This window comes from Haliotis cracherodii, unplaced genomic scaffold (assembly GCF_022045235.1).
Source record: "Haliotis cracherodii isolate W230 unplaced genomic scaffold, xgHalCrac1.p SCAF_12, whole genome shotgun sequence".
Lineage (NCBI taxonomy): Eukaryota > Metazoa > Mollusca > Gastropoda > Lepetellida > Haliotidae > Haliotis > Haliotis cracherodii.
This window is the reverse complement of record NW_027266267.1, coordinates 37991541-38063629: the sequence shown is the minus strand read 5'-3', so window position 1 is coordinate 38063629 and position 72089 is coordinate 37991541. Positions and strand designations below refer to the sequence as shown.

Here is a 72089-nt window from a genome sequence, read left to right as displayed (position 1 = left end):
GGATGTGGTGTGGTTGGAGGAGTGTCTGGAGTAGTGGTTTGGTGGAAGGGACGTCTACGGATGTGGTGTGGTTGGAGGGGTGTCTGGAGTAGTGGTGTGGTGGAAGCGGCGTCTATGGATGTGGTGTGGTTGGAGGATTGTCTGGAGTAGTGGTGTGGTGGAAGGGACGTCTACGGATGTGGTGTGGTTGGAGGAGTGCCTGGAGTAGTGGTGTGGTGGAAGCGGCGTCTAGGGATGTGGTGTGACTGGAGGAGTGTCTGGAGTAGTGGTGTGGTGGAAGCGACGTATAGGGATGTGGTTCTGTTGGAGGGGTGTCTGGAGTAGTTGTTTGGTGGAAAGGGTGGCTAGGGTAGTGTCTGGCGTAGTGGTGTGGTGGGAGGGGAGTCTGATGTAGTGGCTTGGTAGTGAGGCATGGGTGTTTGTGGAACGGTTGGGGGGATGACTCGGGTAATGGTGTGATGGGAGGGGTGTCTGGGTTAGTGGTGTGGTGGGAGGGGTGTCTTAGGTAGTGTTGTGAGAAGGCCGCCATGGGTAGTTGCGTGGTGGGAGGGGCGTGTGAGTTAGGGTTGTGGTGGGAGGTTTGTCTTAGGTAGTGGTGTCTTGGCCGATCACATGCTCACCCATGCTTTTTGCTTGACTCTAAAACCTAAAGACATCCTCTCAGGTACTTAGGAACGAGAAGTAGGCATCGTTATGGGCACCAACGTGCTCCCCTTCTTGTGGTTCCGTATCTTAATGCATATGAATCGGAATTTCAGCTCGGACTGGCAAAGCCAAAACAAGGTAATTTGACCAAGAAGTTTAACTTAAGTTTCTGGTGGATCGGTGATCTGGTATCACTTAAGAACAGTTAAACAATAACATGCTTCAAACTGTTGAAAAGGGGAAATTGCCTGGTGTATTTCTATAAAATCAAATCTGCCTCACACATGTAGTATAAAATAAATGATAAATTTCGAGCAAAATCCAATATACCATTCTGTAATATGTATGGCGACCACTGAACTTGTGAAATTATGTGATCAGGAAAATGACAACTGGATCCGGTTCTACCATATATCCATTTACATGCATGTGAGATTATGATGAGACGAAACTAAACGCAATGTATATATTTTGGGAATTGATTTGAATAACGCTGCATCGTCAGTACAACTGACACATGTTTATCGGGACCACTGAAACCACAAGGGAAAATAATTAGCCTACATCACCTACCATAGCACTACTTGGCGTACGTGTAGAGACATCCAGACACCTCTAAGCGAAATTACCTTTGTACATTTTCTGGTGACCCCCTGAAGATTAAACCCCCATATTTCCTAACCATACAATACGATTGGTGCAATTTGGTATGAAACATGCGTTGAATAATATCCAATGACAAAGACGAGACGAAACTAAACGCAATGTATATATTATGGGAATGGATTTGAATAACGCTGTATCGTCAGTACAACTGACACATGTACATGTTTATCGGGACCACTGAAACCACTCAGGAAAATAGTGAGGTCATTATTATTTCATGTGTCAATAACATATTTATCCTTGTATCAATATCCTTTCGTTGTCAATGACCTGCCTGCCTTGCTATGTCGCTGAAGAACAACTTCCGTGTTCGAAACACAGGAGGACACACATTAAGGAAAATATCTCGGCCATGTTACACACTGACTAAGGGATGGAGGTCCTGTAACTTGTAGAAATATTAAAACAACACAGAGTCGAGACAACAAATCGCTGTGTTTTAACGGTTTACCCGCATGTACCGGTAGCCTAACCATGCCACAACAGAAGCGATAATTCAAATAATAATTTCAAGTACAGACATTTTCTATTCAGTTTATTATTTCAAGCGTCAGATGTACAAAATGCATCAATCAAGATACACAATTTACAAAATAGAACTCACGAAAAAATCAATCATATAATTTACTATATATTATCCGAAATATGAAGCTAATTAAGTAAATTGTAAATGAACACGTTTACATATCTGCATGCTTATATCTAAAACTTTTCATATAAGAATGTGTGCATGGACAATATTAATTAACACACATAAAACTTGAGCCTACATCGCAATATTGACATGACGTATACTTTGCAGTGACTAGTAAAGATACGACATTCACTTGCAGAGAGGTTTATGACAGGGTTGCAGTTACGTCCATATGTTTTAATAGTTTGTCCATCACCGTCATACATGGAGTCGTTCACATGATTATTCGTTTCGAGTTCTGGCTGTTGTGTCCGTTTTGGGTGTTTCATCTTCACAAGAACTACCACCAGCACGACGATGATTGAAACTGCCACGCAACGACAGCGCCTATGATGACCGCAGTGCTCATGTTTGTGCTGCTACTTGTATCTGAAAAAGTGTAAAGTGTAATTAGCTTTTGGTTTTGGATTGGTTTTTTGTTTAACGCCGCACTCAGCAATATTCCAGCTATATGACGGCGGTCTGTAAATAATCGAGTCTGGACCAGACAATCCAGTGATTAATATCTTGGGCATCGATTCATGCAATTGGGATCGGTGACATGCATCAACCAAGTCAGCGAGCCTGACCACCGGATCCCTTTAGTCGCCTCCTACGACAAGCATAGTTGCTGAAGACCTATATTCTTACCCCTGATCTTCACGGGTTCAAGCATGTAGGCAAACAGTTGCAATATCGCCATACCTAGGATAAGAATACCTTAGAAGAAAATGCCATTTGTTTTTGTAAAATCACATCAAGTCCACTTGATATATTGGTTGACTGTTGGACTGGTGTATCAGTTATACCACTGACGTATGTGAGGAAAGTCAAATTGTTTTAGACATTAACAATATAATGTTAAGGGTAAATGATAACCATGGTTTGGATTATTCTGCTCAGCTTTCCACAACTGGATTGTAGATTTTCATCTTGTGATTTTCTTATCTGGATTATGAACCTTTCAAAGGATTTGGCGTTTTTAATCAAGCACTTGCCCTCACTCGTCACCCTTGCTTACATCGGTATAAGAAGACCTATCATGCGCCGCGCATGTAATCATCTCCCAGCCTTACAGTGAATGAGGTAGTGACAACGGCTTAATCAACGTTAAACAGTATTAAAATGGCTGTCAGCTTGTTGTAGAACGTGCATGATAACAGTCAGTTAAGGGATGGTAAAATTGGCATACTTACTAAGCATTAGACTTGAAATTCCACTGCAAGAAATATCTGTATGTTTACTGCCACAGGTGAATTCTAACGTCACGTTTCCGAAGTATGATTTAGTTATGATGAGCTGAACTAAAATTGAGTAATAAGTGACATCCTCGTTACACGGTTTCAGTTCGATTACGTTACTCCCTTTTCCTAACTGCAGTTTCACCCCCGTGGAACAGTAGCACCAGGTTAATGTTGCGTTTACTGACAGAGACACATTCTGGTTTACACGGAGCTCATCAGGGCTTGAAACACTCGTTATATTGCATGATGGCAACTCTGAAACAAAGAGAAAGTTTGTTTCACTGCTTGATCACAAATGACATGTCTGCTCAAAACCTCAACCATATCTGCTTAAATATATTTGATTAATACTTTATAGAAAATTGATACATTTTTTTGCTAAAATGCTGAAAATAGATTTGCATTATCAGTAATTTAATTAAGTTTTGTTGGACCTTGCCAATATCGTACTTGTTGTTTGTTTATTGTTTAAGTTCGCACTCAACAATATTCCAGTTATATGACGGCGGTCTGTAGATAATCGAGTAATGGACCAGACAATCCATTGACATCATGATCATCGATCCGCGCAATTTGGATAATCAAGCCAGCATAACAAAAAGATACATTGTGCCACAATAGGTTTAATTGTAGAATCATAGATACACACTTGCAATGGCCATGGAACACTTTGACGGAGTAGGTTCTGAACTGAGCGTACACCCCCATTCGCCTGCATCTGACTTCTTGACAATGGATATCGTGAGAACAGTCTGAGTTGCATTGATGACTGTCCCAGTGTCACCACCAGTATTTATACATTGTTGGCTGGTCACACCGCAAGTGGAAGCGGTACTTCCACTGGGCTTGGAATAGGCATGTGTGGTACTTGCACCAATGCAGGTGAGGCTTGCTTCAGAGCCAATGTAACCCAACTCTGGACATTTCAGTTCAGCAGCACCTGCAGAGAAGGAATGATGGCAGACAGTTAATTCAATCCCGAATGTAATGTAATTTTAAGATAAGTTTTGAGTTGAAAATGCTCGTTCGTTATAAGGGTGTTCGCTATAAACGTAGTTTACTATATGTGTCAAATACCAGTAACCGTTATACAGTTGTGATAGGACATCCATCAACTATCTTCGATACAGTCATTTTGGTCTGTTTCGGCAGATGATTGAGACTGTCCTTTCGAGTTGACGTTGACAATGACATGATTTTCCGTTTTTCACGACGTATTGAAGACGTGAAATTGGGTACGGTGTTGCGTGTACTGGTGCACCAAACAGAAGGTTTTTTTGTTAATTTTTCAAGCAAAAAGGGCAATTTTGCGAGGAGGAAGGTTTGGATACCACGACGTTTTGGCATGTCAGCGTGCAGGGAGGAAATACAAACGGGCAGGACACGCCGTCTTTGGTTCCTTGCATTTTGAGGAATCTGTCTATGAGAGCGATCCTGGTTCAAAAAAATTGGTTACGAAGATATAGTTTGCATTCAGTGTTAAGATGAACTAACTACCTATGTACACGAATTACCAAGGGCTATCCAAATTGACCAATCTACAAGCTAAGGCATTGTATTTGGCACAGTTCTGGCGCCTATACATTTCCATAATCACGTCATGGTCTTCACATTTGAAACGTTTGTATGTGTTAGATTCTGCAGGGAAAGGCTTAATTTATTCACAAATGATGTGGGATGATACCTAATTGAGCGAAAATGCAACGTCTTCATCGGTGACATTGCCCGCTGATGGCGAACGCTAGTAATCTAGTTGACACTATACAGAAACAGTGATCTTCTGCAAGAAAACTTCTCACTATGAGGTCATGTTACGTGATGGCAGATCTGCTCAATAACGCTGTTGTTTTCGGAAAACGAAATATTAAGCTTTTTTTGTTTGCATAATGACATTATTAATATTCATTTTCAAAATACTTGTTTCAATATAAATGATCAGTCCCATACTTTAATTGTACTTCTCCTTCACCATCATTTGGCCACTGATGTCACTTGTGTTTAGCCAGCACATTATAAATAGTAAATATGTATGTTTTTTTAAACAACCAGCAAGTCATGTAAATAATAAATATTTATGTTTTGTAGATACTTTGATGACTTTGGAGTCTGATATTATATTTTCAAATATAACCGACAATCAAACCTAATAGATACTCATACAGTCATGTCTATATCAAAAGGGTTTTCGTGAAATATCTCTTCAAATCGGTTGTTAAAGAGGTAAATGTCCGAGTTCCTGACAATTACAGACAATACATTCTTGTAGAAACACGGCTTGAAGATACAACCTTATATACCTCCAAATGTCCGCCAATTGTCATTCAGTATAACGGCAAAGAATAGTCATTATCGATTATAACTGACGAGAATAAATTAGACGTAAAGAACATATAGTGTTGAAAGTCATTTTGAATCGATATACGTCTGATGTCGATAATTGTAACGTGTTACACTTTACATAATGCAGATAACACAAAAAACACTTGAAAACGCTGATAGAGTACCCCATGGTACAACAGCTGCATACACACAACAGAACAAACTCAAGTTACCCTGGACGGTGTGGTGTACATACTGTGTGATAGATCTCACCTATTACAACAAAGAAGAAATACTTATATTACTTATGATAATTAATATTTAAAAGAAGATTGCTGGCAATATATAGCAGCGGCCTAGACACTGACTTTTACACGCACCTAAAGCCAGCAGAGAAATGAGTATGTGTGATCTATATATTGGCATGATTTTGTGACTATGTGATATCTAATCCAAAGCATTATTTGAATACACCCCAACGCTCGTCATTACGCCATATTGTCAACAGCTGTGGGAAAGTAGAAACGTGAGTCACATTACCCTGGTTCAAAATCACCAACTACAGCTGACTGTGTGTTTTACTATAAACTGTACAGAAAAGCGACAAAACCTTTTCGATAATCATAAGACATATCTGGTACAATTATCTGAACTTTTGAATGTGGAGATGTAACTATTCCTATGGTCCTTTATGCCCCACTGATTTGTTTCGAAACTACACAATTTCCCTGCCTCACTTCCAATCGATTTTGGTCGGGTAGCCTAGTGGTTAAAGCGTTCGCGCTCGAACCGTTTACGTGAATTAATTTCAGTTCAGTTCAGTTTATTTCAAGCCATTGTCTTACATCTTATTGAGAGACGTATTCATGCTGAGCAGATCCCTAAACCATAGCCAATAGTCACATCGGTCCACCCTGCGAGCTGCTTCCTAGGTTTATGTCGATTTATGCCAGGCCAACATCAGCAACACATACACAGGCATAATATGGAAATAAGTTTTAATTCAGTGTAGTGGGGGGGGACAGCTACGCGTCTGAGACGTGTACATGTACATACATTATGTATAATTATTCAGTTCATTATGTATAACAGTCATATGAAGGATACGACTGTGTACGGACTTGCTTACATTTTCTGATACTTAATCGATTATGGTCATTTGATCACACCTAACAATAAAAACCACAAATACTGCCTTCAGCACTAAACATTTCAAACAAGACCCTGGTTTCACTCGTTCTCACATACTTTCTCCAAGTACCATGCTCTAGTACGTTGTGAAATAATCTTCTTAAAATAATAGAACAGTTAAGAGAGAAAGGGCAAAACAGTTTGTGTTCGATTATTGAACATTGTGTTCAACTGCTTGGTCGTTTGGCCCTTTCTATTAAGCTTCGATTATTTCAATAACACCACTAGTAGGAGGTCGGGTCTTCCTATCATAACAATGCCAAACTAGGGGTCCAAAAAAAGGTTAATTCTGGTTCAAGTGTATTATTACTGGATAAATATATATATTTATGAATTTGCCTTTATATATAAAGCTAAAATGGATAGAACTATCATTAAACCGCCCGCATGCTATCAAAAATCAGCGGTCCACAGTAACTTGATAATGTCATATTGCTTGACGACGGGCAATTATCACGCCCGTTGTTAGGTGACGTCATAGGCTAGGATAGGTGACATATGTAGCGTTCAATAGGGACGTCATCTGGTTTGTTCTATGACGCTTCCATAAAAATTGGGTCAGTGACATTCGTGTTGATTGCAGTAAATGTTTCAAACCCGATGTTGTTGTTTCTTTTCATTTGATAAAAAAATCCATCCATGTCAGCTATAATAATGGTAACGCTATTTTTCAGGGCATTATCATCTGCAGAAGCCCTCGGTCTTTTCAACTGGCCTCCTTCGTCGAGTAGTTAATGGAAGATAAGATAATATTACCACAAGTAAGGCACACACCATGAGCATGAGCAATCGCCCATGACATCGGGTTCTGACACGAAGCCCAACCACCGGATTATGTTCGAGAAGTACCAGGCACTGGTGACATATATGCTTCACAGGGGAACTACACTGAGGATCGGCTGGCAACATTTTGTGACCTTGTTAATTGTGAAGGCAAATTCAATCTACATTCCATGAATCATTTAGCCTGCATTTGAATAAATGGAATGTTCTACCACTGTCCTAAATGAGATCATGAACTACAGATACTTGCTAACACTTACCATTAAGAAGATGGTGAGAAAATCATGATAAAAATGACAGCTAAAACAAAATAAGCCTTACCGCATTCACAAAAGTAAACTCGAACAGGACAGTGCGTCTCGATCTGACTGACAGTTGTCACTGTGATTGAATGTCATTAGCTATTTATGTATTTGGCAACAGACGCTTTAGAAAACACATTCTTTAACTATTTGTAATGTAACAGCGAATCTCAAATGTACATTCAAGAACGATCACGGCCGTGGGCGATACTGCCCTGATCTTGCGTCAGGGATTTATATGAAAATGATTAGGGTGCTTCTAAAAGCAAACACGGTTTCTTTTGTTTGATAATATTTTCTTTCCTGCCCACCACTGAATATGCAAACCCTGACTGGTATCCCTACTGTCGTTACAGTAGCTGCCTCACGTTGACTATTTACCCAGCCATAATACCTGAAACGGAATTAATATTATCACTTATTTAGGTCGTGATACTCTTTTGTTACCTCGCATGGTTGTATTACATTGTATTGATCTTAATGGCGTAATTTCCAACTTTGTCCTGACGGAGTTCTATTAATAATCGACACCAACACCGACCTCTCAGCACAAGGTGCATTGACTGACCTTCATAACAGATAATGTATGTATCAATGTGGTTTTAGTGTTCACGGTTGAATACACATGGGATCTTTCAATGAAAACACATGAACACGTTGATAATAGCAATCACATTACACATCACACATTGTTTAATGGTTATTTAAACATTTTACCTATGTGGAGAAATGCACACCTAATCCTATATACAGCAGTATAAATATTATCAAACACAACACATGTTACGAATGACCAGAATGTTTTCACTGTCACAGTCCTGCACGTTGAACACTGCTTGTTACACATCATGTAATGTCCATCATAACATATTTCACTTTTCACAATGTTTTTCACAATTTCTTTGCATTCGAGAAACTCTTTAATCGATACCCATAATGCTTATATCAAATGGAACTATACATATCTATTCATCCGACCATTCCGAAACAGAAAGGAGATTCATTAGACCCACCATCAATTGGCAGGAGGTTAGCTAAAATGTACAACAAAAAGCCTTACAATTTTCATAAGAAATTTGTAAGAGTCCATTCTACAGTCCCGACTGAAGTAAAGAAATGCATCAGACATACTTTGTGCCACTGATGCATCACATTTGAAAATTTCACCCACATGTCTACCATCTACCATTCTGAATGTGAGTCCAGCATTTCACATTTTGTTCTCTAGTAAACATAATTAAATATTTGCTTCATTTTCAACAAATTGTCTTGAAACTCTGAAGTTTTCTCTTAATTTGAAATGTGGGATAACGTATAAAAAAAGTAGAGAAATCAAATGCTTGTACAGAATTGAACTTGAAGGAATATGCTCAATCTTAAGAATCAAAGTTTTCGTGGTACATTTGCTGGAAATAACGATAAGTAGTGAATACTACCGAACATTACTGCATGGCCAAATGAACAATTTCTCGAGAACGGGCCTTTAGGGAAGGATAATTTGAATCACAATGAATCATATGCACATATTTCCTCGTGTGACTCTCTGACCTGCGGTGTATATTTAAACCTTTTGTGTTTGCATGTATTAGTATTCAAAACGATATCAATGTGGACCGTATTTATGAAAAATACATTGAATCAGTTCAATAGCACATTACATTGGGCACGATAGTGTATTGACAATGGACACAGGCGATAAGGTGGAAAACACCGAGAGCTTGAATGACGTGCAGTCTTTTCTCTCTATTGGTTGAGTCCAATCCGTTCTGAAGCGCCTAAATAGGGCTGGTGTTATCATGAAATGTTTAAAGAACAACTCTTTCCCCTTGTCCTACCGGCCTGGTTGTTTACCGACGTTTGCGCCAGTGGAGCGTTAAGAGTTGAGGGTGTGTGGTGAGATGAGGTGAAGGTATGCCAAATGATCTTGTTTAAATACATTTACTGTGGAAGATATCCGAAACGGCCATTCGAGATGCCCATCTATTCTGCGTATGATTTCATTGTTGGAATTTGATTCATTTTTGCCCCTCTGTTTTGAGCCAGCGTCATCATTAAAACATGCGTACTCTCCGTGGGGATTGTTTGTGAATCAAGGACATCGATGCTCGAATCACCCCGATTGTGACGCCTTATCATACACCTCAGTCAATGTCAATGGAAAAGCAGACACAAGTGGCAATGGAAAGAGCGGATGAATCAAATACCCATTATTATTTCAGAGGTCGTTGGCCCACTCATTCTGATAAATCTCGTTTTTGGCATCGCTGTATGTGTCAAAACAGGAACACAGTCAAGGAACACTGTGCAAGGTAGAAATGTAGAACATGAGTGAGTGAGTTGGGTTTAACGCCGCTTTTAACCCTATTCCAGTTATATCGTGGCGTGTCAGCTTAAGTGATGCAGGTCGAAGACGTTTACCACTTCGGTGAAACCCACGAGCACGGGTATGGTGCTGACAAACCTAGAAACATAATTGGGGCGAACCGGGATTCGAACCCACAATCATAGGTTTCTGGCGTGTCCAAGGGACGCAACTCTGCACAGCGAATCGCGGCGCCTTAGACGACTGGGCAACCCGTGCCCCCTGTAGAACATGAACATACATATACCGAGAATAGTGTGGCCACAGTGAATACCAGTATGCTCCTTTGTGTAGTTTTCTATGTATATATTAGTGTTGTAATAATTCACATTCAGTTCAACCATATGGTTCTAGAATCATTAGGGGATGAAGAAAAAAATGGATATTTAACATCAAATTAACCCAATTATTGGTGGGAACCTACTCATTGTAACCGCGTCGGGTTAAGCCTTCATGACGTCACGCTAACAGATAACTCGCGGATCTTATACAGGTTGTAATGCAATATCTCGCAAAGCCTCGCGCTATAACCAAAACATAGCCTCCGTCTCTCGGAGGGCTTGAGTAAAGAGAATGAGAACCCAAGTCGCGCAGCTTGACCAGTTCTCCCGCGAGCTCCCAGCTAGAGTTGACACTTGTAACTTGCGTGGGAATTACAAATGTATCTCAAACCATTTGTGAGTGTGGCTCGAAGAAGGATCATGAGGGTCAAGATGCTTTAAGGCATCAATGACTCCGACAGGACTCCACCAAATACACTTTAATATGTCTCACTCAAAACATCTGCTTTGGTACAAGGGAGATAACTCCAGAAGGTTTAACATACCAATCAACCTGACATGCACAACTTACAATCTAGACAAGTCAACCTGCATAAGCACTCTATGACGGATGCCACAGACCATTACCAGGACGTGTCTACAGTCAGGATATAGGGCAGTGTGATAGATGCATTCGGAAGATATGAAGACAGACCATCAGTCTGGATGAGAACGTGAAGAGGCTCTACAGGGAGCCATGGCAACAGTAACCGTCTCCAAGTCAATCAAACAATGTAGACATGTTTCAGTTCCTTGCAGACGAAAAAGTAGAAATATTTCTGTCTCATTCGAAATGTTGAATAGATTAATGGGTGACTGCCAAAACATAAGGCGACAACATGTAATTGTAAAATAGGTCCATTAGGTTGGATCTTCTCAGTCAACATAATACCTGCTATACTGCCCGGAAAAATGAGAAGGAATGATGGGTAAAGTTTATTTATAAGCATTGACTGTATATTTCTTTCGGTTCATTGAGGGACGGATTCATACAGTTTCCACATCGGTTTTTCAATTCATACCTCAATGAACCGAAAACAATACACAGTCAATGCTTATAATTGAATTCGAAAACGTAAAACATGTTTTATCTGCAATAGTGTTTCCCAAAACAGTCGTATATGTCAAAGCAGACAATAATGACGAGATTGATAAACATTCCACGTGTATGAATACAAACTGTGGCGTGGCATGAATCATATGATCGTTTAATTTATGCACATAACTTGACACGCCTACACAGTCAGTAGCCAATCAACGGAGCATAGGATCAAAATAATGCTCATAGGACCTGTCAATTAAGGCAAGAGGCGGGAAGGACTGTAACAGTCAGACTGTAACGAACCGAAATAAATATGTCCAGGAGAAGGCGGCTGTTTCCAATGACATGGTCAATTACCGCCAGATTCAAACATTACTTCCCTGAAAACGGGAAAACACAGTTGGAAAAATGCTAGTTAGAATTGAAATCAGAAGGCATGAAAAAAACAGGCAATCGAGCCTGCACGTTTGCTGTTTCATTCATTCTCGGCCTTCAGTTTCAAAGGGTAGTTTGGACAATGAATATGCATGAAAGTCGCTGAATGTCCTGTGCATGACGATACACGTGAGCAGAAAGGGAATTCCCTCGACTGTAATATTGGGATTCCCCGACATTCCGCAGTAATAAAAGTAGTGCGCCTCGGTGGGCGTGGCTTATTTTTTTTTCATTCATTGGAAAATTAATGCAACATCACGTGACCAACTCAGCTGATCAGATTGCAGGAATTTCAATGAACACAACGGAAATTTAATGATTAAAAATTGATATCCGTTCCGGGTTTCCTATATTCTTTTACAAGGTCATCAGTCCAGATTTGACTTGTCACAAACCTGCTGTAGTCTCTATGGGCGACAACGTGATTGGAAATATCATTGGATACTAGTATTTGATTGATGAGGCTAATGGGATAGGAACAAACTGACGATGATAGATAGATAAAGTTTATACTACCTAAAAAGCAGCAACATCTCTGCATGTGTTCACAGCAGACGAAATTCTGAATTAACATATCTTTTTCATCGCTTTCAAAGGAGTCAGTGGATATTTTAACGTGTCACTGGCTTTTCCGGATCATTGACAACTTGATTGTCTGGTTCGTCAACAGGCAATCGTCGAATGAAAGGAGTACCATTGTGTGGCGCCATGCTATACATGTATTTACCATCCTGTGATCGTGTGATGAATACAGAACTCTATATTCCAGAAAGACACTTATTACACTTATAGCAACTCTGTTCCCTTTATCTACATTTCAATACGGACCCCCTCGTGAAGGTAGAGTTACATTGCTTGAGCATGTGACAAAACGACTTCACAATAAAGGCAGCTATGCAAAGTAAAAAAATGCAATCAAAACCATTCAAGCCAACAAAAAAACAGAAATAGTTGAGAATCGGGCTTACAAAAACGTAGACGCGAACACAAGAAGTGCAAACAATACGTGCGGTGTCAAGATGACATGACTGTTGTAACCAAATAACCAGACATGCGCTTCTCGCATACAGCGTTACTATACCCGCACTGTAGAGGTACGGGTGGGGCGGTGAGGTAGTCTATAGGTTAAAGCGTTCGCTCGTCACACCGAAGACCTGGGTTCGATTCCCCACCTGGGTACAATGTGTGAAGCCCATGTGTGGTGTTCGCCTGCCATGATATTGCTGGAATATAGCTAAAAGCGGCGTAAAACCATACTCACTCACTCACTGTAGAGGTAATGGGGTATACTATATATCCCTTCCCTACCAATAGCTGATGATAATCCCGACCTAATATAATGCAAATATTTCTTATTCATTTCAAATGTCTTTCCCTGCTGCAGGTTGAACTTGATATCTAATGTTGTGTTCGAACTAGCCAATTAACATCTTTGAAAACGTAGACAGGAGCACAATACTCCTGAAAATCCTACATTCTCATAACACATTCAGTTTGTATACCAGCTTAGTGCAGAGGTTATACGACATATACCGTCTGCTACCATTAGCAATAGTGGGCTTCGTGTGTAGTCTTTGAATATCGTTGCACAGAATAGACTAACTGTCAATGCAGAAGGCAAATTGAAGCAAGTTACATGATTCATTGACAATAAAAAAAATAGGAGGCAAGAATATTTGGTTTGTACTTTCATTGTTCCACTTTGACAATAACCTTCACACTTAGATATATTACTTTCATAATTTTCGTTTAAGCTGTAATAATGCGTTTCACACGCAGTTCATTCCAAATATAACTGGCACATGTCTGTGTTAATGAATTTCAGTGGTCCATTCATATAATTTTAACAGATATTTTGTCCTTTGCGCCAATTTTTTATCTGTTTCGGCGGATAACCTAGACTGGTTGTTCTCTGGCATTGACAATTCATATTTCAGTGGCCAAGATTCACAAAAGTGAGTGAGTGAGTTTTACGTCGCTTTCAGTAATATTCCCGCAATATCACGGTGGGGGACACCAGAAATGAGGTTTACACAGTGTACTGATGTATGAAATCGAAACCGGGTCTTCGGCGTGACGAAGACGCTTTAGCCACCAGGCTACGCCACCGCCCCTAAAAATTCACAATATGACCAATCAATGTACTGGAATGAGTGAGTAAGTGTGGTTTTCCGCTGCTTTTAGCAATATTACAGCAATATCACGGCAGGGGACATCGATCAGAAATGGGCTTCACACATTGTACCCATGTGGGGAATCTAACCCTAGCCTTCGAGTGAGACTACACTCACTATTTTGAGGTTGATCTTTTGTTGTGTAGGTCTGTGTCTAGTTGTTTGCTGATTGTTGCACCAATGGACTGTCAAGGGTTGAGGGGCTGTGGTGAGGTGAGGTCAGGTGAGGTCAGGTCAGGTCAGGTCAGGTCAGGTCAGGTCAGGTCAGGTCAGGTCAGGTGAAGGTATGCCGTCACAATGAGCCTTGTCTAAATACATTTACTGTGGTAGGTACATCGCAAGGAAAACACGATGCACACAGAAGACAATTCATGTCGAGGTTACACAATAATACGCAGGTGGTGTCTACATCATGTGAGGGTGGTTTGGTAAGCCTAGCGGGTTACTCACACTGAAGACACACGTTCCATTCCGGAAATAGGTGAGCTCTCTGAAGAGTACATCCGGTGTCCTGTCTTGATGGTAGTATGACCGACATGTAGGTAAAATTGGCGTCAAATCCAAAGCCCTCATAACTCACGGGATATCATATTAGTGATCACTCAAATAAGGGTCATGTAAAGAAAGAAAACAGTAAGGTGAGGTGAAAAGGCAAATTTTCAGAAAAATGGCAAACACAGACATTTTTTGACTGTGAGTATTGTGTTTTCTAAAATAAACCCTTATGGTTAACATACTATCTAAATATAAGCCAGTGTCCATATATTATATATTTGCTACAGCCAATCTCTGCAACTGCCCATTGCGTCACATCCGTCATAGGACGCCTTGCATTAAAACGGACTGCATTACGTTAGATATTGAAATGTGCCTTCTACTGATAACAGGAGCAGATTTGAATTTACTTCGTAGTGGAATTAATGTACTCAGACGATCTTGTCTTTGTGTCGTTTCGTTGGGCCTGCCACACCCAGGTCTCATTGCAACCCCACCCGTTTGACGGTACTTGTCCCACAGTCGAGAAATTACATGGTATGTAAAAATACAACTCAACGATAACTACATTCAACTCTTTATTTCCCTTATTGTTTATGGGTTGTATATATTTTGTTGTCAAAACACATCAAAAGAATGGTCTACCCTCACAAATATTTCAGTGTCAAGCTAAATAAGCATTTCATATATCCATACGTGTGTGTAGTGGAAGGCAATATGTCTACAGTCAAGTATTTAACCAGGCGAAATTGTGTACTAGATACCACGTACCAAATACTGAAAAGGTATTAAAACAGAGTACAAAAGAACTATCCATGTATAAATATGTCTACTGAAGGGATAGTGTCTGTATGTTGCCTCATAATGTATCTGGCGGAGCTCACCATAACACCATTGGAAGAATTACATTGCAACAGTCCTCAATATATGTTTGCATCTCTGGTGTGCATCTGCCAGATTGTTGCGGATCACCAGTCCCGTACATTATATATCTACAAAAGAACATCAGTATGACCTTCATTTTCACGCAGTCACAACGGCTTGGTTGTAGCCGAAGCATTTAACACAGCTCTGTGGTGCTCTGTTGAATATGATGTGGTGTGAGAAACAAGATAACATAGAAGTTTGAATTTATGTGAATGGTTTGGATTTCATTTATGAATTAACACACCAGTCACCACGTCTTTCCTTGACATGTTGTGTGTGGTGTGCAGTTGGACCTTTTAACCGGTTAGTAATGTTTCAGAGGAAAATTGGGGCGGTGGGGAAGCCTAGTGGTCCCCCGCCGTGACTTTGATGGTATATTGCTAAAAGCGGCGTAAAAAACATATTCACCCACTTGTTCACCCAATCAGAAGAAAACCAATCTGTTACAAGTTTATGTAAGTATGATTGACATCAACCGGGAGTTTACGAAGGAAAAAGTAATGTTTTCCAGGTCTAAACGTTGGTGGTGTTTGCTATTTCCGTCAGTTTGTGAGGCAGATGCAGTTTTCAATCATAGAACTCATTAAAACTCCAAACGTCGTCTAACGACTTCAATATAATATAACATCCAATAAGCTTGACTTAGAAAGACAAAAGGTTTAATTAGAGTTCATGTTCATTACTGGCTATGTGTAAACATTAGCGGGAATATCTGTGCAAAGGAGCAACCAACTTCCTCCTTTAACGAGTATCGAATCTATATATTAGATCTGAACCACCTCTGTGGTGAGGTGGATAGAGCATCTGCCAGGAGAACAGAAGATTCGATATTCTTTCCCCTAGCCGCGCCATAGCAAAAGACACCCCCCCCCCCCCCCCCCCCCCCCCCCCACACACACACACACACACACACACACGCATATGTGCATGCACGTCGCAACATAAATGCAATAATCTTAAGCGCAACGTTAACCACATTTCACTTTACCTGTATAACGTCAAGGCTATCCATATGTGATTGTTTACAATAACCTCCTAATTAAATCCCAGTGTGACCAATGTCATCAGGTTGTTACTTTTACTTTTACCATTACTGCTTTAGGCATTCGTCACGATATGGCTGAATTATTGCCGATGTGACGTAAAGCATAAACTCACTCACTCCCTCTAGGCACAATTTCAGAAAAAAAACTTAAAACTTAACAAGTGCAGGGGCATTTCATTGAACATCATATTCCTAAGTGATCAAAATAGTGTACTTTATCCTCTTTCTGTATGTTAATGTATTTTCTAGACAGAGTAAATGATTGCTCATTGCCCCAGAACAATTTGGCTAGAAGTACATTCAGAGCTGCTTGGTCAAACCTGTGACATTTGTTATATTTTCTGACGTGTGTATAACACACTATAAGCTTCTCTGGGTCGGAAGGGCACATGCATCTGGAATCCAATGCACATGCGATCCAGGGCTTAAGTATCGCCTCTCTGATGAAACGCTCATTCTTAAAAACTAGAAAAGTCGCTGCCATCTCGCCCACCTGAGCAAAATGACATGTCTGTTCACTGAAATAATCAAATGTTATTTTTTGTACGTGATCCGAGATTGCATATTGTGGAGGGTACACTGGCATGATGGCGCCTTTCGTGTTGGCTTCTTTGATGAGTGGTCCAATTGCTGACTTTTGGAATCTTACGGATGCATCAGCCCAAATCAAAATGTCCGTGGAGCGAATGTTTGCCTGAAAGTAATATAATACAAAGTATATCATGTTATACATCACAAAACCGGTTCGCCCCGATCTTGTTTCCATGTTTCCATTACCCGTGCTCGTTGGTTTCACCAAAGTGGAAAACGTCTGAGACCTGCATTTATTTCGGGCTTACCTCCCACATTAAACTGGAATACTGTTCAAAGATGCGTCAAACCTACTTACTTACTCATTATCGGCGTCACTGACTAGATACAGTTAATCTTAGTACGGATTTAACCATAAAAAATGTTACCTCAATAATGAATGGTTTCCACGTGTAACATCTTAGTTTTTGGTGCATGTGTGGCATTTTCTCCACAGGATACCGTCGTACCTCGCACCGGCAATGTTTCTTCAACTGAAATATGACCATGAATGAGTCGTTATTATCGTTGCTTTCGCTATTGTGTTTGTTGCAAGACCTGTCTTATATGGATATCTGGTTGTCCCAATGTCTACAGCAAAAATATCTCATTTCGAACTCATTCACGTCGATATATCGTTGATGTATTCTTAGAGTCACGGTAACCAGGAAAAGTTATCTTAAATGTATAACTTATCACTTATATAAGCAACTGTTACCTGACTGGCCTTATTGATGTCACTGTTGACCACTACTTTTACTTGATTACTTCATCAAGGTTCACTGAAGGTCAACTTATGTGAGCAACTATTACCTGACTGACCTAATTGGTTTCACTGTTGAACACTACTTTTTCTTGATTACGTGATTCAGGTTCACTTCACATTCATCTAATGGCAGATGATTGAATACAAATTTCGGGTTATTACGCTTAGATCTCTTATATTCGGATACAACGTGAATATGCGGGGAATGGCGTCTTGCATCATTTATTCGTGATACTAAATTGCGATTGATATGTTGCAAATGTTATGCCAACAGTTCGGCAATACGAGAGGGGGACGTAAGAAATATACCTTACATTTTAGCGAGATACATTGAAAAAAAGTATAATTGGTCTCCGACAATTAGAATCCGACATGTGTTAAGTAAGATAAATTTACTTATTTACCTGTTCTCTCTGCTTTGAATCCAGCCCAAGATCGTAGTAAACAAAGGTGTAGTTATCCAGCTCAGGGAACACGTTCTGGTGAAGGCTCTGAATCAAGCCCTGCGATTCAAGGAAGTGATCGGACGACGCGCCTGTTACGATAAGAACCCGCGTGCCAGAATGCCGGACTTTCATCACCTCCATGATGTGATCCCTCAGAGTTGTATTGACAGTTTCTGTAAGCTGCATGACACTTTGTAATCTTCCCTCAAATCCCTGAGCAGTCCTCTTGCTGCACTTTGTGTCGTAGCATGGAGTGGCTGCAATACGAGAAAAAATAAAATGGGAAACATTGTTTGAACTTAATTTAGAGGGACGCAAGATCCGAGTGATTAACGCCAAGGCCAGATAATATATAGTCTCGGTTATCTGCCAGAACACATTGCATTGGGCGTAAAAAGCAAAATAGTGGTGGAATATTATGAATGGATCACACACAGACAGTAATGACACCAGGTGTTAGCTAAAAGAGGAGGCTTCTTCTGCCAACTGGTTACACCCGCCACACAAAACGAAAACACTATACATGACGCTAAAACTGCAGACATAAAGTGAGCGTTTCTTGGTAGAATGAAGCCGCGCAGCAGTATTCCTGCCATGCGAAAGTACAGCCATAACTAAATAACTCGAACTCCTGGAATCACCCCGAAGGCGTTTCCAAAGTTCAAGACAATCGGAGTGCCTGTATCAGACGCTAGTACGATAATGATTCGAGCGAAGCAACCAAGTTGCGTCAACAAAACGATGTATCCACATAAAAAAATGGCATGTTGACAAGATGAATTTTGAACAGCAAGAGAATACGTGGAACACAGCAGCAACAGAAAAGTAGAGATGATTAACTTACATCCTGGTGTCTCGCTGCAGGACTTCAGAGGCGGGTTGGGTTTCCATAACCCAGCAGTTTGAATAGCTGAATAAATCAGAAAAATGTTGCATTATGTTTTACAATTATGGACGAAAGCACTTGAATACCTGACTTTGGATGTTATCGGATTTAGTTTCAGATAGCTTTTTCAATGACATTAGTATGACTGTGACATTTAATGTAAACTCAACAATATCTAATAAAGCACACGTTTCCTTGATGTGTTAATGATCTATGTTGAATGATGACACACTGTTGACATCAACATGTCACTGGGGTTTATCGATTAAGCGCATTGAGTATGACACCAAAGACACTATATGTGTCCTTAATCCTCTCTTCGTTACCTAAATATGTGACATATTCTGAAAGGCAAAACTGTAACTAGGAATCTTCAATACTTTTTATATTGCATGCCACAATCGACAAGACACCATAGATGCCCCATACACAACTTCTATGTACGTTACTTGTACAACACAACACATACCAAAGGTAAACAACGGTGAACAACCAATCTCAATTATTCGTCGAAACAGAGTCCATTGGCCGTAAAAGGCAAACAAGCCATGAAATGGATCAATGAAAACGACACCGGGTGTCTACTCTACTGGTTGCAGCTGCCACTCCAAACACTTGTCAAGGCTCTAATTAGGAATAGTAACGATCAGGCGTTTGGCTATATTGTACACCAGGCAATTGCTAGTCAGGCAGTTAGGCCATCAGTAATGAAACTAATTAATACAATATTTAATAATCAGTTTTAGGACACAATTAACAAAACAGAATTGACTTTAATTCTTATAAAAGAATTGCGTAAAGTGCATCGATAACTCACGAACCTGATATCTAAATTAACGTTTCATTCTGATGCAAGCACAATGTATGCATCATCAATGATCTACATACCACGTTATGGCTGTAATATTGTCGATGTGACGTTAATTTTTAACTCACTCACTCACTCACTCTAGATACCAATTCTAGAGCAACACATTTAAACATACACTACACACAAATTGTTTGACTGATAAAGACAATATACGTGTTCATTTTCAGTTAATTTGTCTGTAATGTAGGAAAACAGGGCAGCCTCGTTTCACCTCCTTTCACAGTCAAATCGTCAGGAAACTTAAGGTCCGGATTATAGAAACATTGTTATGGCGTGAGGCCCATCGTAAAATTGAGCAGGGACGAAACAGGTCCGGATCCGAATAAAAATCATTTCGTTGTATTTGTAAGCACTCTCGGGGTTTTTTTCTCGGTGATTTATATTGAAGACATGGTCATAGGAATTATCACTTGTCAATAAACGCTGCAGCTCGCAATAACAGTAAACCTGTTTTGTCGAAAACCTCTCTGCCAAGTGTATAACCCTACGTTTATCAAGCATATGGAGTTTGAAAATGTACCTTTTATTTTCGCCTTGAAGTCTTGTAGCAGCGTAACCTTGGGATGCGCTGGAAACGTGTATGCAAAGTTCAAAATTAATTGTAAATGCATGAGGGCAGTCGTCATTCTCGTCAGCAGTAGCAGCATCGTCGTCATCGTCGTCGTCGTTATCATTATCATTAGAATTGGTCGGCTCGGAGTCAGTATGATGTGTTTCTTTAGATTATACATATTAAACAGTGGCATGGTATCTCAGTGGGCCAGCACTATGAAATCGGCATTAACAAAAAGCAGCCACACACATATATACACATACACGCGTGCATGCACGTCACTGTATAAATGCAATAATCTCGAACGCAACGTTCTCCTCACCGAGGACAATTATTTCTATCATTGTTATGTACAGATTAAAAATAAACAATTCAGCAAGAGCTTGGTTGATCAGTCAGGCACAGTCAGGCTGGTAAGGCTCATCATCAGCTCAGGCCCCTTGCCACCTCTACACGCAGCCCAGACGGCAAATGGGACTTCTCCTGGGAAGCGCTGCCTGGTCAAACCCACCCAGAACTTTTCGGAGAATGTGAAGACTCCCCAATGCCTTCTGCATTACCCAGATTGTCAGAAGGGCAGTATTTCCTGCAAACCCAGGTACTCTCCCAATCTCAGTCAACAGATTGGGAAGTACCAAGAAGGCACTTAGAACAATGGGGAGTCGGACAACTTGGCACTTGGGATGCAAGCGTGACATTTCGAAAGCAGGATCTGTATATTTGCCATGTTTTTCCTGAACCTTGTCTATCACATTTGTGTCAAAAGGGACAGAAAAATCAATAATATAAATGATTTCTTTGGATTTATCAAACAGGACACGATCAGGTTTGTTGGGCTGGATACGAATGAGGCTGTATAAGGGCCTGTTCCAAAGAATTTTGTATTTATCATTTTCCATGACGCCCTCTACATATTCTGGGTCGAACCATGGATGGACCATGGATGTGTCAAGACCACAAGAATGGCGAAGATGGTAATAACATGATCGAGCCACTCCCTCATGTCGCTTAAGATATAGTGTTTGTTCTAAAGCTGGGCATCCACTGACAATGTGTTGGTCAGTCTCATTAAATTTATTACATAATCTTACATTTCATATTTACATTTTGATTTTGATCACACATTGACGGTTTCGAGTGGAAAGTGACTGGTCCTGAGCAGTGAACAGAATGCCTTCTGTTTCACTATTCAGGCCAGACGACTTCATCCAAGCGAGGGACTCTGCAGGATTGCTTATGTTCTCAACACACTGCACATAAACTCGATGCAGTGGTTGTTCAAAAAGCCTCTTCTTGAAAAACTGAGTCTGGGCCTATTTGGCACTTCGCTTGGTTGACAAGCAGTCAAGCAGTACAGAACCCTCAACAAAATCAACACTGGCATAGGGATTATGTCCGACATGCTTGGCTCGTTTTAGAAATCTGTGGAATGTCTTAATTTCATCATGAGTGTGCAAAAGTGAACAAATCAATTCTATCATGAAGAGCCTCCACATTATTCAAGCCTCGTCCTCCTATCATAATTGGTAAATATAAGCGATTGAGGGAAGAGCGAGGGTGGTGGGATCTATTGTCTGACATCATTCCTCGTGTGAGGGTGTCAATACCCTGAATTTCTTGTTTCATCCAATCAACAACACCAAAAGCATAAGTATTTGTGGCTTTTACTTTGTTGCAAGCGTTGAGCTCTGAACTCCAGATTTTCTTAAGTCTACACTTGTACTCTGCCCGAAGTTTTTCCTTGATATGGGCATAGGCCTGACCTTCCACGAGATGGTCAATAATTCCTCCAAGTAAACTGACTGATCCTCCCTCTTCTACCTTGCTACGTTTCAGATGAAGATATTGCATTTGTCGAGTCCAAAGGACATGCCAATATCATTAGAAAAGGACTTGACAAGGAGAATCTGTTTTCTGAGTGTGGATCCTCCATTGGCAATAAGTTCAAGGTCATCCATGCAAATGAGGTAAGTAAGGGGTGTTGGGGATCTGTGCTGAGGAGGTCCAAGATGATAACCTTCCTCTTTACTAAGTGATAAGCTTAAAGGATTTAATGACAAACAGAACAGCAAAGGACTGAAAGAATCGCCCTGAACTATTCCTCTTCTGATAGAAATTGGTTCCGAAGTCACCACCTGCCCCTGCGAATACATCTCAAGTTGAGTTGACCAGCAAGTCATTCTTAGCCTTTGTAGATTATTTAGATTACTTAGTTCTATCCCACTGACGTTTGTAATCTGAGTTAGCTAGAGATGGTAGTTTAATTATTGGTATAATAGTGTATATTAACGTGAGTGAGTGAGTTGGGTTTAAGGCCACTTTTAACAGCATTCCAGTTATATAACGACGTGTCAGCTTAGTGTGGGAGGAAAGCCCGAAGTGATGCAGGTCTCAGACGTTTACCACTTCAGTGAAACCCACGAACACGGGTATGCTGCTGACAAACCTAGAAACATAATCGGGGCGAAACAGGATTCGAACCCACAATCATAGGTTTCTGGCGTTCCAAGGGACGCAACTCGGCACAGCGAATCACGGCGCCTTAGATGACTGGGCCACCCGTGTATATTAACACGATAATAGTATATATTAAAAGTCTCTAAGGAGTTCTGATATTGTCATTGTTCATCTGTTTGAAATGTTTAGTTTCTATTGTCAGTACTGTGTAACTGAAACGTATATGCACCACTAGTCGAACAGTGGTCACACACATGATGTTGTAGAGAAAGTAGTGTTTCCATAGTGTCAGTAATGTCACCGGTCACAGGCGTTTATACAGATGACATTGTGTACAATGTAGTGTTTCCATAGTGTCAGTAATGTCACCGGTCACAGGCGTTTATACAGATGACATTGTGTACAATGTAGTGTTTCCATAGTGTCAGTAATGTCACCTGTAACAGGCGTTTATACAGATGACATTGTGTACAATGTAGTGTTTCCATAGTGTCAGTAATGTCACCTGTCACAGGCGTTTATACAGATGACATTGTGTACAATGTAGTGTTTCCATAGTGTCAGTAATGTCACCTGTCACAGGCGTTTATACAGATGACATTGTGTACAATGTAGTGTTTCCATAGTGTCATTAATGTCACAAGTCACAGGCGTTTATACAGATGACATTGTGTACAATGTAGTGTTTCCATAGTGTCAGTAATGTCACCTGTCACAGGCGTTTATACAGATGACATTGTGTACAGTGTAGTGTTTCCATAGTGTCAGTAATGTCACCTGTCACAGGCGTTTATACAGATGACATTGTGTACAATGTAGTGTTTCCATAGTGTCATTAATGTCACCGGTCACAAGTGTTTACATATGAAACATTTTGCAGAATGTAGTTTTTCAATAGTGTCAACGGTCAGAGGTGTTTATAAAAAGAACACTTTATAGAATGTAGAGTTTCCATAGTGTCACTAGTGTCATTGGTCGCAAGTTTGATATCATTAAGATTGTAGTGTTCCCATAGTGTTAATAGCTCATTGCTGCATCAGACACGTGAAGATCCCGGGTAAAATAGGTCTTCAGCTACCTACCTATTCTTGCCGTAAGAGGCGACTAAGGGGATCGTGTGTTCCAGACTCGACCACCATCATACAGCTGGAATCTTGCTGATAACGGGCGTTAAACAACAAAGAAACGAACATTGCTGCATAAACACAGAGTAATGTTATCATAGTGTTGTTGATGACAATAAAGGTAGCAGGTGTTCACACAAAATACACAAAAAAGCAAGTACTGTTCCAGATATGGTTGCCATGCGACTGGTCGTTTATTCAGACGGGGAATAATCTATTTTCAACTGAACAAAGTTAGTAAGATATTACGTGCATTTGGAAAATAATGATTTTGCATAAGCAGTGTCAATTCATTCTTCCCCGATCGATGCGACCTTGCACGAATTATCGATCATCTGGCATGGAAACAATAGATCGCTCTCGGCCAAATTCATAATAAATGTAATATGAGAAACTACACCCAACAATTATTAACATGCCTTTGTCAGTAAACTCTTGTATGCAATAGGCATGTGGGAAATCTGAGTGCAGAGAAAATAATTGCACTTGTTTGCTGAATGTCACATGTCTTCTCAGGGACCAAGGTTCCTTTTTTCATTGATCTTGACGCTAAGCTGCCTAACCGGTTATCTAACCCACATCGACAGTAGAATAATTTCAATACACCGTTGAGGACAATCAAGACTATCTGCTGCATAGAGTGCGGTATGATTCTTGGTAATAAGGAATGTGTCTGCAAATGGGTATGATCTGGTTTCAACATAGACACAAGTTCTTGCAATATATCTTTCAATATGCCAACATGCATCAGTAGCTATACATTGGTATCAGTTAATGTACACTGATGTAACTTACATCACATTGGTGTTGCTTACATTACACCCATGTTACTTACTGAACACCGATGTCAGTTACTCTACACTGTTGTCAGTTTCATTACACTGTCAGTTACTTCACACTGTCAGTTACTTTACACTGATGTCAGCTACTTCACACTGATGTCAGTTACTTTACACTGATGTCAGTTACTTTACACTTATGTCAGTTACTTTACACTGTGAGTTACTATACACTGTCAGTTCCTTCACACTGATGTCAGTTACTTTACACTGTGAGTTACTATACACTGTCAGTTCCTTTACACTGATGTCAGTTACTTTACACTGATGTCAGTTACCGTAGACTGTCAGTTACGTTACACTTATGTCAGTTACTTTACGCTGATGCTTGTTACTCTCACTCATGTCAGTTTCTTCGCACTGATGTAAGTTACTTCACACTGATGTCAGTTACTCTACATTGATGTCAGTTACTTTACACTGTAATCAGTTACTTTACACTGATGTCAGTTACTTAACACTGTCAGTTACTTCACACTGATGTCAGTTACTGTAGACTGTCAGATACTTTACGCTGATGTCAGTTACTTCACACTGATGTCAGTTACTTAACACGGTCATTTACTTTACACTGATGTCAGTTACTTTACACTGATGTCAGTTACTTTACACTAATGTCAGTTACTTTACAGTGATTGTCAGTTACTTTACACCGTCAGTTACGATATACTGTCAGTTACTTTACACTGATGTCAGTTACTTAACACTAATGTCAGTTACTTCACACTGATGTCAGCTACTTAACAATAATGTCAGCTACTTCACACTGATGTCAGTTACGTTATACTGTCATTTATTTTACACTGATGCCAGTTGCTTTACACTAATGTCAGTTACTTTACACTGATGTCAGTTACTTTACACTGATGTCAGTTACTTTACACTGATGTCAGTTACTTGACACTAATGTCAGTTCCTTTACACTGATGTCAGTTCCTTTACACTGATGTCAGTTACTTTACACTGATGTCAGTTACCATACACTGTCGGTTACTTTACACTAATGTCAGTTACTTTACACTGATGTCAGTTATTTTAAACCGATGTCAGTTATTTTAAACCGATGTCAGTTATATTACACTGTCATTTACTTTACACTGTCAGTTATTTCACACCGATGTCATGTATATTACAGTGATGTAAGATAATCATGTTACAGTATCACTTACTTTCAGGCGCTCCTTCACGTGAAACCCGTTTGACTGTAACTCCCAGGATCAGACACACCGTTAAAATAACGGCACCTGCAACATTACTACCTTCACTGTTCATTCTCTCAGATACAAAAACAACAGTGAATCTAGATATCCAACTTGCTACTCAATATTTGCAAAATATGAATAAACATTCTTTACAATGCATACACTTTATCCCGTGTGTGAAATATTATTGCCATTTTGAAATATAAATCAAAATAGTAGCCGAGGGGAAAATCGATTTCCCAGCCAAAATAACTAACAAAAGGTGGACCTAGATGATTCCTTGAACACTGTAGACCGTGGACTGAAATGAACACAATTTTGTTGCTTTAATGTAAGTAATTAAAATGTTTTATTTGTATGTACCTTCAACATGCTGTCAAAGTTTTAGTTATATATTGTTATTTTCAACGGCAAGCACATTAGGCATTTAGAAGTGAAACACATAAGGATGAGAATTTATGGATGTCAACTTCTTTATGATGAGGAACACAACGTTTCGGAGTATATGCTTACTCCTTCACCTGATGAAGGAGTAAGCATATACTCTGAAACGTTTAACAAATTAAATTGGACTGGTGTCCCTTCGTCGAAAAGAGAACCCGTAGTTTTTCAAAACATATATAAACGATAAGATTAATATTTTGTCCAGGCTCACTTTTGTGTTTCTTAGAATAGGTTATGATGAAACGTCTGATTGTCTTCATCATCAGAAATGTACAACAATTTTAAATGTGGATATAATTTTGCACCAATTCACATGAAAGCGGTATCATACGACCATGTCAGTCAACAATACATCAATACATAAACAGTGTCGTTTGCCTTTGCTTCATATTTCATTATGTACCTAACGGATCTACAATAAAGATACAGTTTACGTGTTTCTCTTACATAAACACACTCTGCTTCATGAGCCATTTATCGATGAACAACTGGTATCATCAATAGTGTTCCATAACCGCATCCATATTGTATAGTCGGAATCGTACGATAAATTTTGTTGGTGTGATGCCGCTTTCATGTGAATTCGTGCAAAAATATATCCACATTTAAAATTGTCCTTTCTTCTCAAACTGTTGTTCATTTCTGATGGTGAAGACAATCCGACGTTTTATCATAACCTGATCAAAGAAAGATAAAAATGATCCTGGACAAAATATGAATGTGATTTTTAGCAGCAAATTTTGTGATTTTGAAAAGTAGAGGACTTTTACATGTGTTGTCCATTAAGTATTTCACATGTGAATGATTTTTGTTGCAAAGGCATCCGCTCAAAATGCCCTGACCACGTTAAGAAAGGGGCGGTCGGGTCGCCTAGTGATTAAAGCGTTCGCTCGTAACGTCGAAGACCCGGGTTCGATTCCCGAAATGGGTACAATGTGTGAAACCCATATTGATGTCCCCCCGCCGTGATATTGCTGGAATATTGTTAAGGGCGGCGTAAAACCATAGCACTCACTCACTCACGTTGAGTAATGGAACGTAGGATGGAACGTGTATATTGCTTGATTTTCAGCTGACTGAGATGGAGCCCAGTACATCGACGCTGAACATGTCTCAGTGTTGCACAACTGGTATGATGCCAATATCGCTGTGTGTACACATCGTTGGACTGCATGACAATACCTGACAACGTAACAAGCTGGGTGCATTTTTTATATTTACACGTTCTGTCATGTCAGTAATAAAGGGGTTGAAACCTCAGCCATGTGGTTAATGATAATACGTCAGCATATAAAGACCCTGTTTACACCGAGCCTTATTTGATAAGAACAAATATTGTAAACATGGTTTTGAATAATTGAGGAGTTGTATTCAAATATATGAGAAAATGAGAAGGACGGGGGGCATATCATGACAAATGTTAAAATGTCAGTTTTTAGGTTAGGAAAGATGGACTAGAAACCAAAAGAAAAGGACCTACCCGCAAATATCTGTTTTTTCCGATTTCTCATGAAATACTCCATACTTTTCCCGCTTGGTTAGCTGTCTTTTCCGATCTTTCAATTAGGGATAGGACCTGTGATGGAACATGAGTTTAAGCCTTGAGGAAAACATATCAAGCAGTCAAGCCAGATATATAATGCCGCACCTCCTACGCACAAACACAGGGTGTACCGCTCTTCTACTACACCATGCACATACTCCCAAAGTACACATGCGTACTTCAACAGTTGAGGCGAGGTGAAATTGGGTTTAACGTCGCATCCAAGATTATTGCACTTACATAGCGACGTGCATGCACGTGGTAGTGTGTGTTGACTGATGCCGATTCATAGTGCTAGCTCACCGAGATATCAGCATGCCACAGTTTAACATGAATACCGTACTCAGACACAATATACTGACTCCCAGCCGACCAGTCCTTGTTTTAGCCCCTTAATGCCGAGCGCCAGACAGGGTAACAACAAGTACCATCTTTTAACGTCTGTTGGTATGACGCGGTCGGGGCGCGAACCCCGGACCTTCCGGTAACCGGGCGGACGCTCTACCACGGAGGCGGTCGCTTTAACAGGCAGTTATTTTGTGAACAAATTGAAGAAATGTGTACATTACGGGTATGCAGTGAACATAATAACTGCTGGTTAAAGCCGACGCTGTACCAGCAGTCGAGTGGAATAACACGTTATACCGAGCCTACACAATAATGTCCTGGGCGTCCGGAAACGTCCGTAAGCGTTCGTAAACGTTCGTAAGAATGGTACTAAATAATATAGTATTCTATATAACTGTGTTCTTGTATTAGTTATAATGAAGTGCCGTTAATGAGGGTGCCAACCCCCTCCACCCTTGAATCACGAATACCGTCTGATTTTTCACACTTTGCCTGTCTGAATCCCGAATACCATCAAACACAAATCTCAAAAGCATTGAGAAAAGGGATGAGAAAGAAGGGATATAAGATAATGTCACATACAGCACTATTCTTTTTGAATGTTGAATCTGCGAACCAAATATGATTTTATTTTATTCGAACTGACGCGATGGTCGCAACTTAGTCTTTCAAGGGTACAATTTCAATTTGCTTATGAAAAAGAAATGTGCATTTATAGTGTCATATTCTGTTTCATAAATAATATTGAAAGTCAGACATTTCCAAAAGTTCATGCGTGGTCCCAGATGTTTCACTGGGTGTCAAACGTCTGGTAGCGTCCTGGCAACGCCAGGGAGCGTAAGAAAAGTCTAAAGCCGAGTTTGTGGCATTGTCATCGAGCGGATTAGAGAGGCGGTGAACACAGCCTGCACGAGTGTGCACAATAAGCACCTGTAGGAGGGTAAACAATTAGCTGCAAGAGCTCTTAAACAAGTACACAATTTAAAACAGTCAGTGAGAAAAGACATGGGTACCAAGCGACAGAGCACCGCAGATGACCATAATCAGCATCATTAACGCGATTCACAACAACGAGTTCAATGAAGAGATTATTCACACAGGATCAAATTAAGGAATACAAACGACTCTGTTCAAGTGCCACAGAAAAAAGCAGTTGTACGTAGTTGTAGTTGACAAGACGTTAATTTAGGGGCATGTCTTGTGACTTCATTAGTGTTTCAACATCCGAACTTATACAGAAAAGGTACAGAGACCCATCCTTTACCGTCACTATGATGGGTCATACCTAACATATCACAGATCTTTTTAACATCACCAAGCACTTCTAGATCCTAATCTTGGGGGGGGACTCAGACACAATTAGATACTGTTGTTAATATATGTGATGTGAATAGCACCACCTATCACTCATCCAGGACTGATCATAATTCATACGCTGATGATTGTAATATAACTGCCTTTAATGAGACGTGTGATACCCCTAAAACAAATGCTAATATTGAACCCGGTGATTGTGACTTTACTCCATCTGAAATAAGTTGTATTCTTCATGACTTGTCTACTGTTAACAATTGCCAGGACAACTGTGTTCCTAATCATAGTTATTTCTCCAGTCAAAATGCAATAACCCCTAATTCACAGTCAATGAATAACACAGTGGATGAATTTAGTAGTGTTGGGAATATTTCCGTCGAGGGTACGCTTCTTTCTAATTCTGTATATAATCTACATGTTACTGGCCTAAATGTCTGTGGACTAAGAAGAAGATTAGAATACCACACATTGATTAGCCTAATTGACAAATCTGATATAATATTTGACTCCAGGAAAAAAAACTGATCAACTTGAACTTGATATTGAAGGTCATGGGTTACAGCTACAACACAGAAGTAGAAGAAGAAGACGTTTATTCATGAATGAAGGCCACATGGCCAAGAGTTCATTTACAGGAATAATATATACTATGCACATGCACAAATTTTCTTACAATAAACGTTCATCCTTTTTGACATTTGTATTTGCATAGGTAAATGGCTTTTTAAATATATGACCAGGTTTTTAATAACACAGTCATTTCTGGTAGATAGAAGACTGATAGATTTTGGGACAGATGGTTGTACATGGTAACATTTTGGAATTAAATTTTCTCAACTACTTTTATAAAAAGGACAAATTAACAAAAAATGGCATTCATATTCTATTTGATAGCGGTTACATTTCATACATAAGCTGAACGATGACTCTATGGTTGTATTAAATCGAGTTTTCTGTACGTTTAGGTTATGGCTTAAACAACGGAATTTACATAAAGCACTAAGAAGATCTCTTTCACATGCTAAAGTAGACAGATATTTTTTTCTGGTTCGAGAAGTGATTTATAAATGAATAAACATCACGGAAAGAAGAATTTGTGATTTTGTAATGCCAGTTTTGGAATTCTATATGGGTATGAGTTACAGCTACAACATAGAACTTGGTTCCAAAGAAAATCTTGTGGTGGTGGCTTATCATTAAGACAAAAGATACGTTGAATACATCTCACCTGTTGACTATAAATTTTAGTATGCAATATTGTTCCTTATGTCAAAAACATTGTTCAACTTTGATCAAGATTTATACTTTGCTGTTATATATCTACCCCAAGAAGGATCTAACTATGCTAAAGATGACATGTACTTCTTGGTGGAACAGTCTAATGCAAGCTGAAAGTGATCACATTTTATTAATGGGAGATATAAATGCAAAAACCAAAGCACTTAGAGATTACTGTTCTGTTGATAAACATATAATTGAAAAACTTGATATAGAAATTGATGAAATGAAGAATACATATGAACCTGATTGTGTACTTGAATCTTTGTCCCTTCCACTTACAAGGAACAATCAAGATGTAGGAAAAATAAATGGTCAGGGTTTCAGCTGTTGGAACTTTGTAAAAATACAAATTTGTCTTTCTGCAATGGACATGCAAAGACTAGTGTAGTTTTTATGTTTTATCTTCATGCACGTACCTCCCATGCTTTCATGAATTTAATATGTCTTGATTTTCCAACCTGTACTCAAATATTCACCGCCCAATTATAGTTTTACTGTTTGTGTACAATGTTTATAATAATGCGAGAACCAACGCTTCTAAACAAATTAAGCCGAACGAACTTACATTGATACACACAATGCTAAACCGAAACGCTATGATAAAGAGAAGGCAAATGTATCTGTTGACAATATCAACACAGCAACTGTGCAATCCACGAAGCCACGAATGATTTGGCGCATGTACTTGTTGAGGCAGCATGCGCAGCCTTTGGTGAACAACGCTCACCCCGGAACTAGCCAAGCGTAAAACCAGCTAATAAACCTTGGTTTAGGACAGAATGTAGGGAGAAACGTAAAACCTTTCATGAGGCTAAACGACGATACTTAAAATACAAATCAACGATCAACAGACTTGATTATAGACACAAATCTAGAGAATACAAAACAAATAAATAGACATATAAACAAGAGCAACAAGTTTAGCTCAGTGATAAGAGATAAGGCTAAACATTCGCCTAGAGCATTCTGGAAGATCCTTAATACAACTACTAAAACAATTCTAAAACTGAAATGCTTAATATCAATGAATTTTATGAATACTTTAAGGTAGATAACCGTGAACAACACGCGGAGACTGTAGATACTGGAACTGGCGACCCTAATTGTGAGGACAATGTACCGAATAGTAGCATAACATTAAAAGAAATATATGAATCGATCAAGGGACTCAAACGTATTAAGTCATCAGGAACTGACCATACTGAAAATGACTATATTATTGATTCATTTGATACCTTTAGACAATTATATGTTGAGTATTTTAATTTGATTTTATCTTCAGGTATTATGCCTGAAGCACGGCTTTCAGAATCCATATAACCTACATATAAGGGTAAAGGCAACAAATCAAACCAAAATGCGTATAGACCTATTACATTACTGAGCTGCTTTGGGAAACTCTTCACTACCATCCTCAATAACAGATTGAATAAATTTCTTGAATTAAATGGTATTATTACGGCAACTCAAGCCGCACTTAGAAAATATTTGTCCACGGTTGATAACATTTTTGCATGGGTTTATGCTTATAAAGATTTTAAAAGACAACAACAAAAATCTATACTGTGCGTTTGTCGATCTGACAAAAGCCTTCGATAATGTATGGAGGGTTGAGCTATGGCACACACTATTAAAATCTGGCATAAAAGGTAAATTTCTACAGTTGGTGAAAAAAATATATGCAAATATAAAATCCTGTGTGTTAGTAAACGGTGACTTATCAGAAGCATTCCCATGTTATTCTGGCGTCCGTCAAGGAGAAAACTTATCGCCACCTCTGTTTTGTCAGCTTTTGTTCTTGAAACACTCTTACTTGACGATGACTGTGCAAGCGTTGCAAGTGGCGACTGAAATCATGCAAAGTTGTGATTCTGTGTTATCATTTTGTTGTATGCCGTGACACTGCACTTTTTCTGACTCTGCACCAACAATTCAGGATACTTCATCTCATCTTGTAATTACTGTGACATATGGCAATTAAATGTGAAATTTACTTATCTTTGGTAGCAGTCCATCAAGCAATAGCAAATTATCCTTCCACTATAGAAACTCTTAGCTTGAAATTGTGAATGATTATTCATTTCTGGGTATTACCTTCAGTAGAAATATAAATTTTAAGATGGCAATAAAACGTTTGACAGAAAGCGCATCTAAGGCTATGTTCTGCCTCCTTAAAAATTCAAACATTTAAATATGCCATTAGATTGCCTTCTGATAGCTTTTGATGTACGGATTTTACCTATCCTAATACGGTTGCGAAACATGGGGATATGAACACATGAATGTTATTGGAAAGATTCACATCACATTTCTTAAGCTGGCGTGTGGCCTTAGAAACTCTACCCCTAACTTCATGGTATATGGAGGACTAGATTAAAAACCTGTGTATTCAAGTTGCTAGACGTGTAATCAATTACTTGCATAAACTTTCTAAGCTGGGCACTTCAATAAAGCTATCGCCTTTGATATACAACTTCGCAAAACTTCAGCAAATAAATAGCAACTATGATAATGTTTGGATCAAGAATGTTAACACTGTTCTCGATAACTGTGGTTTGTCGTTTATAATTACCGACGCACAGAGTGTATCATGACAGTGGCTAATAATTTGGGTAGAAAATGTTTTGAAAGATCAGTTTGATCAAAATTGGAGGGGGGACGTTGAGCTGGACTCAAAAGGAGGAAATTACTATAAATACTTGAAAGATATACTGTCATTTGAAAAATGCCTCCTACTCCCTATACATATTACATTAACATCTTGAAATTCCGAACATGTACCCACCAGTTACCTATATTAGTTGGCTACTGGCTTGGATAGACAGACAGCTACGAACATGTAAACTCTGCAAATCGCGGTCTATAGCTGATGGATTTCTTTATCTATTTAAATAATAATAATAATAATAATAAGCTTGAGTTCAGAGCTGAACGCTCGCAACAAAGTAAAAGCCACAAATACTTATGCTGTACCTGTCCTTTCATATTCTTTTGGTGCTGTTGATTGGACGAAACAAAAAATTCAGGATATTGACACCCTCACACGAAGAGTGATGTCAGACAATAGATCCCACCACCCTCGCCCTTCCCTCAATCGCTTATATTTACCAATTATGATAGGAGGGCGTGGTTTGATTAATGTGGAGGCTCTTCATGATAGAATTGTTTTGTGCACTTTTGTCTAATGATCCTCTTGTGACTGCAAAACACACAATGATGCCTGTCCTCACTATTACCGAGCATCTTGTCCGTCAAAAACATGGACGAGTATCAACAATTTGTTCCTACAGGTAATACATGTCATACATTTGAGCATTATTATTAATTATTATTAATTGTCGTATTGTCGCACTGTCTTGACGCCCTTTCAAAAACAAGCAAAACGTGTCGAAATTAACCAAAGCTCGACAATTCGACAACGAGTAACATTGTCGCTGTGTGAATAATTTAAAAAAAAATATTTTACCAAAGGGCGACGATGCCGTAACCCGACATTTTCCAGGTCAAAATATGTTTCGTTGTCGTATTGTCGCCCTGTCATAAATGTGAATAAAAGGCATAAAATTCAGTTAATGCTGCAGTTAGGAAGCAGTTACCAAGTTATATCTGTCGTAGAAGTTCACCCTATATGAGGGTGGTTTGTAAACAATCGAGTCTGGACCAGACAATCCAGTTATTGACATCAAGAGCATCGATCTACGCAATGCGGATACGATGACATGCAGGAACCAAGTCAGCGAGCCTGACCCCCTGATTATGTTAGTCGCCTCCGTACAAGCATGGGTTGTTCAAGGCCTATTCTGATAGGATCTTCACGAGTAATTCCTTTAAAAGTAAGGTACAATGAATTTATGTCCAGGATAAGTGTGTATGAAATTTCCATCCCACTAATTTAAATATAGCTTCTAGTTTTAGTCAAAATAATATATTTTCAGAGATTAAGCGTTAGTCTAGTCGTGAAGTACAACTATCCAAAAGATTCCATGCAAATCTATATTTCTTCAGACAGAATATGTATGTTCCTATCGATATATATCAAAAGTCAATTATATTTTTTTAATATAAATTCAAAGTGTCTATGTTAATCTTGCGGCTTGCTACAAATTTCAGTTTCAACAGTCTCTCCTATTTGTTTTACAGCACTTGTGTATAGGTTATATGCGTATGTCAGCGTCGATCCTACACTATTCTTTGGCGCAAAATACATATATACTGATGAATTAACGTAGTAATACTACGCAAATATATGTCCAGATGTATACATCAGTTTCATCTCGTGATCTTTATTTGTGCTTTTAGCTCAGAAGATTATGGGGTGTTACATCACACTAGAAAGCCAGGTCCAAATTCAAGTCATGATTTCATGTTCCGTTTTGTATGTTGGAAACCAATATCGCAATATGTCTTTATATTGCTAAACGTGGTTTTGACCCCATTACTCTCATAATTGTTCCATTTTCTTTCTGCACGTTCTACAATCATTTACGATCACTATCTATAAGGCGGTATATCTATATTCATCCAAATGTCCATACATATATGTCCACATATATATGTATTAAGCAAGTCCTACACTCTCCCTTACAGATAAATGCTAAGCATTTCCTCTGTATGTATTTAAATATGTAAATATCATTTTAATGTCAACACTGATGCAGTGAACGTACTACAGACCTGATGCTAGAATAACATCTAATCTCTGATCTTCTTGTTTCTGGGTGTGTATGCCAGACAAACCTGATGCCTTTAAGTTGAATGACTGAGTAAAGTTCGTTGAAATACATTCTTCATATAACATTTTCTCATGATTGCCACCTTTCTTACAATGTCCTGATCAAAATGTACTGAATTATAAAAATGTCCTTTCGAACGTGCATGGGATGGGTCAGCTCTGTTAACAGTTCAATAACATTTAGCAGGGCCTTTTATTTAGAAAGGATCAAATCATCAAATTAAAGATGAGAAAGTATAGCTGTTGAATATATTCAAATATATTTCTGATTAACCCAACCTTGAAAAAATATTGAAAGATGAGTGGTAACTATTTATATCATTATTTCAAATTAGAATGACAGCACAGCAGGAAAGCATGGCACTTTAATACACGTATCTTGTTAACCCAATACTTTTAAAGTAAGAGCAACATGTATATCGAGAGTATAGGTTTGGTACGTGCATACTCTGTTTATCGGCAATAAATGACATATAAGACGATTCATACAGGTAAATACGATTTACTTCAAAAATAGTACAGGTTACTTTAGGTTAGGGGAAAATGTATGCTATTATCAGAACTTTGGATTTCGGCAAGCGTCGTGCTCAGGGGGTTGTTTCGTCGGCCTTATAGGATTTGGGTACTGGCTTGGGCTTTGAGTTGGACGTGTAAACGGCTTTTCCAGGTTTGACGTATCAATGACCAAAATAATGTCTGGTGCAATTCTCTATTTTGACATGTACCGCGTGTTCCCGTGCCTTTTCGTGTGAACCATTGGCTTGCCTTTGCATGTGTTTGTGGCGGGTGCCACCAGTTAATCGGGATGAGCTCGTCTCTCTGCGAACAGTGTCTTCATTTTTTTTATGGTGAATCATGACACATGCTCCTGGCGTTGTCGGAATCGTACAATTGGCTCTACTTTTGACATGGGTTTCTTATGATAATGTAAAGGCTTATGTAACTTTTGTTAACTGATAAAAAGAGATAATGTCAGTGTATATGTTCATGTAATTACGAAACAGACAGCGAGTGGAAGAGTTGTTTGTTGCACGATAAAGAACGACTACGACTAGTATATTTCTTAAATGAGGAATCAGCATAACGTACAACCTCTTTAAGGGTGTTCAATTAGTTAAAGGTACACGCTTTAAAAATAGTTAATGATGACTCCCTGAATATAATCTGAATGTTCTAATCTCCAGAAATGACGTCATGATGGAACAATGTTTTATCGTGAAATAAATAACGCTTTCTTCATCTTTGTTCTTTGCGATTTATCGCGTAGCTATTTTATATATTCAAATGGCAATTTCTAATCGCTTTATCATGACGTATCCGTGTAATAACCAGTCCTGTAGCAATATCATAGACAAATATCGCTGACCTCGACGTAGAATAGAGTCATGATATAATGATTATCCTTTAGTGTGAAATATTTCTGGTTGACAAATCTAGCAATATGACGGTGGTGTGTAAATTATAGAGTCTTGACAAGACAATCCAGTGATTGATATCACGAGCATCGATTCACGCAATTGGGATACGATGACATGCATCAACCATGTCAGCGAGACCTGACTACCCGATCCCCTTAGTCGCTTCTTCCGACAAGCATAGTCGCATCAGTTGCTGAAGACCTATTATAACCCGGATCTTCACAGTTCAAGTGGGATTCAACTGATATATTAAGATGAAATTAAACTGTATTATATTTGCTGTTTACATATCAAAGTTGTTATAGCATGTTTGGCAACCCTTCCACTCGCTTAACGGTAGCCGTATTCCTCCTTGTGACGGAAAACTGCAGGGGTTGGGGGCAGTTAAGTGGCAAGGCAATAAGTGGCGTCCTCCATGCTTCGTGAGATCTCTTGCTTGAACAACCTGCTGATGTTCAGTAACTGATCCCCTCTGCAGCTCATACGAGTAGTATAAAATTAAGACATTCAGCGCCTTCCGTGAAAGGCGTCCTATGGATAATCAGTTTCAGTTTATTATTCTCCAAACCACAATCGGTGGTACAAAAGAGTACCAAAGAACAAGCATGAAAACAAAGTATTAATATGTGACAAGATGACAGTATGTCATGCATGAATATGTTATATCTTTTCTGTTTTGTCTTTTCTTACTGCTTTAAATATTTCATCAATAAATCTCTTAAGATATCTCATATTTTGACTGGAGTGAGTGAGTGAGTATGGTTTTTGGCCGCTTTTAGCAATATTCCAGCAATAACACGGCGGGGGACACCACAAATGGGCTTCACACATTGTACCCATGTCGGGAATCGAACCCGGGTCTTCGGCCTGACGAGCGAACGCTTTAACCAGTAGGCTGCCCGACCGCCCCGTTTTGACTGGATAATAACCTCTTGAATGTATATAAATTAGACCAATTATTTTGGTAAGCAGTTGGTACATGTAAGTATCCACATATATGTTTTGACAGAGCCTTGCATCTAAACAGATGATGGAATTCGTTTGCAACTGAAGGAGAGTTGCACAATTCACATACACGATACCTCTTTCTTTACATTATTCCAACGGCCGGTTTCAATAGGTAAATTATGGTTACATGTTCTGAATTTTAAGATTGGAATATACATATTTTTTGTCATTAGTAGGAATCTTTCAAATTTTGTTTTTTCTGTCAGATACTTATAATAGTAGCCTTTACTGCTCAATGCCATATTGCATCTCCATTCTTGTAGGAATTGATCCTGTAGTATCTGGCCTACCTTTGCAACCTGCCATGTGGTATTACAAGTATAAGGGTTATAGAATATGTGGGTTAGTCCTTAGTTATTTGATATAGTTTTAATCCAATCTAGCCAGGGATTGCTTACATCATGATTCCTTTCAACAATGTGATAAATCATTTGTGAAAGTTTCTTATCACACATAGGTGTTGCGATGTTATGTCAGAATTTAATTACACGTTTTGAGATTGTTATGCGTAGAGGTTCCCTGCCTAATTCGCCTTCGATGTCTATGGAATGTTATGCCAAGGTAAACATAGCTATCTACTATCTCGAGGTGTTTTCCACCAAACATGAACTGGAGTTTACTTCGTTTAGCAGGACCACTACCAAATATAATATTTTTTTGTTTTTCAAATGTTAACATCTAGTTTCCATTTAGTGCAGTATAATTTAAACGAGTCAAGGGTTTTCTGTAAATCGGCGGGGCATCGACTAAATAAGACTGTGTCATCAGCAAACAGTAAAGTTATAAATTGTAATAATACGTTTGCGTCATCATCAAGATTATAATCAACATTTATACCGTGACAGTTATGTTCCAATAGAGATTGCTCGAGGTCATTTATGTAGAATGAAAATAGTAATGGGGATAAATTTTCCCCTTGTCTAACATCCGAAAGGCTTGGGAAAAAAGCTGATATTTCGTTGTTAACAACAACACACGATTTCATACTGTTGTATACATTTTTAATTAGGATGAGAAATCATGAGCATAGTGTTATGCCTATAGACATGCATGACGTCACAATGAGAACGGAGTCACTATACATGAATTTTAAGAATGTGAAGAATGCGGCCTTTGTTACGATGTCTTAGCTGAGGAATATCAGCTATTTGGAATGTAGTCAGCGTAGATTCCTTCAGATACATAGTAGAAATGTCGTCATCAAACAGAATGGCACCTTTTCATGAAATGTGTAATTCTTTAGGAATGCCAGCTATTTGGAATGTTGTCGGGGTAGATACCTTCAGATACAAACTAGAATGATCAAACGGAATGTCACCCTATCGTGAAAGAATGAAACAGTCCTCAATCTCTTACTATAGCTACTCAATGAATAATCGTCATCGATACAAAAAAGGGGAATGCACTCATTCACCTTTTTATCTTCACAGTCGACTGCATGGAAATATAATTATAGAAACACAAAGAAAAACGTTAAGCACGCCCTAATATATTTAATTATTGTTTGGTTCCAATATTTGTAACAGTCATGAAAGATATAATTAATATCATAATATAATTATGTTTACTAGAGAAGATGTAATCAGTCACGCGTGGAGAAAGCCCACGTACAATGCATGGTATGCCCGTGCAGCATAATACCCTCGAATATATCTGAAAGCAGTATATCCAAACGTTAAAATTGCTTTCTTAAGTTCGGTTTAAAACAGTTATTCCATGACATTGTGTGACCTTGGCACGAAGGCGATTATCAAACGCCACAAGGTGGGAAATAATCTGCATGCATAACGCAGGATTGGCATGTAATGCCTTTGGTCGGAATTTGGGGTATCATCACACTGTCGTAAGTCGTTTAGTCGAGAAACATGCTCAGATGCACAGGACCGTCCCTGATCTGGAAGAGCTTCTCTGACGACACATCGCGAAGACAGGGACCTTCTTCGTCTCATACGCCGAGAACCCTTTATAACAAGTACTCGTCTGAAACAGCTGTGGGAGATCACCACAAAGCTGCTCGTTCAACACGGTGTATTGCGCGACAGAACTGGAATCTGAGAACTGGGAGACGGATCCATTGGTCAGACGAAAGTCAATTTCTGCCCCACGTCACTGATGGAAACACAATAGTTTGGAGGCACCGGAACACGGCCTACAGCCCCAGGAACATTAAACCGACTGTTGCATACGGCGTGGGCTCAGTAATGGTTTGTGGGTGTATCTCTCATGATTGCATTTTGGATTTGGTCACCATAAGGGGCAACTTAACAGGAGATTAATACATCCGGGACGTTTTGCGACCAGTCGTCGTTCCTCATTTTCACAACCACCCTCCTGCTACACGACCTCAGTACATGTATGAAAATGACAGGCCTCATCGTTCGCATGCAGTCGTGGATTACATGAGGGTCAGTGCAATAACAACTCTACCCTAGCCAGCAATGGGCCCAGAGGTAAACCCCCTTGATCATGTTTGGGATATTCTTGGGCGGCGCATACAGGCACGAGATCCTTTCTGTACAAGATTTACGCCAATTGGAAGCAGCATTGCATCAGGAGTGGTTGTTGTTGACCCATCAACAGATACAACGTCTGAATTTATGTTTAAGTACAACGAATTTAATCTATCTATACATAATCATATTACTACATGTACATTGGTATGCATTTATAAATTAGTGCTCTGAAACGATGTCCAACTACGGTTTAAACATATTTATATTTCAACTGAAAATTGGCATCGGTAACCAAGACAGCGCTCATTTGAATACCTCTCCCTACATAAAAATTAGGTAACAAAAACGGTCAAGGTGTTTACACATATTTGCACAAAAATACCTCGGTTGTCAGTTATCAAGCATGACCAGCAGTGTCCAGTTTTGATAGGCAGAATTATGGGGTTATTCGTAGTATAGAGTACTACATAATGTACACAAGATAGATATCTATTATATGTGAGAGTTTGATGTTTTATTTAAGTTTAAATCTACCTGAAATTGTGATGAAAGTATGGACAGATAGAATAAATTCTTGACTTACCTCAGGTGTCCATCAATATGGAGTCTACTCAATAATCGAGCTATCGTTACAGTGCAAGTGGCCATTGTCAGACGTGGAATTCGAAATTAACCGCTATTAAGTACTATACTATTGGTAAGTGTAAGTGCAACGAATTTAGTCTATCTATTAGACATATTACTACATGTACACTGGCATGCATTAAGTGCCATGAAACAAATTATATAACTGTATGGTAAATTTGATTAGATCCGCGCTCAATTGGGCCAACTAGATTTTCAGTCCCTAGTTAGCCTGTCTGTGTTTTATTCTTAAAAGCAAATTCAATATCAATACATATTCACATAATTATTCAGCTTGACTTTGAATGGGTAGAATGTTTTACTACAATCCCAAAACAAGACATATCAACTGCACACACTTGCAAACATTTACCATTAAGAAGGTACTGAGAAAACAAAAACTAGCTAAAACAAAACATAACTTACCTCGTTCACAATAAAGGTTTCTCTGAAATAGTAACTGTATTATTTTATACAAACTCAGTTCATATAAATGAAGTTACTATACAGTCTCAGTTCTATTGATCTTCTGTTATAAATATGTCACTGGTTTGATGGTTTGGGTGTGTTCTGTATAACTAATCCTTCTGAAAATATTTGATCCATGATCGATGTTGCTGCACATATCCCGCATGTGACAGCTGTATGTGACTTGTTGTTTGCGAAAACCTGGTGTCATCACTGCTTATCAGTCATTCGTTTACGGTGTCATATAAGGTGGGCAGAAAAATATTAGCGAGGCCTATACGGCAACTAAAGAGACCATAACGAATATATCATGCCGAAAAGTTTACATTATTTGGTGTCTTTATCGAACATGAAAGCTTGACTCTTGACCGGTATAAATGAGTGAGTGAGTGAGTTGGGTTTAACGCCGCTTTTAACAGTATTCCAGTTATATCGCGGCGTGTCAGCTTAATGTGGGAGGAAAGCCCAAAGTGATGCAGGTCTCAGACGTTTACCACTTCGGTGAAACCCACGAGCACGGGTATGGTGCTGACAAACTTAGAAACATAATAGGGGCGAACCGGGATTCGATCCCACAATCAGAGGTTTCTGGCGTGCCCAAGGGACGCAACTCTGCACAGCGAATCGCGGCGCCTTAGACGACTGGGCCACCCGTGCCCCCCGGTAGACAATGGAATATATAATACACTACATGTGAACGTTTTACCAAGTATTATAGGTAAAATGGATAGCATTTTGATAAAAAGTGCCAGCGTGTTAACAGAAATCTGCGGGCAACTGCAACTTTATAGCAGTCCGCCTTCCCCTCCCGACGGGCTGCTATCTATTATATTGTTATGTGACGTCATTGGTGTCACGTTTCTAGTTTGTGACGTTATCCTATATTATGTTCTTTGACGTTGCTATTTGTAAATCAGTTTCCTCCTTTGTAAGCTTTTTGTGTCTAACTTTTATTCATAAGGTCACGAATGTGGTTTCTTTGAAAATTAATATTGCACGTCACAATTGATGATATTTAAACACAAATCAGTGTCGAATGACGTATTTCTGTACCATGTGAAATATGTCAGGTGGGCGTTGGAAAATCCAAAATGACTTTTATTGACGATATACGAACTCATATTAGGTTAGTAACAACCATCTTTGATTTTTACTGACGGTATACGGCCTCACATGAGGTTAGTAGTTCTACTCTCTGATTGGTCAATCTCACTTTGAGGCATTATAATGCATCATACTGCGCGACGAGGGCCAATTATCACGCTCGTTGTTAGGTGACGTCATATTGATGTTAAATAGTTACGTCAACTGGTTTGTTCTATGACGTTTTCACACTTGTAAAAGTGGGCCAGTGATATTCGTTGTGTGTTTATTACAGTAAATGTTTGAAAAGCGATATTATTGTTTAATTTTATTTGATGACAAATTCTGTCCATCCAACTGTAACGCTTTTTGTCAGGGCATTATCATTTGCAGAAGCCCTCTGTCTTTCCATCTGCCATCTTGTGTAGGGCAGTTAATGGAAGAACTCGGGCTTCGGCAAATGATAATGATGGTATTGATGATGTCTTATTGTTACCATCGCAAAGCAAAATACTTCAGGCAAATGTCTCAGCAAAAGTGACAAACATTTAAATAACGAATATTATTATTCGAAACAGAATGTGTTTGTAAACACGTTTAGATTATGAACATGTTTGGGTTTTATACAATTCCAAACATGTTGAGGATATAGACAAATATAGTGATCACGGGACGCTTTGATTATCGGATAAGGAATAAAGTCACGTTTTGTTACAAATGTGCGACCTATTAAACGTCTTCTGATGAAATTGCATAAAGTATACTCGGGACAAATCGGACTGAACACAGGCCAAACACATCTGATAGAGACTATGTTGAGAATGTAGAGGGAAAGGGCTTCACTTTGAGCAACGAGCTTGCTTTGAATAGCAAGATCTGTGACACTATTGTAGTAGCGGTTATGGGGTGGATGTTGGTGGGGCACACATGTACACAACACGACGCTACTTGTCAGTTCACATGACAACCATCTTTATTCAGAGAGTAGATAATAATCATAGTAAACCCTGAAAATATAAAGCAAACATCATAAGTATATTTGTAGAAGAACATTATAATATTGCCTTCGTGGAGATTACACACAATTACATGACTTCATCTTATCAGCTAGCACATTAGCACTAGCATGAATACATCCTTAAATACAAATAGCAGGTTGTTAACTATTTCTGAATAACTATATAAAATTGCCATTTGTAAATACTTTGTGAATACATTACATTCACACAAAACATTAATTTAGAAGGATAACAATATACTAGTTATTAGTTTGAACCATATATATAATTATGTTCCCCACTTACCACTGTGTGACAATGAGCTTAACTCAGTGGTTCGCAGCAACATTCAAGGTTGGTTACGGTCACATCATTCTATAACAAGTTGAAATACAACCTTGACAATACTAATAATGGCCATGTACAATATGATATAAAAACAACCGATTTCCCATACATACGTTCTTATTTCATACCACATTCAGACAGTTATAGGTTTTAGAACATGTTTAGATAATAATTTAGTTTAGTAAAGTGTATACTAGTAATGCAGTATTTAAGAAGATAACATACTGTATAGATGCAATACGATACATTTTTGATTGAAATGAAATAAAATCTACATACAACCAACTGTAATGATAGTTGAAATACCTACTTTACTTTAACTACCAGCTAGGTTTAATTATACACTGATGCATTAATCTAACACCTCTTAAGAAATACAATATGTACAAGACCATATATTACTTTTTAACCTTGTCTCAGCGCCAGTGAGCAACTGTCGATGGATATTAGGCGCTTTACAAATCAATTATTATTATTATTATTATTATTATTATTATTATTATTATTATTATTATTATTATATATACAGTATATGAAATACTAAGACCACATAAACTAACCTGGATAATGAAATCCTCAATACACAAATATCGAGTTCCATGAATGCACAATGTTCCACATCCACAATCAGCAAGGGGCAGATATTTAGGAAAACGATCCAATATAAATCAAAGTGACCTCCTTGAATAAATGTGTATGACTGCCAACAGGATATGCCGGACAGAAACCTATAAAACTACATACACAAAAGATAGTAAGCTGACCAGAGAAACTAAAGCAGATCGACAAAAGAAACTTGTGCAGTGTGCATACGCATGGGTCAGAACCTGGCCTGACCCAGTAAGGTGGCTATTGTTGAATGCAGGGTGCAGGGATAGACTTATTGTATTGAGGGCTTGTATAACTCTAAAGGTTTTTTAGTGTTTGTAGGGTACTGTATGTAAAGTTTAAAGCTAAAATGAAACATCTAAAATATCTACCTTATATGTACAAATACTTAAAACATGACTTGGCCACACTATGAAGTGGTATTTAGATAGATATAATACTAGTCTATATATGTAAACACATTTGATGATACATCTGTGAGGTTTGTGAGACTGTGTTTAGGGTATGGAAAAAAGGAGATTCACTTTAACCAACGTGTCTGCTTTAAATACGACGAACAGTGCCATTTGTAAAGTGGTATTTACTTAGATATAGTACCATGCTATAGATGTAAGTGCGATGCCGGACAGATGGACATTTTTATCACGATAGTTATTGGATACGTTTCAAATCATATTTCATTTAACGAATCCGTTTTTACATGTAACCTAAATCGGCCACGCTAGCTCACAGACAGCTAGTGTTCCTGATTGTCAAGCGATTAACTTGTAAATGCGTTAAGATGATGTTGCATTCCGTAATAAGAACGATGTTCTAGTGTAAGCATATATTAACTATGTTAACTATCTCTCTCTCTCTATCTCTCTCTCTCTATTTCTCTCTCTCAGTAATTATCAGATTACTTCAGTTTCATTTTTAACGAAATGTCCTGAACATGTGAAGATAGAGATGCAACTTCATCTGTGGTCACCACGTTTTGTAACCAAGCTTTCCTTTAATTTTAAATGTGTGGTAGGGTGTACACAGTGGTTTTTTCTGAGATTGAAAAATTTAAGCAAATCCCTTAAATTTTTAAAAACTCACGTAATATTAATTCCACTTGTCTCAAATGGATTTTCGTAAATACAAAAAACGGCCTTCCTTGATGGTATGAAGGATTGTGGTTTTTAGACAGTTATTTTGTGCTACATGTGCTGGCCAAAGCGAGCAAGCGACAGTACATTACGATCGCACCCAATGTTCAATGCCTCGAGATAGTCCTGCATTGGGACTTTATGGAAGTATATGTTGGTCGATCGATCTACAATTCAGGTGCATGTGCCCACATAGGGAAGGTACGTGCTAAATCCAATCTTATGTCCTCTACCGTGATTCAAATTGACAAGGCTAAACATAATACATATCGTAAGTGAATAAAATGAATCAGATTAAAATATTTTCTCATGTGACTCTCTGACGTGTAGTGTATATTTACACCTCTTGTGTTTGCATGTATTAAATGCGCTATTAATGTGGAACGTATTTATGCAGTCAGTTCAAAAACACATTACCTATTGGTTAGGATAGTGTAATGACGACGAGCACAGACGATCAGATGAAAACACCTAAAGCTTGAATGAAGTGTTTTCTCTCTATTGGTTGAGTCCAATCCATTCTAAATCCAAGCTCCTAAATAGGTTCGGTATTGGGGAAGAGCAATAAAACAAGTTTGCATCCATAAATGCTCTTCCTTACGTGTTTCACTCTCTCTCTCTCCCTCTCTCTCACTTCTTCCTGACATTTGACGGTTGGCATTAGTATGATATGCCTATCTGTCCTAGTTGTTTGTCGATTGTTGCACCAGTGGAGTGTCAAGGGTTGATGGTCTGAGGTGAGGTGAGGTGAGGTGAGGTGAGGTGAGGTGAGGTGAGGTGAGGTGAGGTGAGGTGAGGTGAGGTCATGTATGCCTGTGTTAGTTTGTATGTGAATGTGTTTGTGTGCATATGTGTGTTTATGTGTATTTGTGTGTTTGTATCTGCCCATGTGTGTATGACTGTGTTTGTGTGTACATATGTGTAGGTGTCTCTCTCTCTCTCCCTCTCTCTCTCTCTCTCTCTCTCTGTGAGAGAGAATGTATGAATGTTACGTGTTTGTGTCTGTGCTTGTGTGTCTTTTTGCTTCATGTGTGCCTTTGTGCTTATTTGTCTGTGTCTGTGTTGGTACATGTTAGACGTGTGTGTGTGTGGTGTGTGTGTGTGTGTGTGTGTGTGTGTGTGTGTGTGTGTGTGTGTGTGTGTGTGTGTGTGTGTGTGTGTGTGTGTGTGTGTGTATGTTATTACGAGGGTGAGTGAAAGGAATTCATTGTTCATTGCCATTTATATTGGTCATACATTCTTGTATTTTAATTGTTGTTTTGAATATATATAGATAGTGTAAATTGTATTGACCCCAGTTTGACAATCGTATCAGCTGGTGTATATTTGTCCTTCTCACATTTCGACTATGAACATGTGTGTTGACTTTCCTGTGTACATTTGACAACCTACAAAGACCCTTTATACTGGAAGGGTATGATTAAAATTGGGCATTACAAATTGCAATATCTGAAACTATTGTCAAAGACTGACTTCAATTCTATATAATATACATTGGCTATGTACACATTGAACAATATACGTCGTTTCTGTGTGAAGGGTACAGGGGGATACTAGAACCCTAACCATTCAAAATGAAACGGTTTTGTATATTGATATATTCTTATTTTATTTTATTTTTGGTGTCCCCCGCCGTGATATTGCCTGAATATTGCTAAAGGCGGCCTAAAACCAAACCAAACTCACTCACTCACTTAATTTATCTGTGCAGAATAACACCCTTCGCCATGCCAGTACCCACACATCGCCCTGACTACTTTCTGGAGTTGACAGCACCCTTCCTGTAGTCATTGTTATCATCCACAATACAGACGACCTTGGCATATTGGGGTTTCTCCCGCTGTACGCTGCCACGGCGAGAGATGAAGTAGCCTTAGACGTTACGTACTCACCCATGCACTGCTTAATGTCTATATGACAATAAAACTGTTCACACCAGTTAAAACAAACACATTCTTTCAGTGATACCATAACATAAAAACGGATTGTATTGATAGATTTAGATTGAGTAGTGATTGTTTAAACTGCATATTCTGTGAAGTAAAAGTTGTAGAAGTGGTCTTCAGGATAGGAGCATAATCTAAAATACAGAATAATATACTCGTCAAATAAATGACATCCATGCACTGTGAAACGATGGCTACACGTTTATGATGGTTAAACCATTAGATTTGAAAAAAAGATGATCGATGTTGTTTTATTAATTTTATTTTAAAGCACTAGGATTATAACTATTGATTAATAATATATACAGTTATACTACAACCAGACCTGTCGCGAGTGGACAGTAAAACAACCAAAAACAGATATGATTATATAAAATAATACATTATAAAAAGGGCTATAGATAACCAACAACCGAAGTTAGACCAGTATACTAGAAATTTACGGTACTTCTGCTTACTGCATGGTATCCCTAGCAAAGACTAAAACACAATGTTAAACACATACACGTATAGTGACATTCTATTGGTTGTGGTAACGAAAGTATTGGTGTTTCATTTCGTTATCTAGTTCACTTTACAAAGGGCAAATGATGAATCAAACTACATTTCACATTGGGTAAAAACACGAAGCACACGGCAATATGATATAATATGATAAATGTTTGGAGAAATCATTATTATTTGAATTATTGATTCATTGCATAAAGAAACATTTCCCTTAACCATGTTTTAAACATGCATGCATACGTTTGGAAATTACTATTCTTCACACCAAGCATGGTTGTCATTTCAGAAATGAAAACAAACAGCTAATACACTGAATGTTAAAACATAATATTCATTGAGGACTGAAAAAACTTAGAGCCTCACTTTAACTATGAGGAAATAATGATGGTCATGTTTGATGTCAGATTAGAATTTTGCGTGCATTTTGTATCAAATGTGTTTACGCATTCAATATACTTGCTGCATATCATTGCTGGCATAAGCATACATACAAACATGCTTAAAATTTCATTTTTTCAAAATGTCCACTTTGGGAGTCTGAACACTATTTAGAAACGTCATACCTGCCATTATTTATTCAAAGTTTCAGCTCTATGGGCATTGTACTTTCACAGGACATGTAAAAAAATGCAGGATCATTAGAAAAGCTGGCGTATATGAATATGAAAGGTTTCAGAAAAAACAAATGTGCAAACTATCGCATAATATGCTTTACAGCACTCGATTTATGTCCTTGCTGTACGTAATTGCACCGTGTAAACATGGCGGAATAATGAGCAAACTATACATTTTGGGGGGTTGGACCGGAATTCTGTGATTAGCTTTTTGAGATTAGATTTTGGCCTTGTAGTTTCAGAGGAGATTTCAAAATATAACGTTAACGACATACGTATAACCAAACGGACAATCAGACAACATACAACGTGCAACGACATTCAGAGAGGTGAGCTAAACTTAGCACACACTTACATTAAATTGAAATAGTCATCACTGTTTCAACCCGTAAAGGTCCGGATTAGAATTGATGTTCAGCAAACCAGGCGACTAACGGGGTCAGGTGGTCAGGCTCGCTGACTTGGTTGATGCATGTCATCGTATCCCAGTTGCATGGATAGATGCTCATGATGTCAATCACTGGATTGTCTATCCTCTACTTACAGACTGCCGTCATGTATCTGAAATCTTGCTGAATGCATGCCTTGTACCGTTAATAATGAACGCAATGATTAACGTCTGCACATTTTTGTGATGTAACACTGTTTTAACAGTATTTCAGCTAAATAACCGCAATGTTGTCATGATTCAAGGAGTATAAAGTTATGCTTATCACTCCTTCACTTTAGTGAAAACACTATTGAGCTAAGGACACAACTATCCATATTCAGACATGTGTGATTGGAACCCATGACCACAATAGCCTTGTGACTGCATAGCAAACTGATGGCTTCCAAACACGCCTGGCCCCATCCTTATAAAAGAATGTTGCATATCATGCTTCTGTTGTAGCGGCTTTTGTCTTTACTGCTGCATATAGGTCATTCACTTGCTCTGTATTGCATTCTGTTGACGATGAAGCTGGTGTCTTGTAATCTCCTCTGACTGGAGTCACTGAAGCCGTCTGTCTCGGGGGTGGCTGACTGGATGCAGGTGCTTGGCTGTTCATGAGGCTTGCTGTGCGAGGAGATGGACCACCGATATCTACAATAGAAGCATATCCACTTCCTGTTGGACAATCCACGGTAACATAAGGAGGATCTAGACACTTAGTTATCTGTTTTTGCTGTTTGGCACAGCAACATGACACTGGTATGCTGATAATTATAATGAGAAGTATGCCCCCAGCAGCAACTGCAGCAATAGTGATGGGTGTCAGAATAACACTTGCGGTTGTGGTGGCCTGGCCCTGGTCCTGTGTTCCTGAAAGCACAAAACGGAATCAGCACCTATTCAGGTTCACCTTGTGACTTGATCGTGCATGAAAATATCTCTTACGATATCACAGTGATACTGACTATGTGTTGTTTGGGGTGCAGTTTGAAAACAAAATATACAATCAGGACCTTTAATTTCCTTAATATTATAATAATCATTCTTGGTTTTCCCAGAGTGATGACAAGTATGTATGCTATGTTTGATAAATTGTGACAGCCACTCTTCCTGCAACGACAGCGCCTACCATGGCCCCAATAATAATGCTTGCCCTGCTTCTTGCATCTGCCGTCACTTGTTCTGAAAGTGTGAAGTGTGTTAGCAAACAATTGCAATATCGCCTTACCTACGACAATATATTTCCTTCAATACCGAACGTTTCATATGTGCAAACTAGAATTTTTACACCATAAAACTGAACTTGCTATTACGTATAGACAAGGATGTCCAAGCAATAGACAGTAACAGTAGCTTATGTTAGTATATGTTGTGAGTCCACAATCTAATTAAATCTCCTCTTACGACAAGCACGCTTGTGCTGGAGTATGATGGAATCTATTTGATCTCTTCCTGTCATCAGTAATATTAACGATAACCAGGACGACAGGAGGTAAATATATACAAAACATGTTCATACTTACTGTGAACAATTTCTCTTAAACCTGTGCACGTCAAAGGAATGTGTTTATTGTGACATAGAAATGCCAGTTCCACAGATCCGAAATGTCTTTCCGTAACATTCAAGTTGATGACAAATATCTTGTCTGTTATATTTCCATCAGTGCCAAACGATGTCTCTGTTACATCCCCGATTTGTAGTGTGAAGCTTGAACCCCGAGAACAGTAGTAGTCATATATGTTCACCGAGAGAACCAGTGGATCACTCAGCGCAAGCATATTAGCATCAGTATCATTGGTTATGTTGCATGATGGAGTTTCTGCACGGAGAATAAAGAATACTCGTTAAAGTGATAGCTTAACTATACAAGACAATTTCATTGAGTAAGATGTTATATCTCACTATATATATATATATATATTATTTCAGTTATGCCATAGCCGGTCAGCTTAATGGGATGCTACTCACTGTAACCCTCCATTTTACACTGTGATCCGGATCCAGTACTGGTGCTGCATGTCCATGTTCCGATATCTTTCTCACCTACTTCCAGTATCTTTAGCTCACTGTGGCTAGAATTACGCGAAACTGTATATCCATCGCTGCCGCCACACCCAAGACGATTGCAAGTGCTAGCTAATGCGTTATCAGGTTTTGTCCATGAAACTAAAGTCATACTAGAATGTGCCTCAAAGCAAATGAAACGTACTGAAGAACCAAGTTCCGCCGATTTGGGGCAATCCAACATGAGTGAGCTGACACCTATGTTAAATAAAAAGATCGTCAATAACATGAGGACCTCTCAAAATGTGCTGTACAGGAAATTACGTTTATGATAAGCACGCTTATAATGAACCGACAGATATAACGAACTTAAGTTTAGGTCCCGACCATTTGCTGTATATATCCTGTATATATGCGTATAACGAACTATGGCTATAACGAACTAATATTAGTGGTCCCTTTGAGTTTGTTATTTACTGTAGCTTACATTATGTAAGACATAAACGACGAGTGGGCGTTGTTTATCGTACTATAAAACACTGCAGGGAGAATAAGCAGGGGCGTTTATTCTCCCTGCTGTGGTTTAATGTACGATAACAGCAACCACGAGTCCTGTATTTCTTATATGAGACATCAACATTATGTACAGCCTCTTTAAGGATGATGATGAAATGTACAAGCTTTAATACTTATTACTCGTATCTTAATAATGATGACTCCCTCAACAGAGTACATTTTATGCACAGGTGGGTATTTCCCGCATATTCCCCAAATCCTTACGTCGATTACCTGTACTTTTCACCCTATGGCGATTGCCATATCCATCCCGCTTTTGGATGCAATCGTTCGGCCATCGCATTTTTCTGCCTCGACCAGATACGTCTATCGTGACAACTCACTTGACACTTTCTTCTCAAAAATAACGTCGTCAAATGTACGACGTTATCAAGTTGCGAGCGCATGTTCGAATCTCCAAAAATGACGTCATAATAAAACAACTGTTTATCGTGAAATGAACCACACTTCGTTCTTTATTGTTCCTTGCGATTTATCGCGTAGCTATCTTATATATGTTATTTCACACCAGGCACACACAGAACAATCACTGTGAATATAACTTGATGTCGTCAACAAGTACATGTATGTACTGTTCCATCACACTGTTGGTTCTTTTTGGTTTTCAGTAAAACCTTATTATTAGTATAAAACATGCCACACAGCCAGAGTGTTAAAATGACAAGAACTGATGTACAACAGCTTCATTCAAGATTAAGATTTTTGGAAGGCATACGTGAACATATGATGCTATATGAAACTGAAACAAGAAACGCAAACTAACCTCGAAGAAGACAAACTAAACTGAGCATGAGTTTCATTATCTTCTCGTGTTGATGAGTCCACTGACTTGACATCCGTCGCTGCCTGTAAATCATAAAGCATCACTCAAAGGCAAACGTTATTGTGACGTTGACGTTGACTTTGAATGGAACCCCATACCTCACGTTGACATTGTGAACCTGGTACAGTTTTGATGAAAGTGCACTGATGGGATGATCAGAAACAAGGATGGCTTCACACAATACTGTCTCTCCAGCAGTCAATTCGAACATGATGTTACTTTATACTGCTTCCTTTCTTTGGCGTTCCACTGCCTGTGACCGTCTCCGTGGTCTAGTGGTAGAGCGTCCGCCCCGAGAGCGGAAGGTCCGGGGTTCGATACCCGCCCGCGTCATACCAAAAGACGTTAAAAGATGGTACTTGTTGTTACCCTGTCTGACGCTCGGCATTAATTGGATAAAAGGAGGACTGGTAGGCTCGGAGTTTGTCTACTGTGTCTGAGTGGGGTATTCATGATAAACTGCGGCATGGTATATCAGTGGGCTAGCACTATAAATCTGCATCAGTCTGGACTAGTACATGCACGTCGCTATATAAGTGCAATAATCTTGGACGCGACGTTGAACCCCATTTCATCTCACCACACTCCACATTCACATAAATTCATTTGTAGTCAATCTTTTTTTTATTTCTAAATAGCTTTTCTTTCACAAACTATACAGGTGGCCCGTCAGTAATTCTGCTAGGTATACAGCATATGAAGTAACTTTTAATACACCATAAATGCAAAAAGCTTATTCTTGATATATTGGTTTATGCTAAGACTGTCAACAGGAAAATATGCGTTGTATAACCAAACTTATTTTTATGAATGTTCAGCTGACGGTTGTGTTAATTTGCCTAGATATAACACGAACAAGTGATGTTGTGATTCACAATAGGGGCTTAAGTACTATAATACATATTGATTGCTGCTATTGTCATAATGTCTGTTTCTGCACCAAATTCGTTGGTTATATTAATGTACAGCTGGTGTTAGTGCGATGCTTGAACATTGACATCAACCTTATACCACGTTATACTTGTGTAAATTTGCCTAGGTGTAACAGGAAATAACATTGTTGTTATTCACCGTAGTACTATAATACATAGTGATTGTTTCTTAGTTCTAACCTAGCGTATTTAGCATTGTTTTGTAACGATATGCTTTTCGTTGGTTAAGTTGTTTCTTGAACATGTTGTGCAGAGTTGCGTTCCTTAGGCACGCTAGTCACCTATGATTGCGAGTTCGAAACCCAGTTCGCCCCGATTATGTTTCCAGGCTTGTCAGCACCATACCCGTGCTCGTGGGTTTCACCAAAGTGGTAAAGACTCACTTCGGCCTTTCTTCCCATGAAACGCCGTAATATGACTTGAATACTGTTCAAAGCTTAAGTTCACTCACTAGCTTGATTATGTACAGTATATTTTTGCCAAACATTTCTAAGTACATATTATTAAATGTAGACTCAAATGTCAACTGCTTACCTCGCTGAGCTTCCTAACAGTGCGAAATGTGTACGACTAATACACCGTTTATAAAACCCACAACATATACTTACATTTTATCCTGTTATATATCAAAGCACATCAAAGAGCTTTTCAGTGCATTTAAACTCATGTCTTTGTGTAAATATACACACCATTACCACTTCTCTATCAATCTATTTCCTCCCTACCGTTAGCCACGCGATGTCCTGTGCATTGACACGTTGGATTTCCCAACCACTTTTCATCATGGCATTTATTATCATAATTACGGCAACCTACATTTAGCAAATCGTCCCATGCGAGGAGGACGTGGCCCAAGGACCTCTGAACTCTGTGTTTCTTAGGATATCTGTCATGGGCTGATCCAGCCAAACACAGAATGCCACTCGACTTCGAAGTTTAATGTGCACGGAGACACGTGAGCGGAGTGGTGGTAGATGTGCCAAACCCATCCCAATGCTTCAGCTGTTGCTGAAAGCTGCTTGCAAAAATGAGTTTGAAATGTGCAAACTGCTGCGGCGATATTGTTGATTCATCAAAATCTTGCTCTATATATGACCATGAATCCAAAATACATCATAAAAAGAAGTCAATGAAAATAGTTCAATCTCATCCCCTTCGTGTTCTGCTGCAGTCTCTTCTCCAGCTTCTGTTAATAACGGAACCACAGTTTCAAAACATAACTCAACATTATCTTGGGTGTACCTGATCATCTTAGATGATTATTCTCAAATCAGCCAAAACGTCTCAAATATTGTAACTTCAGCTTCCCAGAAGTTACTCAAACATGACATTAATTACACCAGTTCGAGGCGCTCCAACATTTGGAGGATCCTGCTTCTTTTATACCGAGTGGGTCCGTGAGTTGTGTTTAACGCCGCTGTGGACAGTATTCTTTAACACTGACTGTCAAAAGGAGTGAATCCACCATCCACCATCTTGTAATATACAACATTCGCGTCATCAGTGCATATAGTAATATACAACATCCCCGTCATCAGTGTAGATTGTAATGTGTAACATCCCCGCCATAAGTGCATATAGTTATATACACCATCCCTGTCATCAGTTTATCTTGTAATATACCACATTCCCGTCATCTGTGTAGATAGTAATAAACAACATACCCGTCATCAGTGTAGATTAATATAAAGCATCCCCGTTATAAGTGTAGATTGTAATGTGTAACATCCCCGTCATACGTGCATATAGTTATATGCACTACCCCTGTCATCAGTGTATCTTGTAATATAAAACATCCCCGTCATCAGTGTAGATTGTAATATACAACATCCCCGTCATCAGTGTATCTTGTAATATACAACATCCCCATCATCAGTGTATCTTGTAATATACAACATCCCCGTCATCAGTGCATATAGATATCTACAACATCCCCGTCATCAGTACATATAGTTATATACAACATCCCCGTCATCAGTGCATATAGTTATATACAACATCCCCGTCATCAGTGCATATAGTTATATACAACATCCCCGTCATCAGTGCATATAGTTATATACAACATCCCCCGTCATCAGTGCATATAGTTATATACAACATCCCCGTCATACGTGTCTTTTGTAATATACACCACCACCGACATCAGTGCACATTGTAATAGACAACATCTCCGTCATCAGTGTAACATACGACTGTAAGACAAGTAGCGAAATTTGGATTTTGTTAATAAATGGTATCTGTCCGTATGTTTGTCTTGACCTTTCTTCTGTGAAATATTAACATCTAAAAATATTATGTTATTACTCTCTGATATCATCTGTTACATAGTTTATATTTTCTGTCATATGTAGATAGGTTATTTTAAATTTAGCAGGTAGTTGCATGATGTACAAAAAAGTAGTAATTTTATTGTCAAATCAAATTATACAAATTTCAGATAGTGTTCTAATTCGCATTTGATAATATCGTATATTGAACATAACGTCATTTGAAATGTCCGCATTCCATTCACTCATGAAATGAACACTGTTATTGTCAGAAACGAACAGACAAAATGTATACATCCTACTCTAATATAATTTATCATGTACATACAGTGTAGTGTGGGTACATTAATGAATATTTAACAAGTTGTTTTTTTCTTTTTCTGTTTACCCCCCACTCAGCAGTATTACAGCTAAATTCCCACTGTCCCTAAAAAAATGAATTAGGACCAGACAATCCTGTGACTGATGTCATGAGCATCACCGCCGCCTGTGGGGAACGATGACACGCAATCAATTTAGTCACCGAGCATGACCAGTTGTCCCCCTGTAATTTGGAAGTTGGACCTAATTAATCCTGTGAAAAGACGTTGCGAATCAAATTGGTGTAATGAAAACGTTGTCTAAAAGCGACTGCAGTTGAAATCCCAACAGTATCAGATGTACTCTTATTGTATTATTGTAGTATTGTATTGTATTGTATTATGTATCGTGAATCGCCACTGAGAAATGTGAACACTCAAATCTGAACAGAGCAGTCATATGCTGCAAACGATAACATTATATCAGATATACATGTATGACTACTACTGAAAGTGAAGGCACGTGATCGGGAAAATGATAACGGGATCTCGCTCTGTGATATATCCAGTTACGTTCATGTGTGAGTCACGAGTGAAATAACAACTTTAACTCATTTTAGATATTCAACACTGTATTTACGTATCTGTCATTTTCTGTATGGATTTGAGCGACGTGTTATCGTCTGTAAAATCGACATATAGTGTTCATTCGTGTTTATCGGGACCACAGATGAATGTTTCACCACGTGATCAGGAAAATAGATCCTTTCATGTGTATATATATCCTGGTATCAAATTCAATGTGATATTTATGCCATGCCTCGCTATAGCGCGACAGGAGGACACCACCAGTGGTCGAAACATACAAGGACATTGAAGTCCCGGCTACATCATATATTGAAATAAGGACGATATTCCGTACTGCTAGCCCACTGAGACACCATGCTGCAGTGAAACATGTTTTTCTCCACTCAGACACAGCATACTGACATGGAGACGACCAGTCCTTGTTTTAGCCCCTTAATGCCGAGGACAAGCCAGGGTAACAACAAGTACCATCTTTTAACATCTATGGATATGGCGCGGCCAGGGGATCGAGACCCCGACCTCCCGCTTTCTTCACACAGTTTGAACCAATTCAATATCAATGACTATCATTCTAGGACTGGCATTGCGAACTCTAATTAGTTGTGCTGTTCTGTTTTTATTTCATGCATTAGGTATTCAAGTATATTCACATATATGAAGTGCCTGATAATTTCTTTGCAAAGCGATGGTATTCTGGTCAGCGAGTGCACTCGTCACGTCCAATAATCAGTTAAATTTGGAAATTTACAGCGAGTGTAGTTAATTTTTTGAGGACGAATATTTCTAAAAGCGGCTTAAACCTCACACACTCACCAATGTACTAATGATATACATAGTCGTAATGATTAATACGAAAATTGTTTGGACTTATTTTTGCGTAACGCGGCCTGGGATCGAACCACCGGCATTCCGCTCTTTTACGGTGTCAAAAGGACTGTGGTGTATCTGTTTCTGTCGTATAAAGATTATACATAATCCATGGCGCTATAAGGAATATTATACATAAAAGCATAACCACATAGACTGTATAACATTGCATAAGGAAGTTATAAGTATCTCAACAATAGCCTGTGATATAAGCCTTGGTGATCAATATAACATGTGGGGTTGCTATTTTAATCATACTGCATGATTTAGACGATATTACAATAGTGGAAATTCAGTATCAAAGGAAATCTAGCTCTTGATTAGTTTCAGTGCCCGTTTTTCAATGCATAAAGTTCTAATATATTGTTCTGAATAAAGGGGACACGAGGCGCTGGAAAATGACATAGGTCGAAATATGACGAGCAGAAAGAGACTGGACATGAGCCGCGAGGGTAGTCCCTCTTTGGAGCACACTGAAATTACCTTATGTAGATGTTAATGTTTGTTATAATATAATGCATGGTATTGACAATAGTGAGAATTCAATTGAGTTTATATGAGGTTCTAATTATATGTTTCGTGGTGAATGAGTGTCTTGTGTAGAACAGAACAGAAAATCCTGTTCGCTGTGTCATATAGCGAGAATGTCCAACTGACAGACACTGTCGGACACCCAGCCATCGAACTGTACACAAGAGGAAAACCCAAGCTACAGATTTAACTGAAGGTTTTTTTCATAAAGTAACCTAGTACGCCTGTTACCACAGATGCTGTTTTTGAATGGATAACTATTATTTCTGTAGTATGTAAAAACTCCGCATTTCATTCATATACACTTGGCAGTATAACGGGGTAAATCGTGAAAAGGAATTAACACCGTAACGCCCAAATACACCGTCACAATAGGCCCTTTTGATAGTCACATAACTTCAGCACCATGGCGCTTGATAAGGTGTGGTGGGTAGGCTTATTTTGACTTCTTGAATAATAACGATAACAGTAACAAAGTTTATCTTATAATAGTATATACAGTTAGTACTACAGAAAGTCAATTCATGGTCCTACATATTGACATATTACTGACATCACATTATTTTATGATACTGTACAGTGACGTAGTACCGATATGGCGTATATTTTACAATGACGTAGTTCTAATGTAACTTTACATAATAATATGATATACACTTAACAATGACGTAATACTGATGTGACGTATGTTTTACAATGTTGTCTTTTGGTTGAACTCAGCTATTTTTTCATCTACATGACGGCTGCGTGTAAATATTTGAGCCTGGACCAGACAATCCAGTGATTAATATTGTGAGCAACGATCAAGTTTACATGATAAACAGCTTTTCCATTGGACGAGCGGTCGGTCACACGACCGCAAAATTGACGTTAATAAGTGTATGAAGGACATAATTTATATCTAATTTACACAAACTTATAAATGTGACAGAAACAATGATACTTAAGGTCCAAATAACAACTCGTTGGTTTGAGAAAATAATTATGTGAAGAAGGGAAAACCTTTAAAATCGCAAATCTATTATGAAAACACGGAGAGACAGTCAACATAAAAATCGTTTATTGGGAGCGGCACAGAGTTATGGTTACCAAAACTAACTCCATTATCCCTTTGACTTTAGAGGCCAACAGTAAATACCGTCATGGTGTTTGGATACGTGTATATTTACACAGTGTACTTAAGTGGATATGACATTATAGATATTGTCTCCCTCAACAGGAGTTCGGTTCAAAGTGGTGTATTCATGTCCATCTGTTTCATCCGTTCGTCCATGAACGTCATTAGGAGAATCGTACACATTTCTATCACTCTGTGTTTCTGGCTGCTGTGACCGTTTTGATTGTTTCATCTTCACCAGAACGACCACCAGCACGAAGATGATTGTGATAGCCACGCTTCCTGCAACGACAGCGCCTACCATGGCCCCAATACTAGTGCTTGCCCTGATTCTTAGATCTGCCGTCACTTCTTCCATCTGCTATTCTGAAAGTGTGAAGTGTGTTAGCAAACAATTGCAATATCGCCTTACCTAGAACAATATATTTCATTCAATACCGAACGCTTCATATATGCAAACTAGAATTTACACTATAATACTGAACTTGCTATTACATACATACAGTGAGTGATTGAGTATGGTTTTACGCCGCTTTTAGCAATATTCCAGCAATATCACGGCGGGGGACACCAGAAATGGGCTTCACACATAGTACCCATGTCGGGAATCGAACCCGGGTCTTCAGCGTGACGAGCAAACGCTTTAACTACTAGACTACCCAACCGCCCCACATACATACAAGGATGTCCAAGCAATAGACAGTAACAGTAGCTTATGTTAGTATATGTTGACTGAATTCTGCAATCTTTTAGTTGCTGTTAGTTGAATTTGCTGTAAATGCTTCAGTTACTTTACAGTATTATTCAAGCTATGCCATGACAGCCTGTAAATGATGACTTCATGGTGACGAACAATCAGATCAGTCACCGAGTTAGTCCACAATCCAATTAAATCGCCTCTTACGACAAGCACACTTGTGCTGGAGACTGATGGAATCTATTTGATCTCTTCCTGTCATCAGTAATAATAACGACAACTAGGACGACAGGAGGTAAATATGTACAAAACATTTTCATACTTACTGTGAACAATTTCTCTTAAACACGTGCACGTCAAAGGAATGTGTTTACTGAGACATAGAAAAACCAGCTTCACAGATCCGAAATGTCTTTCCGTAACATTTAAGTTGACGACAAATGTCTTGTCCGTTATATGTCCATCAGTGCCAAACGATGTCTCTGTTACATCCCCGATTTGTAGTGTGAAGCTTGAACTCCGAGAACAGTAATAGTCAGCTATGTTCACCGAAAGAACCAGTTGATCATTCAGTGCAAGCATGTCAGCATCATTATCATTGGTGATGTTGCATGATGGAGTTCCTGCACGGTGAATAAAGAATACTCGTGGAGGTGATAGTTTCACTAGACAAGACAGTTTCATTGAGTTAGATGTTGTCCTATACATATATCACATTATATATGTGCCATTGTCATGGTCATTAAATTTTAATTAATCACAGCAAAAAAAGTGTAGGTTTCCGTCTTCCGGAAACCTTCCGGATACCTTCCCATTTTGGATCCGGCCCGGATACCTTCCGGAAACCTTCCGGAAACCTTCCAAAAAAAATGTCAAAATTTGGGGGGTGCATTTTGTTCACTTAAGTGTGAAACACATAAAAAAATTAACTTGAAAATACCAAGCAATTTGAAGGTTGTTGAAGGCATCTGGAAGGTTTCCGGAAGGTTTCCGGAAGGTATCCGGATGCAAATTTTCTTCATGACTTGCTTCTGGTAAATAATGTTAGCCTGTGCATTACAGGTACCTGTTGTAATATTATGTGTTATTTTAATGGTAAATATCCTCCTTAAACATTTTTGGAGAAGAAAATTGTTCAATTTCATATTTTGTCCTTTTCGGGTGTTAATGGTATTTAATGAACAAACATCAGTTCTTGTATAATGATATCCTTAAATTTTATGTCCAGACTTCCAGTTTGTACTGAGAAAAAGAAAAAGTCATTGACAATGTGCTCACTTGGGCCTTTGGTCCTAGTGAGATGATAATAAGACTATTTGTAACGGTACATGTACTTGTTATATCCAAAATACTAACTTCATTGACATTTGCCTCACCCTAGTTTTATGGTACTACAGTAAGCTCTTCCTCAGTTACTGTGAATTATTATATTAAAAGGGATTGACAGTTAATTTGACTCTGGAGTTGTAACCACTGCACATATATGTGTATTCAAATAAAATAACAACGATGTGCTTAATACTTCACAAATATCTCCAGAAATAGGCATTTTAGTTATAATTGCAAAAATACTTTATGAACGACCCCTTCACTGTTGCCTTGATCTTACACTTCAACCCCTCATGAGTTATCACTTTTGAGTGTGAATTTGACCTTCAATATCAGTGATAAATATTTCAAAAACATTTCAAAGAGCTATCCAGCACATAAACCAAATATGCAGTCCTTTGGTAGAATTCAACATATCATTGACCAAAATATGGAAGTAATGTAACCAGTATATGTATAAGAGTTACTAAGACTTCTGTAGAAAAGGCAATTTAAGGGAAAATGTAGTATATATAGATCACACACGACCTTTTTCCAACTTCGACCCCTGCCCAAAGGAAGAGTTAGACCACAAACAAACTTTTTGTCTTGTTGTGACTTTAACCTTTGACATAACAGATCAATGTGTCATCAGACGTTTTCAGAGCAAAGGAAACATGTGTTATTTATCTTGAGATGCCCAAGCAATGGTTTCATAAGATAAGTGTGGCTATTAAACTGAGGCAAAATCATGAAACATCCCCATTTACACACCTGGCAAATGAAACATAAGCAACAATCAAATTATCAATTTCTTTTATTCATATGCCTATAGTATATCGCACATTGAACAGTGTTCACATGATGGTTCCTGCAGTATGCAATTTCATCCTATTCTTCAATACTCATAACAGAGTGTGATAACTGTTCGCTTGACAGTACCTACGGATTAAGTTCACCAGTTCAGATAACTTACTTTTCCTCAATCCTCCTTTTCTTTCTATATTGACATGGATGAACAGGAACCAGGATGAGGGGATACCAGTTACACTCTATCTCTGCTGCATTGTGTTAGTAGAATTGTGAACTTTCCATTTGGTGTTTGGGTCCACATTTAAAGACAATAAGTCCCATTTATCATTCCTTTCAAGTGTTTACAAGAATTTCCTGAATGTCCTGGAAGAATTCCACACCAGCTTGGCATTGGTTGGTCTTCTCACATTAGCCAGACCAGCCTTTGTGTGTCCCAGTACCATTTGGCATACAATTTCTCAGTCGGCCTCCATTGAAATAACAGGACCCTCATCATCGCTGTCTGCAAATCACCTCTGATATCTGAAGGGGTGCAGCCTCTGTTTAGGACTCCCTTGTCTGGTCCTTCCAGACTGTCAACCTGGAGTACTCATCCAGGGATCTCAAGCAGGACTTCAGTTTCTGCAGCATTATGTAAAAGGATTTTAGCAATCAAAAAGAATTGTTGCCACATGTACTTACAGATAGAAGGCAGCAAAATCACTCAAGTTGTCTCACATATGTGAGTCTTGTTATATGCTAAACATTTAAGATAATCACATCTCAAATCTCAACCAGACAAACCAGTGACTAATGTTATGAACTCGGTCCAGACAAATCGATGATAACTATTATGGACAATATCCCACATCACTGTGGTATGATTACATGTGATCAATGAGCCTACTCAATCACAACCTTATCTATTAATTAGGCTTGGAAAGCTGGGAATCTTTTTAAGAGATGTCATTTAGTGACTGTTTCGACTCATCAACATGGAAAAATATATATTCACAATCCTTGTCATATAGCCAAACTATTGCTGGATGCAGTGTTAAATAAATGATTTGGCTTTAACACTGCTTTGAACAGTATTCCAGATATATCACCGCATGTTAGTTTGATGTGGGAAGAAAGTCCTAAGTGATGCAGGTCTTTGATGAATCCCACGAGTATGTGTATAATGCTGACAAACCTAGCAACATAATCGGGGAGAACCAGGATTTGAACCCATGACTATAGGTTTCTGCTAAGCCGTAGAGATGCAACTCTGCACAGAAAATTGTAGTGCCTTAGATAATAGGACATCCGTGCCTACAGCGATAAGGAACAAACTGAAGACACATTTGCAAAATAACCATATGAACCAAACAGAATTATTTCAAAATATTTACCACTCACTGTTGCTCTTCTATGGTCTTTCTTTGCATTGATGCTGCACGGATGACTGTCTCTTTTATTCATCCGGACATTCTACAAACATAAGTAGCATTCACATCACAGAAATGTCCAAACTGTACATGTTGTACATTTGATTCAAATGAAAAGACCCCAGTTGTGATTCCGACTTAGAACTACCCTAATCATAATAATTCATGTCAAACATTCAGAGATGACATTTATCCCCATATTTAACAAATGTTAAAACAATATTTTGACAACAAAGTCAGGGTCATTCAACACATACATTACATAGGAAATAACTTGTTCGACAATGCAGAGAGATCCTCACCGAGGTGAATATCATTCCATGAATTATTGCCACATTTTCTTGAAATGCAGATTAATGCAATGCAGTATTTACTTTTATTTCTAGGCTATTTGTTTGGCTTTTCCATGGCACTGTTTTGACAGAGATCTAACCTTGATATGACACGTTGTTCAGAAATGATATAAATAAGAGAATACTTTATTATTCCCGAGAAAATGTGGGTAACATTGTAAAAGCACAGAGAAACAAGTATAAGATTCATGATTTAAGTTAAATACACTCGACCCGTGAAGATTCCGGGGTAGACTAGGTCTTCAGCAACCCATGCTTGCTGTAAAAGGCCATTATGCTTGTCGTAAAAGGTGACTAACGGATAGGGTGGTCAGACTCTCTGACTTGGTTGATGCATGTCATTGATCTAAATTCCGTGGCTCGATGCTCATGATATGAATCACTGGGTTGTCTGGTCCAGACTCGATTATTTACAGACCGCCGTCATATAGCTGAGTGCGGCGTTAAACAACAAACCAACCTAAATACACTCATACACACAAACACAACATCCAAACACCAGGGTTAGAAATTGGCACTAGTCATTTTGACATTTTAAAGGTTTTCCTATATGCTATCATTTTAGGACTAGTGGACTGAAAGTGTTAGTTTCTACCGCTGCAAACACTAACCAACTAATGAATTGAGTGGTCAGACTAGGTTGTCATCATACTCTGAGGGCATGGATCTTTGCTGAAAATAACAATCACTAGATTGCCTGGTCCATGTTCAATTATTTACAGGCTGCCATCACAGAGCTGGACTATTGTGAGTGTGATGTTTCACATTACATTGAAATATACCATGATGAATACATGTAGTTTGTATTTATCACAAACAAAAATACTCACTCAATACTTGGTATCCTCCCTGAGGATGTCTGTGAACCTGCCCACAAACCCTGAACATGCTGAAACAGAAAACAACTAACTTGTCTTTATCCTTTCAATGTTTCAGTGTGAATTTGTTAAAGATTGATAAGCTGTCATTATTCATTGTAATCCATATCTCACTTTCAGGTGGCAACACATGATTGGAATTGAATGCCACGTTTTGTTTGACATGCACTTTGCCAGATTTATACCCTTGGTAACTAACCCTCATCATCAAATCCCAGCGTTATGTTGAGAATAAGGACACGACCCTTAAAAGTCCTGCACCTGTAGCTCTTATGCAAGCCCAAATAGAAATACCATGTCACAACAAACACTTGATCATAATAATAACAAAGGGTTTCCGAAAACAACAAAACTAAAAGGCCCTTGACGTTTACAGTAGTAACATGGAGATCAGGAAAATATCTAAATCAATCCATTCCATAAGATCTCTGTATAGAAATCATGGAACATTATGTCTCGAAGCCCTGCTACGTACCTGGCATCTGCAAGCTGCTCTTCCTTCCTTCGGCTGTCAATAGAGTTTTCGAAATACTTGACGTCCTTGTTGTGGATGGCTCAGGTGGATTTCGACCGGGATTTCCGAGTTAAAGGTGATTGAGAACAATGTATCGATACACGAGGTAAGCATATCGCAATCAAGCATCACGGTGTACATCGATTACACGAGGTTTGAGTGTTTGTTTACATTTGTGTTCCAAAATGGCGCCCTCGGCCATACAGGGAATTATGGGTAGACTTGCTTGTCCCGGAATAACACGAGTTGGTCACGAATGACGAGCGGTCATTTCTGCAGCAGTTACGGAAAGAGACGAGGTTGGCCGATTACAGTTCATACAGGCCATATTGGGAGCCGCGGGGATTTCGACAGTGTGTATTAGGAAGTATACCTATGTGGTGTATGGAATATGCGTTTGCCTACCATGCCAGGCAGTGTGACAAGGAATATCCCAGCGGATGTAATATTCCTACAGCAGAAATGTTTCACAACCTCGATTGCAGGGAGCTGAAGATGTGACATATTCAGACAGAGACCATAATACATAGACTGTTATATGGTCTCTGATTCAGGTAAGGAATATGTTAATAATATTGATCACGTATTAAAGTTATTGATCTTCTGTAAGCCACTTATTCTGTTTTATATATGTTAGTAAATGTGTGATTTAATTTTTGTAGGATAAGCAATCTACCTAACTTATGTTAATCCTTGCTAATGTATATGATGTAGAAATATGTTTGCTTACTTATATTCCTTTATCTAGATACTCTATAGTGACTCATTTTTTTAGTTCATACCGTACCGACTTAACTTACTTTTGCAGGTGTGAATAATCAAGAACAAATTAAATGACAGGAGTTTTGCAACAGTGAACATTGTGAAGTGGAAGATAAGACATTTGAAAGGTATGGATATTTTCACTTGAACTTGTTGAAGAATACCGTGATGACAACTTTATCATGTTGGGAATTTTGAATTTTGTTGGTTGAAGTGCTGAAGACCAAGGTTCGATTCTTGTCATGGGTACAATGTGTGAAGTCTATGTCAGGTGTCCCTTGCTGTGGTATTGCTAAAAACAGCGTAAAACCATACCCACTCATTTGGGGATTCCGGGTTGGAATTGGTCCCCATCAACCTATGCTAGTTGTAAGAGAGGGTTATACTATAAAGGGAAATAGTACCTCGCCTACTATTGCCTGGTGAAAACAGCACCTTGTTATTTTTTTTACCTTGGGTCTGAATATGCCCGAATACATGAAATTAAACTTGCATGGTCACTTGTAAACACAAATAACTGAGAAATGTTCAAAAAGGTTTACATTAAAAACTAGCATCTATTTGCCGACTCTGAATTGGAGATGCAACTGAACTTATTGTGAAAATATAATATGCTTTGATTTCTTTGAAGTAAAATAAATGCAATTAAACTTGCAAACACAAATAATTGTTAAATGTTAGTCACCTAAAAATAGTTTACGTTAGAAATTAGCCTCTGCTCAAATTTACTCATGATTCTGATTGGGAGGTGCAACTAAACTTATCATTGAAAGATCACATGCTTTGAAGTTTTAAGTAGCTTTACTCAGATTAGCTCAATGTCAAGCTGAACCTCAGTCTGGCTAAAATGTCAAGAAACTGGACAACAGGTATACTATATATGTCATATTTATTTTAGTAAGTAGGAAATAAATAGTAATTTTATAGAAATTTCATTTATATATATTTCGGCCAGGAATCAACATGTCTCTCCAGATAACAGACAACAATTAGTAGCCCTTTTTGCCAAATCAAGGTGCTGTTTTCGTTGGAGAAATCAGTGACATTTTGCTGAGGTGCCGTTTTAGCCTCACCCATAAGAGATAACCAAATAGATCAGGTGATCAGGCTCAGTGACCTGGTTCATGGCATCTGACAGTGACCATCTAACAGTGTGGATTGATGTTCACAATATCAATCACTGGATTGTCTAGAATTTTGGGCCTACCTTTAGAATACAGTACCTAACTTTTCAAACAGGTCACAGTACCCTGTGATGTAATTCGTAGTATTCTGTTGCCTGACACACTGGCAAAACAATGCCTTGTGATGTCAGGGGTCGTTGGATGTGCATATATATGTTCTTTTCAGTGGTCTATCGTCTCCACACGCTATGTTGTTGCATGAGTTTAAATTATTTGTTTACTAAATATTGTTTTAAACATTTATATGTGAACTGGATGGGTAAACAAGCAAAAACATATTTGAATACCGCTCCAGAATTAGAATACAATATGATATGACAAAAGTACAGTCAAGGAATACAATTATATACATGTTCTTATTATAGAAACTACGTTGTCGGCGCTGTCAGGTCGCATTTTTAGTAGTAATAGTGTACTGCAATATACGGCAAGGAATAGTATTATAAATTTAAGATGCTATGTACAATCACAAAACCTATTGGATAGCTGAATGTAGTATTCTACTCATTTAAGAATTTCTAAGTTTATTTTTGACGTCCTTTCATGATTACCTAATAGAATTGAATTTAGATCATATCCCTTAACATAATAGTACATATTCTGTCTTAAATCATTGTAATTTGGACATATGAGAAAGAAGTGAAGTGCATCTTCAGTGTGATGGCCACAGCTACATGCAGGATTATCTTATAAATATTGCCTGCGGATGCACATTTTATAACAAGTGCTTGTTTATTTTCTATATACTTTTATTTCATTTTTTACTTATTACAGTGGTTAAAATGATTATAAATATAAATTGAAACTAATAATGTGCAATAAGCGGGTTATAGCTGAAACGACACCTTAGCAAAACAGCACTGACTGGCGAAATACTTGCCGAAAGCGAAAACGGCGATTATTGCTTGATGAAAATGACACCTTATTTTTTTGTTTACCTTGGTAAAATAAATGAAATTAAACTAGGATTGATAACTTGCAAAGATAATAATTGTGAAATGTTAAAACAAGTTTACAATAGAAATTAGCCTCTACTCCAACTTATCCTATACCCGACTCAATTTATTGTGATAACATGCTTTGAAGTAAAATATATGGAATTAAACACACATCGTCTCATACAAACACAAAGGCATGTAGTTGTTAAACGTTGAAACAAGTTTACCTTCGAAATTAGTCCCCTACTCCAATTTAATCACCGACTCTGATTGGCAGACACAGCTCACTTGTTGTGAATGTATTTTTCACTTTAAAGTTTAAAGTACTCAATGTCAAGCTGAAACTGTATTTAAGAATCCTAACATGGTGCAATTTTTCACAATGGCCTTTCGATGTGTCATTTGAACATGTCGAAAGGTTTTACAAGGGATATTTGTAACCCAATACTTTCCGTAACGGGCGACAATGCTCGTCTAAAGAGTTGACTAACGCCATCAGGTGGCGATCAGGCTCGGTGACTTGGTTGATGCATGTCATTGATCCCAATTGTGTGGGTCGATGCTCATGATGTCAATCACTGGACTGTCTGGTCCAGACTCGATTATTTACATATAGCCGGAATATTGCTTGAGTGCGGCATAAAACAACATACCAAATCATAAGTGTGGGATGAATGATTTGAAATTAGCAAGTTTAATGTGACCTTCAATCACTACAACCTGATCTGAGTCTTGAAAAGATATGACTTTTATTCAGTCAAAATTTGCATCATGATAGTTTCAACTGTAGATACAGTTATCTGTTTTTTGTACAGTTTCTGTTTTCAATATATATGTTGTTCAAATAAGCTTTGCCTCTTCACCAACCCTATTCCTCTTTTGGAATAAATAGTGTCTAATAATTCAAACACCATCACTACTAATCATCCTAGTGAACACAACAAAGAAATGCACATCAAAAATGTCATTATTATTATCTCTGATAAATTAGAAAAAAATGTTATCCAGCAAGATACATTTCCTTGGTCCCAAGAAGCATGTTACATAGTAAACTGACTCGATAAGTTGAATAGCAGTCAGCGTGGTTGTAAAGGCACAACTGACTAAGCCGTCACTACTCAATTAAGTAAATAACAGACAATTGCAAGTACTAATACCCACCCGACACTAATTGCCCTGTTAATCCCTAGTCCACAATGAGTTGACATTGAGTTCATTTTGCTAATTAGCTGTTTTTATAGTAGCAAGGTAATAAACATCAAAGGTGGGGCAGGCTTTGATCATGTGTTCTGTAGAAGAGATGATGCCACTTGTTTTATGTTTATTTAGGATTAGCTACATCCCTTGATGCTACCAAGGCAGCCCTTGAGATTATCAGACAGTTTGGCTAGACACAAACTGATGTCTCCCTTGTAGCACACTATGTGTCAGACACAGACTTTGAGCACTCTGTGCAGATGCATATCAATGCATAAAGAACATTGGGTAGATGATTCAACAATGCCACACAAGTCAAAGTTGGGTTTCACTGTATTTAGAAACAGACGATGGATCCAAAACTTTATAACAGTAATTATGATTAATTTAAACTTTGCCAAGCCAATATTTTGGCAGATTTGCATGTTATTGTTAATCTTCATTTAGTTAATTTTCAAAAAAGATAGGATGAATGATAAAATATGATAATGAGTCATGAATATTTGAATTCAGATCAGAACAAACAGGGAGGGTCACCCCAAAATGTGAGAGTCTCTAGGGGAGACTTTTGACAAAATGGACAATAAAATATAAAGTGCTTCGCATTTTCTTTCAGGGAGGGTTGTGTCAAAAATGAATGAGAACATACCGGTAATACATGACCGGCCCCTTTAATGTAATATACATAGTTTTTAGTTGATGGTTCAGGTTGTACTTTTCAGTTGAATTTCTTATCACTGTCTATGATGGACTACCAATTAACGGTAGATATTTGATATCCATAATAACTTAGATAAATGCTTCTACAGTCTCATCCTAATTTGTCAAAATTTGAATTTCAATATAGCTTCCATTAATGAATTAATGAATTTGGTGAGAATATCTATTGTCTGAATTCCTAATATACTTTCTTTTGTATTTGGTGTGCAAGGGTAGCCTAGTGGGTGAAACAGTCTCTGAAACCCGGGTTCAATTCACCACATGGGTACAATGTGTGAAGCCCATAGCTGGAATATTGCTAACAAGCTGCATGAAACTATATCAACTCACTCGCTCATTATGTTGTATTTTGAGATCACTTACATGACATGTGTTTTGATAATTATGAATAGTTGCATTTATGTATAAGAACCTATGTAACTTAGTTTTGCATAGTCTTGTTTACCCTTCCTTACATTTTGATGTAACGCAAACATTCAAGCAAAATTCAGGTGTGGTATTGTTTTAGAAGACCGGATACATTTTTGTATTTTCTGAACACTTTTCTGTTTGCAATGGCTTATTTACATGTTCAAAGATTGGTTAAATATCAGTTGCAAGATAAATTGTCAATACCTCACTGTTTGAGAAAACAACTTTAAACATTTGTAAATATGTGTGTGTTTCATAACTTTTGACTAACAAGTTTCTAAAGATGTTATGAAATGTTTCAGGTACCTGGATTTCACAATCTGACACCAGCTACATTTAAGAAGATCTTGCTCACACAATTCAGACAAGGGACTCGCCGGAAGATGAACAGTACTCCTGATAACAACCAACAGATTCACCTCAGAAAGTGATGATTCTGAATGAATAATGCCACATCAGTGTGACTGTAGGTGGTTTTATTATGACAATAATGAAGTCTGAATGAATTTATGCCAAAGCACTGTGACTATGTCCAGGTTGTGTACACCGATGCTGACCATACAAATCTGAATGACTTTTGTGGTTTACTGCAGAAACATAATTGACTTTAGATATTCTTCTTCAATAAAATTGACTAATTTGTTTATTTAGAAAATGGCATTGAAGCGTCTGTTCTGTAAGGCCTTGCAAACACCACTGGTTACTTTATGCTAGTTCCTCTTCTTGCTTGATCAAATTTCAATTTGTGATATGTACCAATGAAATGACATATAATCAATAAATAAGATTTTTTTCCAAAAACATGATTTGTTTTGCTTCATTAGCATAAAGATATATAATACTGATCAGCCATAACATAGGTGCTGAACAAATATGAAATGTACTAATGCCCTTAATGTTTTCCTACTATAAATACTTAACAAAAGTTGTAGTTCCACCTTAGTAGACAAATGACATTGATATTTTTTCTGTACTTTATTTAGGTGTTTTCTATGGATGCCATTAGTCTTATGCACCAATTTGGGACAATTGTATTCTGTTTTATATTCCCATGAAACTACACTGTCCCGATATAACAAGTACTGATACCGTTCCAAACTAATCTGTTAATCTCACCAGGGCCAAATGCCAAAGCACATAGCCCATGACTTTCCATTTTTTTCTGAGTGAGAATGCTGGTTTGCCACTTTTAGCAATATTGCAACAATATCATGGTGGCGGACACCAGCAATAAGCTTCACACATTGGACCCATGT

The 72089-nt window shown here is 38.4% G+C and overlaps 4 protein-coding genes, 1 long non-coding RNA gene and 1 pseudogene across 5 annotated transcripts in view; all 6 read right to left on the bottom strand.

Annotated features, from left to right (window-relative positions):
• Positions 1–529, bottom strand: part of LOC139457358 (uncharacterized) — a 1554-nt gene extending 1025 nt beyond the window's left edge. The window contains exon 1 of the mRNA XM_071238764.1: positions 175–529. Coding sequence (XP_071094865.1) covers positions 175–529 — 355 coding nt within the window. The remainder of the gene's footprint in view (positions 1–174) is intronic.
• A 1662-nt stretch (positions 530–2191) lies between these two features.
• On the bottom strand, positions 2192–9012 carry LOC139457357 (uncharacterized). The gene is made up of 5 exons (XM_071238763.1): positions 8955–9012; positions 7843–7902; positions 3878–4168; positions 3181–3483; positions 2192–2374 (listed from the first exon to the last, which is right to left on the bottom strand). The coding sequence occupies exons 1-5, from the start codon at positions 9010–9012 to the stop codon at positions 2286–2288; spliced, it is 801 nt and encodes a 266-aa protein (XP_071094864.1). The 3' UTR covers positions 2192–2285.
• A 7658-nt stretch (positions 9013–16670) lies between these two features.
• Positions 16671–26316, bottom strand: LOC139458413 (uncharacterized). The gene is made up of 5 exons (XM_071239836.1): positions 26305–26316; positions 19250–19315; positions 18364–18662; positions 17583–17687; positions 16671–17317 (listed from the first exon to the last, which is right to left on the bottom strand). The coding sequence occupies exons 3-5, from the start codon at positions 18589–18591 to the stop codon at positions 16808–16810; spliced, it is 843 nt and encodes a 280-aa protein (XP_071095937.1). The 5' UTR covers positions 18592–18662; positions 19250–19315; positions 26305–26316; the 3' UTR covers positions 16671–16807.
• A 23767-nt stretch (positions 26317–50083) lies between these two features.
• On the bottom strand, positions 50084–53058 carry LOC139458409 (uncharacterized). The gene is made up of 4 exons (XM_071239834.1): positions 52986–53058; positions 51611–51904; positions 51165–51461; positions 50084–50511 (listed from the first exon to the last, which is right to left on the bottom strand). The coding sequence occupies exons 1-4, from the start codon at positions 53056–53058 to the stop codon at positions 50084–50086; spliced, it is 1092 nt and encodes a 363-aa protein (XP_071095935.1).
• Positions 53059–59626: 6568 nt separating this feature from the next.
• The window catches only part of LOC139458410 (uncharacterized), a 15270-nt pseudogene continuing 2807 nt past the window's right edge, over positions 59627–72089 (bottom strand).
• On the bottom strand, positions 62670–65242 carry LOC139458415 (uncharacterized). The gene is made up of 3 exons (XR_011652668.1): positions 65060–65242; positions 63841–63919; positions 62670–63088 (listed from the first exon to the last, which is right to left on the bottom strand). It is a non-coding gene; the product is annotated as an uncharacterized lncRNA (long non-coding RNA).

Coding starts and splice junctions, on each gene's coding strand:
- LOC139458413 (XM_071239836.1), bottom strand. CDS start 18,591: ATGCAGCTTACAGAAACTGTCAATACAACTCTGAGGGATCACATCATG. Junction 17,688..18,363: donor ATTCAAAGCAGAGAGAACAG/GTAAATAAGTAA, acceptor GTCATATTTCAG/TTGAAGAAACATTGCCGGTG. Junction 17,318..17,582: donor GGAAACCATTCATTATTGAG/GTAACATTTTTT, acceptor TATTACTTTCAG/GCAAACATTCGCTCCACGGA.
- LOC139458409 (XM_071239834.1), bottom strand. CDS start 53,058: ATGTCAAGTCAGTGGACTCATCAACACGAGAAGATAATGAAACTCATG. Junction 51,905..52,985: donor TTTAGTTTGTCTTCTTCGAG/GTTAGTTTGCGT, acceptor TATTTAACATAG/GTGTCAGCTCACTCATGTTG. Junction 51,462..51,610: donor GTGTAAAATGGAGGGTTACA/GTGAGTAGCATC, acceptor TTCTCCGTGCAG/AAACTCCATCATGCAACATA.
- LOC139457357 (XM_071238763.1), bottom strand. CDS start 9,012: ATGGTAGATGGTAGACATGTGGGTGAAATTTTCAAATGTGATGCATCA. Junction 4,169..7,842: donor AGTTTACTTTTGTGAATGCG/GTAAGGCTTATT, acceptor CCTTCTCTGCAG/GTGCTGCTGAACTGAAATGT. Junction 2,375..3,180: donor AATTTCAAGTCTAATGCTTA/GTAAGTATGCCA, acceptor ACACTTTTTCAG/ATACAAGTAGCAGCACAAAC.